The sequence below is a fragment of the Macrobrachium rosenbergii genome, chromosome 30, assembly GCF_040412425.1.
Source record: "Macrobrachium rosenbergii isolate ZJJX-2024 chromosome 30, ASM4041242v1, whole genome shotgun sequence".
Lineage (NCBI taxonomy): Eukaryota > Metazoa > Arthropoda > Malacostraca > Decapoda > Palaemonidae > Macrobrachium > Macrobrachium rosenbergii.
The window spans coordinates 9,714,339-9,776,000 of record NC_089770.1 but is presented as its reverse complement, the minus strand read 5'-3'; the positions used below and the strand labels follow the sequence as shown (position 1 = coordinate 9,776,000).

Here is a 61,662-nt window from a genome sequence, read left to right as displayed (position 1 = left end):
ATATACATTATGTGATAAACGGGTTACTTGGAAATTTACGTAACTAGTCCTTAGCTGAATGGGAAAATATGATCAAGCGGCGTAGACTGAAGTTCAGTCTACGTCACGTCTAGATCTCTGAACATGTGGAACCTGAGATGTCTGGTTTGTTTATCGTGTTTGGATGCATAATAATATTCATGGTTCAAATGGTGGGGGCTGTCCTTTTATCATAGTCTTTATTTCTTTATTTCAGATATTCTTTTGCTTTATTTTTACTGCACGATACTGTTACCGTGATTTTTATTTTTTATTTCTTCCAACTTTGATTATTTGCAGGTTTCGCCGAAGAGAAACTGCGAGAAATTAAAGACATTATAATTATATGACAGGTCCATGACAATTTTCATGGTTCAGGTATTATTATTATTATTATTATTATTATTATTATTATTATTATTATTATTATTATTATTATTATTATCCAAATATGCGCTTTCATACATAAATTCCTGATAAAATTAGACTCACAAACTCGTGTTGTTTGAAACTCGAACCCTTTCACCATCGGAAAATCCCACTAGAAAGCTGCGGCTAATAAGATAACCAATTCTCAGTAAAAGTTTGACGTTTGGATTTTCTTTCCTACCATAACACTTCCACCGCTTCTGTTTTGTTTTTAAAAGTTCCATCTGTGATACTGGGATTTACGTACTTAAACTATCCGATAGCTAAATAGGGTTGCGATTCATAACTTACTGATTATTGTTCTTGTTCAAAGCTAACAAATATGACAACTGGCATGCTTTAAATAATATTTTTATTACAAGTATTCGTTCATATTTACTGCTATTTATCATCAGTTTATTGCTGTGTACTATTATTCAACGCGTATTTTAGACATCACGATGTTTCTCCCAGTAAGGAGCTATCGCTTAATTGTGGATGAAATTCCACTGCAGAAAACTTCCAAAACCCAAAAATGCCCAAAGATAGAAAGAACCCAGGTTTGACTCCTGGGCGAGGAAGCGCAGATGGGTAGGCTATACTCCGTTATTATGTGTTTGATATTTTGGCAAATTTAATGGTTGTAACCCACAAAAAGAGGCACAGGCTAGCAACCTCACCCAAAAGGACTGGCTTAGGACAGTAAGGATAATACTCTCTCTCTCTCTCTCTCTCTCTCTCTCTCTCTCTCTCTCTCTCTCTCTCTTCTATATATATATATATATATATATATATATATATATATATATATATATATATATATATGTATATATGTGTGTGTGTGTGTGTGTGTGTGTGTGTGTGTGTGTGTGTGTGAGAGAGAGAGAGAGAGAGAGAGAGAGAGAGAGAGAGAGAGATTTCTTTCAGGAAAACAGTTCTCCACACCGTCGCCCCTATTGGCATTGAGGTTGGGAAGGGGTTTTGGGGGGGCGGGTTGCGGGTTACCGGTCGCCCGACGGAAAGGTCCCAGCAGACGAATTTTCGTCTCGTATAATCCCGTCGACAGTCACCGGTCACGGCGGCCTTCATTCGCCCCTAAGCTAAGCCAGAGCTCGGTTCGACCGTCGAATCCAAGAGGTCCACCAAAGTCGTCGAAGATGCTGACCAAACTCGAACAATGCATCGTCGACCTGTACAACATCGGAGTGGTGAAATTCGGCGACTTCACCCTCAAGAGTGGCATGCAGTCGCCGATCTACTTCGACTTGAGGATAATTATATCGTACCCTAAGTTAATGGTAAGACGGCACTTGGTACTGTTAGTTATGCCCGGTGGGCAGTTTGTTTGCTTTTATGGTCGTGCTTGCGCTTATCTTAGGTGTGGAAATGGTGCCGGATGTTCATTTGGGGTCTTTTGTGTTTTTTTTCCTCAGTTTTATACAATTTTAGGCAATGTATCGTATGATATATAGGCTCTAGTGAATTCATCCAGGCCTATTACCTATTCAGGTCACATCATTCGCCAAGTGTCCATTGGTAATGACCACTTTTTTAAAGCTGATATTTATGAATAAGCAATTAGCCCATGATTTTAATAGGCCTAGAATGGCCTTGGCATACTCTGCAGTTAGTAATTTTGACCAAGAGTTGTCTTACATAGCACCCTAGCCAACCTCCCCCTTTTTTTTGGTAAAGGGGGCGGACGATTATGGGCCAGACCTCCCTCATAACGAGGTTTTGTTTTTGTGGAGTGGGAAAACAAAAACTAAATGAAATGTGTAAATTATAATTACCAAGACATCTTAACCTAACCTGTGTTGCCATGCCGTAGGCTACCTGACAGGACTTCCCTTAGCCGTTGATGAAATAAAGGTCGGTTGTATTTAAAGGGATACATTCTAATCTAACCATTGGATGTCATGCTTTACCAGGTGGAAGGTTGGGGCGGGGGGGATGGCAGGTAGTTGTATGCCCCAGTGGAATTCCTCCTGAGAATTAATTACCTGACATGAAGTTTGACGTTGTTAGATGTAAGATGTAATATGGTTTTAATGCACTTACAATGTAAATGATTGTCTAAATAATACAAATTATAGCAAAGAAATAATACAAACTACATTTAAAGCTTATCATGAAAATCAGATTTCAGTGCTGAGATGAGTGATCAGCATCTCATTAAGTTTTACTGTGATGCATTTAACATACAGTACTGTACAGTTTAACTTAACCTTCTTTAACCATTTTTACTTAATTTTTATTAATACTGTACTAGGCTGTCATTGGATGGTCACTGCATTTACATTATTTTCAAAACAAGTCTTGAGTATAGAAATTGAGGTTCAGCGAACTTAATTTTAGTGATGTGAACATCACCTAGCAGACAAGACTTATGAGGTGCTGTCCGATTGGTCCAGTAACGTTAACCTGTGTAAAAGAAATCTTGTTAGGTATTGCAGTGTTGTTGTTTGTCATTTGGAAGAAAAAAAAATGTAGCACTTTAGTCAGACTACAATTTGAAAAATACACTTATGTAATACAGTACTGTATTATATATGTGTGGAGTCTCGATTTCTGAAGCCCACAAACACCTTGGTAACAGTATGTTTGAAATGGATACTGTATCACCTAAAAGTTGTTGCAGTTACTGGTATTTATGTGCAGTTTGTAGAACATTACCAGCCAGGCAATAGAAGCTCTCTATCCCCAAGCCAGGCTTATTATGTTAACAAGGCACATTGTTGAGAAATTTTTCATACAAAATTATTAATTTGAATTTATTCATTCAAACTGGTAAGGACAAGAAAAGGCTGACAAAAATTAGGGCTTAGGCCTTAACCGTAAAGGAAGAATTGGACCTTTTTTTTGAAAGATGAGGAGTTATAAGATTTGGTGAAGAACAGAAACAGGGAGATGAGTTCAAAGCTTGACTGAAGAATTTGACAAAGCATTTATATAACTGAACTGCCAAAATAATTAGATATCAATCTCTGTATCACAGAGTAGGCTTAGCCTATGTTTATGTTTAAATAATGTGTGTGTTGGAGCACTTATGAATAAAACTTGACAACTGTGCACTTTTCCAGTTGTCTTAGGTGCCATCAACTAGAAGCCATCCTAAGGTACACTGTCGTACCTAACCCAATTAAGGAAACTGACACAAAGCGGTCTTGCTTTCCAGATTCATCCCCCCCCATCCGCTCCCCGACTCATTGTGTACCTTCACTAAACCTTTGATGCCTACAGAGCTCTCTTTTAGTGTTGCTTACTTGTTATCTGTCCATGTAAGGACTTGTGGTGATTTCAGCAATTTAAAATATTTTACAGCATTTATCTCAGTATGCTGCCAAGACCTTTTCAGGAAGTATACAAGTGAAAATGCAGATCAAGTCTACAATGAAAGCCAGAAGATATTTCTGTAATTGAAAACAGTGAAATGTCTCCTGAATGTCCTGCTTGTTTTCTAGGGCACTGTGGCAACAGGATAAATGTGGATTATATAGAATGATGTCCCATGTTAACATAATCCTGTAAGATGGGATTTTTTTGACATGAAATTAGAGAATTCTTGTCTTGAGAAAAAAGCTATCCAACTTGGCCCTGCTGTGCCATGGTATGATGCCTGTTAAGGAGCCATTCAGAAATTGAGTACTTGTACTTTATTACTATTTAATCGAAATAAAGAAAACAAAAAAATAAAAGTTTTAAAAAGTATAAGTTACCTGAAATTTGTCAACCTATGACAAGCACTCAAATCTCAGCTGATTAGGATACGATCACAGCGAACAGCATTGGAACTTAAATAGTTTAGACTGCCTAGCTGAGCCAGCTCTTGGCATATAAGTGACTATGAGAGAGGAATACCAGTGACTACAAGGCTAGAAAAGTAGTCACTGATATTCCAAATTCGTCAAACAAATCAGTCTAAATGCTAGTGGGATATTGCCTTGAGTGGTGGCTAGCCCTGCAACCTACAAGGAGTCTGTAGGTTCTGTGGAACAGTGTCATCTTTTCCTTCTGTGCGGACAGCTTTCTCAGGCTCACTGACAACTTTTGCTTGTTTGAGGGTACAATCAGGCATTTTTCCTCTTTTTTTTTTTTTTTTTATTCAATTTCCTGTTTTTTCGAAAGTGTAATACAATAGGTAGACCAGATATAGACCTGGGAATATTGTCCCAAACTATGTGTACTCAGAATTCAGAAGTTCCTTGAGGTTTATGTGCAATTTCAAGACTAACTTTGTTGACAAAGCAGAATGCAAGGTTTCTGAAGTGCCATACTGTATAGGCTGCAGTTTGTGTACATGTACAGTACCAGTAAATCAATACTCTAGTCTTAAGAACAGCATTGGTTTAAGTAGTTTGGAGGTAATGAAGGGTGCTAATAAGAATTAACTAAATATTTATAAGAATATGTATATATTTAATTAAATTTTTTCTATAAGGGGAAATGTCATGGCAGAATGTTAGCATAGTAATGTCCCTGTAGGTACCATGCAGTAAAGGTCATATCAACATTTAAATACTGTATTGAAGTTGCTTCTAATATTTTATTCTGTCCATGTGTTATATCTTGAGGAAAGGTTAAATTTTGTTGAAGGCCTTAGTGTTTAGAGCACTAACAAGCTGATATAATTTATTACAGGAGACTGTAGCAGAATTGATGTGGGAAGCACGGCCATGTAAAGAATATGAACTGGTGTGTGGTGTTGCCTACACAGGTCTACCAATTGCAACAGTCATTTCTACTAAGCAAGTAAGCATTTGCTTTACGTATTCATATCAGTAATTCAGTGCATGTGACGCAGTAAAAAGATGCTTTTACCATGAGAGATTTAAAATACATGATCATGGCTTCCTTCAGTATAGTAATCAGTTGCCATAATATAATCTTTATTTTATCAGGACATTCCAATGTTGATTCGCCGGAAGGAGACAAAAGGTTATGGTACCAAGAAATTAGTGGAAGGGAACTTCACAGATGGACAAACTTGTCTCATGATTGAGGATGTTATTGTGTCTGGAAGTTCAGTCTATGAGACCGCTGAGGTATGTGATTTCAATGAGGCTTTTGCTATGAGTGATAAGTTAATGAATATGTTTGGTGGTGCAGCTCATTTCCTTAGGTAGAAATTCACTTTATGTGCTTTATCTCTCTTCCGTTACCCTGATTTTTGCATCAAAGTACTTAACTGTCTGAGATGGATATTCTGGCAGAATATACTGTACTCTGACTTTGTAGTTTTCAGTACCATGTATGAGTAATGCCTAACCCTTAGTGTCTTGATTTCAGAATGCTAGATTATGAATAACTTGCTAATTATTTTTGCTTTGTTTATATTCTGTACTTATAAAGTAGATGGAAAGTGATATGAGGTGTCTCATTTTATTTTTTCTTATGATTTTCCAGACTTTAAGAGAATTAGAACTCGATATAAAAGATGCAGTCGTGTTCCTAGACAGAGAGCAAGGGGGTGCCGGTAATCTGAGGTCCATGGATATTAATGTTGTATCTGTCACTTCAATGACAGAGGTGAGTAATTTTGGTGCATTTGTATGAGGTTGATAGAACTTAAAGGTGCAGCGTTTAATTTTATTTAGTTTGTGTCCTTTTCAGAAACATCTTTTACCAGTCTTGTTTCATTGTGGAGCTGGTGATGAAATATTTATATCGTAATTGATTTCCTCAGATGCTATTTTCGTAACGTTGTTCATCAAAGGTACCCAGTATCTAGTTTTTCAATATTAGTTAGCAGTAGCCATGTCCAGTACAGGATGTAGATATACGATTTTTGAAATCTGTTTAGACATGTATCTATTGTTACTATACTTTATATTTGGTACAAAGTGTATAGGTATGGCTTTTTTTTTTCAAAACCCAAAATGAGTTACCAGTAATTTGTGAGGGTTCAGTCATGAGGACTTTGTGCCAAGTCATTACGTAAAATCTGACGATTTTGTTTTAAATTTGCAGCAAGCCACGTTTGAGTGACAGTGGTTGTTGCATTGAGGCTTGGAAAGCTGAGTAAGTGAATCAAGCACATGATACTCCAGAGTACATTGAATCCTTAAACTAACCAAACTAAAAGCAGAAACTCCTTGATGCACATAATAACTTAATATGATTATAATCATTTTCTCTTGAACAAATCAAGGGTAACCAAGAGTATATTTTGCAGTAAATGGAAAGCTACTACAGTCATTAACATATTATTCCCTGTCCAGTATACTCTTGTATAACGCACATTTTTCTCATAACATATAGATTTGATCTTAGTTTGTTTTTAGACTTCCAGGTGTACTTAGCCAAGTAAAATAAAATTTATTTGCTTTTTTTCATATAAGCGTAGAGTTAACTGAGTACAGAGTTTACAGTATTGATTTCTTGGCCCCAAAAAGTATTCTTACAAATACTGGTGGTCAGGGGTACAGTTTTTTTATTTTCATAATTTGGTTAGTCAGTCAATATGTTTGCATTTGTCACTGAATACAGATTGACACTGTACAGCACACTTTGGTTTGGAGTGTTTTATTAACATGTTTTTTTTTTTTTTTTCAACTTGCACATTTGAAAAATGCTTGAAGTAGTATTGCATTTTAATTTGCATCCATTCCCTTTAGTCTCCTCCCACTTATTTGATGACCAGCTTCAACTTTAGTTTCCTGTCATAGTCTAAGGCTTAGAAGAAATTACAAATTTAACTCTTGGTTTCATTCATTTACATTACCGTAATTTATTTGATCCAAGTTGTTCATACCAGGTTATTGTCCTTTTGTGGAATTTTTTAGTCCATAGGCTTGACCAACACTTATTTACTTTCAACAGATGCTGTCCATTTTACTCAAACATGGCTGTGTGACACAGGAAATTTCTGATTCTGTCCTTGAGTTTGTGAAATCTAACACAGCCACGTCTATAGTCTCAAAGAACAAGACAGCATGCAATATTGGTAAGTTTTGACCTCCTATCCATTTGTTAGCATTTACAGATAAGAGTTACAGTTGAGGACCGGTTTGAAAAAGAGAATGAACTTGTTCATGTCTTCATGTAGAAAAGCAACCCTTTCTTTACTAATGATTACAGACTTACATATAATAAATATCTTAATTTTGTTTTTAATCTCAAAAGTAACGCTGTAGTCGGCTATCTACATCAGGGCTGCTTGATCTGGATTGTGGATTATACAGTATTTTGAGAATGAAAAAGAACATGTTCAGATTTTATAGATTTGTTTTAATTTAATAGGGATCACAAGGTGACATTCATTACTGTAATTGGGTAAAAATAACCTTCGTGAAAAAGGTTTAGTAATTGAAAGCACAAATAATGACAGTGCTGTATAGTATGATAGTTAAAACATGCCCCAAAATATAACAGTTAATGACTAAAAACTTTACACTGATAGGGTAATTGGGGTCATGCTCCCACTTCAGGGATATTTCATCATCTTGGAAGGACTTGTGGTCTCATGAATTGGTGCAAAGGAATCGGAAGAGAGATGAGAGGGGTGTATTGACTATATTTATTCAGGAAGCGCACATGATGTTGATAGAGAAGGAGTAGGTTGCCCTTAACACCAAATGCATAAGTGGCAGTGACTGACTTTTTAAAATAAAAATAGCATAATATGGTTAATATACTGAGCTATGCACCAACAAATGAGCTCTGAAGGACTAAAATGAATTGTATATGGGAATTCAGAATGTTACAGATGAAATACCAGAAAAAGACTTACCGGTATATGGTTATTTTTGTTAGTATGATTGCAAACTCTGGAATGAACATTGACAGTATCAAGGTTGTTCTGAGCAAGAGGGCTTGGGTGAGACTGAAAATTGATTAGTTTTTGTGCTGTAAATAATCTCGTAATTAAAGGTACTGTACTCCTCCAAGACAAGGACATGCATAGGTATACTTGGTCATCTCCTTAAAACCAAATAGACCACACAGCCATTAATTAACAGGAAAAATTGTTGAGAGCTATTTGAGGAGATGTTGGCAGTTATCTCCCTCTTTTTGTTGCTACATTAGACTAAAACCTATCATTAATGGAGTACTCAGGTTTAATATAGTAGACCCTCTTTATGGTGAACTTCAAAAGGCTTTTGCGATTAAATATCTCAGTTTTGCCGTTCTAGAAACCATATCTGAAGAGGAGCATACAGTTAGTGAGGACTGGATTAACATCAAGAATGTATATCAGTCTTACTGAAAAAGTAGCAGTGTACAGATGTAGTTTTGTCTGGAGAACTAGCTCTGACAAGAAATTTGGTCAAAATTTGCTCTTCAGTTTTGGTGTAAATTTCTGTAAAGGAAACCTGACAACTATATAATGTTCCAGGAACTGATGTGATGGATAGAAAGAAATGCTCCCTGGAGTCCCGTATGTCAACAACTAGTCAGCCGTTGACTAAGAGGCTGTTTGAAATCATGGTTGCTAAGAAGTCCAACCTATGCGTGGCAGCAGATGTGACAACGTCAGAGGAGCTCCTGACCCTAGCAGAGAAGGTAGTTTTTTTAAATTAAAATGGCAGGAAAATGTTAAAGTAGATGGGATTAATTTTTATTATCAAATTTTTACAGGGCACATTTTCACTGCAAAACTATAGTGATAGCTTTAAAAATATACATGGCTAATGTAATATTTCTCAAGTAAGCCAAGGTCCTTAAATGATACTACACATATGCATATGTCACTATTTTTTGGCCAGTATAAGTGAATCATAATGCAAAATGTGAGGTTATTGAAAATTTGCAAGAACCAACTTCATGGTATTATAATTTTGTGAAGACTTTAAATGAGTAACTTAAATTATTAGTCAGAAGATCAAGCAATAATCTGATACAAAATATTTGTCTGTTTAGGTTTGATTCAGTTTCATTCCCTCAGAATGAAACTTTTCATAGTTCGGATTTGGTAAACATTTTGAAGGGGATATGAATGCATTTTTTTACTTGTCTGCAGTTTGTAAGGTTAGCAGAGCCTTGCAAATTTCCAATTTGTTATCAAGACCAAGTTTTATCACCCATTTTAATTCTGGAAAGAAATGTCATTTTCTGTTGAAGTCGATTGGCTAACTGGGTACAGTATATGTATTTACCAATAATTTTCATTGTTTTTCATTTTAGCTCGGACCCCACATCTGCCTGTTGAAGACACACATCGACATTCTCACTGATTTCAGTAAAGATACTGTGGAAAACTTGAAGAATCTTGCTGCCAAACATAACTTCTTGATCTTTGAGGACAGGTGGTTGCTTGCATAATTTTTTCCTTTTCATGCTAGTGTAACTTATCTCATAAGAAAACTGTTACCCTTCATAATATATTGTTTAGTTTATCTTAAGGTAGAGGAATAGACAGAAAGCATAGTTGTAGATTAAGAAGTAGCAGGATGAGGACCATTATTGGAAAGGTTGTCGGAGAATATTTAGGCTACTTGGAAATCCAAGCAGGAAGCACCCAAGACAGAAGAGAATGGAGATGACTTTCTGTTGTTTGGAAGCTTCCAAAGCTGCATCCATTACATACTGTATATACCCCAGGATGGGGGTAATGTTGTCAGTGCACCTCATGCGGCACACTGTAGGCATTACTTAAGGTTCTTTGCAGCGTCCCTTCAGCCCATAGCTGCAACTCCTTTCATTCCTATTACTGTACCTCCGTCCATATTCTCTTTCTTCCATGTTACTTTCCACCCTCTCTTAACAGTTGATTCATAGTGCAACTGTGAGGTTTTCCTCCTGTTACACATGTCAAACCTTTTTACTGTCCATTTCTGTTCTAGAGCTGAATGACTCAGTAGGTCCCTGCACTTGGCTGTTGGCCTAAATTCTTTATTCTAGTCAATTTTGCATTCATTATGACCAGATCAAATGTATCATGTCTGTTTCCGTCAGTGATTTGTTACCTTTTCCAAATCTGTCAGTTTTATTAGGTAGGCACTGCAGAATAACCAATCTGACAATATGAGATTAAAACAATATCAACTGCAATATTATCCTGTTCTAAAATTGGTTACACTCCTCTAAACCATGGGTATTTGATTCAGTCCCTGAATACGAAAAAGCAGGGCAACATTTACAGTCTAGATTGTCCAACTTTCAACTATTGATTTATATCAAATACATTATCAGAAACGTATCTTGGAAATAAGTTTTGTCAGACTCCAAATTTTATTTTTCCAATTAAATTTTCAAGCAAATAGCAATGAGATTTATGAATGTTAACTCAGTGGTCTGGCTAAACTGCATATTAATGATAAATCTTGAAAATCTTTATACTTTACAGTATTTAAAGCTATGCCCTATACTGTGGTGTCTTGATTGTGAAAGTATGCAAGTTATGTACAGAACTGTATTCCGGTATAGTTGGGGTATTCAGGAGAACTTACAGTTAATCAGTTTATAGAAACAGTATTATTCAATTAATATTTGGCCTGTGTTACATAAAATTTCACAATACGTAAATCAGTTTTTCTTTTAAAATAATTTTTTTTAATATCACAAATCAAAAAATGTGATTAATTTCTTTTACAGTCTGGATTAGTATTATAATGGGCAAGTAACCTTTTTGTGATATTTAATCTTGTTTTATCAAGAACTATACTATGTTTCATAACTGTCCTCTTCTTGATACCTTATTTTTGCATTCAGAAGTATGAAATTTGGTAAAATTATTCGCTTACTTCATTGCACTTTTATTACAGAAAATTTGGCGACATTGGAAACACTGTAGCTAACCAGTACATTGGGGGAACGTACAACATCGTAGACTGGGCTGATTTAGTGACTGCTCCACGGCCTTCCAGGGGATGGCATCATTAAAGGTCAGTCCTTTTATTATTCTTGTAGGAAAAGTAGATCCTTTTTTTAACATTATTGTGTGACATTTCTTGAATATATTAACAGAAGCATATATGTATAAAAATACAGCAATGCAGATGCCCTGTCCTAGCTAAATATATACAACAATCGGAAGTCATGAATTTGAGACAAATCTTAGTTACTTTGGTTTGTTTATAACCGCTCAACAACTGTTATGCATATGAACATTTTTAACATAAATAGAAGTCATTCAACTTAACACTTGTTACAGATTGCTCACAGCATATCATCACACCATTTCTTTAACTAAACTACCTGCCAGGTTTTTTTTTTTTCATTACGAATGTTAATATTCATGCCTCTTACCTTCCTGGTTACCATTTACATTTTGGATAAAGTCATTATAACATTTTGTTACGGTTTTTCATGGCAGCAGGAGATAGTGCAAAGTTTTAGTGACAGAAATAAAATTATATGCTGAAAAATGAAGTTAAGATATATAAAAAAAACTGTCAGCAGACCAAGGATGATGGAATACAAGGACAATAAAAATGTGGGGTATGACATGTTGAAAGGGATATACTGAGGACTGGAAGGAAGGAGAGCTTTCAAACTGTGGCAGTGGAGAGGGATGACCAAGAGATGTGTGGCAAAAGCAAGAATGTAGATAGGGAATGGAATGAGAATCTTAACACAGTAAAAGAAGGGAAATGTTGGAAGAACAAAGTACAGTGTTTGTGACATTTTTGGCTTCACTTTAAAGGAATATCTTACTTTTAAATTTCTGCCTCATTCAGGTTGGTGCTAGGTCTTCTTGCCTTAACAGTTTATAAACATATTTTAAATTTTAGGTTTGATGTCGTGCACCAGTGGACGACCTCGTGGCTGCGTTTTGGTGTCCCAGATGAGCTCCACAGGTGCCCTAACAACCCAGGAATATGTCAGTGGTATGTCTATCTGTATTAACTTAATTTGAATTGGCTTTTATGCTGTAATCCAGTTAGTGGTTGGTTTTCCTATGGTGAACTACTAAGCAATTACTTGTCTATAATTACAGTACATCACATAATACTGTACTGCATAGGTGTGTATAGGCCACGTAGCTGTCATTTTAATGTAAGCAAGCATTGCAGGCTTTTGAGGAAGGTAAAGATGCCAGGTGTATAAATAGTTTGATGAAAGTAAAAATACCAACAGTATAGATAAACATTGAAATTACTAATTCACTAGCTTGTCTGCTGTAGTCTACCAGTACTGTACATTGAACATTACTTATTATTTATGTTTATATTTTGTATTATCTATGAACAAACTAGAGACAATGCAAGGAGTAAGTTAGCTATATTTATTAGACAGTGACATTGACATCACAATGCACAAAAACACAAACAACTAAAGATGTATGTAGACCTGGGGTTGGGACCAGGTAGTATCTTATGTAAATTACTGTGCATAGACTTTCACTGCTACATACATCTCATGAAGCTTGAAAGTTTTTAAATAATATATGTAAGAGAAAGATACATAAAGTAAGAGTGTACAAGTGGTACATGTTTAAATAAACATTCATTGCACCATGCATTATTGTGTTAACTTTTAATAGCCAAAGGGTAAGTAGCCAGCCACATTATATTACATTCAGAGGTCATATGCAGGAGTTCAGAATTTTTTGAATTACTTTCTAGCATTATTACCTTCTGGAGCTAAGAAAGGATTATGAGAAATTTAACCTTCCAGACTGTATTCATTGGAGACAAATAGCATCTAAGATCCCAGGAAGTATGGTTATATAGTAGCTGATTTGACCATGAACAAATTACTAACTTCTTGCACTGCTCTTAAGAATTTTTATTGTTAACATATTGATTGTTGACTGAAGGTAAAACTAAATTGTTGTAAGTGGGTTTTATCTAATGAAACTTCAAAGCAGTTTTTCTTGTTAGACATCAGTAAAGTTCAGTTAATGCTAATATAACAAATATGAATGTACCTATGGCCTTATTAAGCATTATTCCCCATGGTGTACGAGCAGCTAACGTCACAGTATTCCATTTATGATTATTTTATCTTTTTCGGTCAGTATGCAAGCTATACTCATCCACGGAAATCCATAATTTATTTACAGCAAGTTGTAATTTCAGGTTGTAAAAAAATTGCGGAGCAGAATCAATACTTCGTAGTAGGCTTTGTATCCCAGAGTAGTGTCACTGATGATCCGAGGTTTGTGGTGTTCACACCAGGGGTTCAGTACAATAAAAAAGGAGACGATCTTGGGCAACAGGTAAGTTCATGTGGCAATATGTCTACCAGGCTTTATAAGATTTTATTTATAGTTGGGCTAGAAAGTGTATTGGTAATCGTAACTCAAAGTTTTAGCATCTACAGTAGTTTTTGTAATCATTAATGTTTTTGAGTGAGATTTTTCTGGTCTCAGGTGGTTTGCCAAGATTTCCATACCAGGCCTTTTATTCATTTTGGCACCTTACAGTGCTTACAGGAATCCTTTAAGCAAGGGTTTTCGATAGTGTAACCTAGACCAAGTAACCAGATATTTCTCTTGTGGGTTTAAAACATGAAATGGCTTCTCTCCTCTTTCCTCTAAAATGTTCACTTCCTGTCCAAATTTCTGTCTGGTTCAGGTCTTCAACTTGACGTTCTCCGTGATTTTCTGGGACATCTAGTGGTCTATAATATAGCTACTGTACTTCTCTGCATATCACTTTTCTGAATAACTTCTCGTTTCCTTTTATTCCTTGCCCAGATATCTTAGTCTTTGAAATCTGGTTTTTAAGATTATTGTTGGCTGAACTGTATTTTCTCATTGATTAAAAAAAATATAAATTGAAGAATGCTTTAGGTGTAATGAATTTGTTGAAAATCTTGTCTAGACATTGGCATTCTACTGTGTAGTATAATTTTAAACTTATGTTTCATCAACATACCATAGTAAAGTAGTAGGGCAAACAATATAAAATATTACTAATCGCAACTCTAACCATGGGACAGGCTGGATTTTCAATGACTTCATGACTGACAGGCATGAAGTGGAACAAGGAAAGGTTAATACAGTATATTGTACAGCAAAGTGCAGAGACACGAGGGAGCAGATGAAAATTGTTGGCAATCTCTTACAATATTTAAGTCATTTAGTTAAACTCATCTCAAATGTATAAAATGTATATCAGTGTTTAATTCTTTCCTTTAAGTATAATACTCCCCGAGTGGCCATCATGGAGAAAGGTGCCGACATCATCATCGTTGGGAGAGGAATCACACAAGCTGAAGACCCAGTAGCCGCTGCAGTTAGGTATAAAGAAGATGGCTTTAAAGCGTACTTGGAAAGAGTTTCTGAACAGAACTGAAAAGTGGTTTATGAGAGCAGTATTGTACTCCGTAACAGGAATTTTTAATTCATTAAAGTTTCCTGGGAACAGCTCAGGACTTTACCTTGTGGGCACAAACTATTTTCCAAATATGAATTTGAATTGTAAATGTCCCCTTTCCACGGCACATAGAAAGTTTGTAATTTAGAAGAAGTCAAGAAGTACTTTTGTAGTGAAGGTTTGACCACATAATGATCCGTATGAGATTTTTGTAATTTTGATAACCGAACATTCAGCGAGATTCTCAAGTATGTCACACAAATGGCTCAAAGAACTCTCAACTTTTCATTATTTTATTGTAAATATTGTGAAACAAAAAGCTATATAAATATCCCAGACATGTTTTATTTGGTTGTTAGGTAGGTAAAGTAGTTACTGTATTTTTGTATGACATTATGTTATCAATTGCTGATATTTTATCCAGTTGTCATAGATTGTATATTTTTTAAGGTGCTGCAAGCATCCAGTCCACAGGCGCACTGTTTGCACATTTCCATTATTTTTGTACCAAACATGATTTGAACATGCATTTTTCAACATTCCATTGCTCAAAGCTATTTGGGAGTACAAGAAATGTGATGCTTATGAAAGTTCCTTCTCCTTGCTGGCCTTTTTTTTTTTTTTTTTTTTTTGTCTCATCTCCTCTGGTTCTCTGTTGTTACTATCACAACAGTAACAGCTATAGATTCAAGTTTATATCAGTCTGATATTATTGTTTGATTTGAAAAATTAGGGCCACTTCAGTTGTGGAAAATCTGTTCATTTTAGCACTAGTAATTATTTAATTCTTTAGGAATTGGGATTATAGTAAAGATCGGATTGCAATGCTTTGGCACAAATATGAATTTTACTTTTGGGTAGTAGCCTTTAAAAATTTTCATGTTACAGATTGTTGTTTGATATCAATCAGCTCAGAACATCCATTCAACAAGACTTGAGAAATTTAGTTTTAAGGCAATTTAGTAATTGAGAGAACAGTAAGAACAATCTTTTTGAAGAACCCGACTCGTTCTCTCTCTGCCTTCTGAAATAGGATTAGTAATGGATTTTGTTTCTAAAACTAAACAATGCTAGTTTTGAAAGAAGTTTATATTTCATTTGCATGTCATTACAAAATAGCATTAATCTTTTGAGTAGTTTTAGCTGTGAAGTCAGTAATGTAAGAGAATTGTTACCCGTGTATCTTGATTTTAGTGATAAGGCTCTAATAAACCAGTATTGTGTAAAATTTGGGAAAATTATATAGAATTAGCAGTCTATTTCAGGTTGTAGTCGTAACAGTATTAACCCTTGCTTATTTTAAATTGTCCTTGTGTGTGAATTGTGAAATTTTCTTACACAAATATTATGAGATAGAATTTGAACAAATTCATCATTCCCAAATCATCTGTGGTGTTCAAAATTGATCCTGTGACTGCCTAAGTGATTGCATGGTTATGATTCCTTTTCGTTGGATTACTATCCAATTTTTTGTAAATCTACGAACCAGGTTCTAGTGAAGCTAATGCAAATATTGACGAACGTTTAACATTTTTAGGGTGTAGGTAGGCTTCTGATCATATATTTCTGTTGGACAAATATTTCTGTATTTTAGCTGTTATAGAACTATTTTGTTAAGTCGTATAAAATATATATTTTATTATACAGAAGCAATGTCATTTATATCTTGATTAACTGGTTGAACTGTACTAGATGTTTTGCTACAATAAATTTAATACTACAAAGTTTCTCTTAAATATCCTTGAATATTTCTTGGAAATTCTCTCCATTAATACCTTGGACTTCAGCTATATAATGTCAGTTATATACACCTGGGATTTCATTTATATAATGTAAGTCAGTGAGAATATGCCTTCTTTGTGCTGTTTTCGTAAGTGCTGTATTTTTTTGACTTCCAGGAATGGTATGCTAATCTGGAAAATATATTTTGTACCCAAATCCAATGAAAATTGTCCATGCAATCATGTCAAATTCAGTTAAAAGCACAATTACAATATAAAGTATGAAAAATGACAAAACTTTGTGAAAAAGGATATTCCAAGAATAATACACAGAAAAGGTTTACAATACAAAAATTATATTTAGACATTTATTGTAGAAAAGATTTCTCCATATTTTCTTAACCTAAATATAACTTACTCTTCTCAGTCTGGAATGATCTGCTTTCTGTGATCATTCATACCATAATCATACATCTTCATTAATAACAAACAAAAACAAAGTTCCATAATATATAAAACATCCGGTTCAATCACAAAATGGCATTTATGGTCGAACTGACAGAGGGAGAAGCCAGGAAGGAAGGTTACGGTCCTATGCACGGTTGTATTTGCCCCATATGTGAAGCATGAACACTGTTGCTATGAAGACCAAGGAACCAACTAATACAGGGAGTGGGCCACTGGAAATGAAAAAATAATTTTCAGAATATGATACCAATGCCTGAAAACTGAAAAAATATTTCTTAAAGCATAAGGCCTCACAAATTAACGATTATTCAGAGACTAAAATAAGCACCTAGCCTAATGTATACTGTAATTTTGAAAAAAATTTAAAACAAATTTGTACACAGCATTACATCCACTCATTCAATCAAGAGCCTTTCACTTCTCATTTAAATCACAAAAAACAAATGCCAAGTTAAGAGGTTAAATAATGCTGGTACAAAAATAAAAACCATCATTTGAAGATTTTTAAACTTTACTGTAAAAACATTTAATTTTTTGGGAAAAACAAACATTTAATCATGAAGGTTACATCAAGAGTTCATTATGTATCTTATCATTTGAGAAAAGTCAATCATTAAGATCACCTCTTCACACACTACCCATATACTGTACTTGTTTTATGAATAATATCTTTTATAATACAGTAAGTTATACTCCCATTGCTCAGATCTACAATACTATGGTTCAAAATTCATTCCTACTGGAAAAAATGTTCATATGAAACTGTGTCCAATGTATATGCTGTTTATGTCTTTGGAAATTAACTTCCATAATGAGGCTTATGTCTGGAAATGAACTTCTGATATGTTCCTATGGAACATTAAATCACTGCCTTTACATGGGAAGTAATCTCGCAACTGCCTGGTAAGTTGACTCTCCAACTGGAAAAGTCACACTCCTGGTTGAAAATGTGAGCAGAGGAGCAATGACTACCTCTTACACAGTAATAGATCTGTTATAAGAATGGAAGACAGAATTTTGGACAAAGGTCAAGTGCTGGGACCTATGAGGTTATTCAGCGCTGAAAGGGAAACAGTAGAAAGGTTTGAAAGGCCTAACAGGAGAAAAACTTTGCAGTTGCACTATGAAACACTGTTAGGAGAGGGTGGATAGCAAGATGGAAGAAAGAGAATATGAATGGAGGAGGTACAGTAAAAGGAATGAAAGGGGTTGCAGCTAGGGACCAAAGGGATGCTGCAAAGACCCTTAAGTACAGTAATGCCTACAATGCACCTAACAGCACTAACCCCCCACCAGGGAGATCTGTTATAGGGATGTCAGATCAATAGGGTGCCTAGCCCCTAGGTAGAAGTGTATGGGTTCTCACTCATTTATGAACATTTCTTGCGAACCAAGTGTAGCCCTATGAGGGGTGAACCAACATCAGAAGTCTGCTAAAATCTGGTCACTATAATTCAAGGGTTCAGATGACAGCCCTCCCATGAGAGTATCACCTAATGAGCTAAGTGCCAAAATAGGTTGCTTGAGTATACAGCCCAGGCCAGCACTTATTTGGTCTGGCTACAGCCTCACAGAGGAAACAAGAAAAGGAACCAGGTAACCTCTAGCCTATTACCCTCTTGCCTGGGTAACATCCTTCTGGTAGCATGAGGCAAAGGTGGACTTGCATCTATGAAACCAAAAGGTCCCTCCAAAATAACAATAACGGTCTAACAGACCTGACAGTGAAATTTTGCCCAAACAATATGGCTATCTTCTTTGCTAAATAAGTTGCTAATCAGTATGACTGCACAACAGGCCAAAAAAAAAAAAAAAGTGTTCCTAAGCACTACTGCCTTGTGCCTGATGGTACTAATGAAGAGGGAACCAACACTCCAGCCTGAGAGGTCATGAATGTTCTAAGTAGTACTGCACAGCTCACACAGGCACAATACCATCTGGTCTGGATCATCACCAACAAAGTTCCAGAAGGAAAGAACAGAGATTACTTTTGCCACAATTTAGGAATAAATCAGAGTGATTACCAAGCCTCCAAGCTTCAAGAAAGGAAAGGCTGTGAAACTCCCCAACATCCTTTGCTAAGGTTAAGGCTAGCAAAAAGCCAGATCTTGAGTGTGAGATCTCAGTCTGAGGCCTTCCTCAGGGATTGCCTGGTGCATGAATTAGGCTGCAGCATACAAGAGTCACATCCCAACCTGGGGGCAAAAGCAACAGTGTTGGGCATGGCTGTTTGAAGTTCCTCATGAGCATAGATACACAGACAACTCTAATGATGAGGAAGGGTTTGTGCTCTCCAGCTCAAAGATTTGGCTGATGGCCAAGTGGTAGTTTTTTACCATAGGGACTAAGAGAAGCTTCTCTTGATGATGGTAGACTTAAGTAGTCTGCAATCTTTGTATTTGCTCTGACTGGAAAGACTCCATCTATAACGCCAATCACAGATGTTGGCCCACTTTCCCTGGTAACATGTTAGTAGAGGACCTTTGGAGGTACCCTGATATATCCTGTATTAAAAGCCTCTCTCCCAGGACTTGCTAGATAACCTCCAACAATGCAGATTGAGAGGTCTGACAAGTGAGGGGACCATGCGGGAATCTTTGAGGCCTGGAGTGATTAATGCATGGTAAATCAGATTGAAAGGAGGAAAGGCATAGACACCCTCACTATAGCAGAGGTGCTGGAAGGCATATGAGAGAGCAGGACACCAGGAATTCCTGTTTAGTTGTGTTAACAGGGAAACCACCGGTGTTCCCCAAAGCTCGAAAAGCCTTTCTACTACAAGAGGACGAAGGGGTGAGCTGGTCTGCCAAAACATTCCTCCTGCCCAGAATGCATCTGACTGACAGCTCAATGCATGGTTAACCACCCACCCTAAGTCTGCTTTGGCAACTGACTTAAGTGAAGGGAAACTGTTCCTCTGCTTATTGACAAAAGCCACAGCAGTTGTCACTCATCAATGGCCCAAAACCAAATCTTGGAATAGCCTTCTTGTAGGCCTAGCAGTGCTGTAAACAATCCCCTATGTGGTCAGAAAATATATACCTTAGATTTAGGAAAAAATGAAGCCATTTAATTTTGCATTCAATTTCCAAAAGCTTGAAATTTCTAGAAAGTCTGCCTTGATGGGCAGGGTTTCAAACTTTCATGTCCCAGGATTCAACTTTTTCATATGCACAACAAATAAAGGCTTTTGCTCACAGAGCAGCCCGTAATTGTGCTCCAACTTCTACTAACTCTAAAATACTTTGTATTTTACACTCATCATGTTCTGATAATTGTTTTGCAAATGTGCAACTACTAAATCCAATGGTGTACATAGATTTTGCTTTACCTATGTAACCACTATGCTACATAAACAGAATATTGGTAATTCTAAGCCGGCTGTCTGTGGTGAGCTAGATTATGGCATTTGACGTTTTCCTATGTTATTTTACTTGCTTTACAAGAATGTAAAGCAATATTTTGTCGGCTGGCTGTAACTAAACTGTAATTGACCTTTGAAGACTACACGACTTGAATTACCTAACGTGGGGTAGGTCTAAGCTAGCATTCCGCGGCGAGCCCACCAACCCCCTCCATAGCTAATACGGCAAAATTGTAACCAGTAAACACCCCTACGGTATGTTAGGTTGGTATTTTTTGGGGTGTTTACTGGTTACAATTTTGCCATATTAGCTATGGAGGGGGGTGGGGGGTAGTGTAGTCTTCAAAGGTCAATTACAGTTTAGCTACAGCCGGCCAACAAAATATTCCTTTACATTCTTGTAAAGCAAGTAAAATAACATAGGAAAACGTTAATTGCCATAGTCTAGCTCAACGCAGACAGCTGGCTTAGAATTACCAGAATATTTTCTGAACCTATAAATGTGTGTTTGGTAGCTAAGATGTATGACTACACTGACGCTCTCCTCGCCACCCTTCAAAAGCCAGCCAGAGCTACAAAATCAAATCAGTTCTATAGTAAAGAACTAAAATGGATATGGATGAAGGGTGGCACCAAGCACCAAATAATAAGGTGGATGATATACCCAAGAGTCTGTTCATTATATATGATACTGTAAAGCAAGGCTGAAAACTCACACTTTGATTCCAGGAGAGTCATCTGTGTAAAACCTCCACATTCCACCAGTCGATGCTGCACTGCGACCTGACGACAGTTGCAGTTCTGCGCTGTCTTGCTGTAGAGCCGCTTCCACCACCAGCTCCACTACGTACGGAAACTGTACGGGATGGAGAGCGTCCTCCAGCTCCCACGTTGGTTGAACTAGGAGAAGCAGGCTGAAAAATACAAAGTTAAACAATTGATACAAGGTAATCTCGAAATTTCTTATCTATATGTACACTGTTTGTCCATCCCCTACAATCTTTACCAAGTTAATCTGAAAATTGTCTCGTGTTACAAAATATTTTCTATACTTGTGGCAGCAGAGAAAATTCACCTAATAATGCAATTAAAATTTGTTAAATGGTAAAAAGTTAGTGATGCTTCAACTCATGACCAAGTTGTTGAGGTGACACTGACAAGAGAATCTGAACTTCTCCCATAATTCCAAAACCTTCATATGATGAACCCAGTGTCACTTAGTGTACTATGCAGATAGCACGACGACTGCCTTGGGTAATTCTAAGGAAGAGCCTCACAGGAAGCCACGTTTAGTACCAGCCCCCAGGGATTAATGTGATAAACAAAATATGGCAAATTTCTCAAAATACCTTGGTAAATATCTCAAATTATCTAAACTACTGTAATACACCCTTTTCTACATTGTCCAGAAATAAAATTTCATTAATGAACAATGTCTCCGTCCCTACAATTTAAGGAAGAATTATATGCACTTGGGACACTGCAAACAATCGTGTGAGAACAAAATTCAGCACGGAATTTAGTAATACATCCAAAATAAACCAGGGGCTGGGAGTTCACTGCTGAGCCAAGAGAAGTCGTTCCTGATACGTAGTCCATACCTACCCAAAATATACTCACAAAACCTGATCAGAGCAGCTCTCTTGTGATGGTGTTAACAAACCAAGATCTTACAAGAATTTCAAGAGTACCCATAGTAGATGCCTACTTTGTAAATTTTCTCAGTAATTATTACAATTTCTCAAATTACCTCACCTGTACTGCATTACACTGTTTGGTCAAAAAACTTATCAACAATATCTGAGTGCTGTGCTCTTCCTATGAATTACCCATTTTATACCACACCTTTATAAAAATAACTTTTTTTTTCCCCCAGCGAGGTTCTCCACATGATTGTAACATGGTTAAGATTAGGAGGGCATGGTAGCACAAAAGCATCTGGTTAGCACAAACAACAGTGGGCGGACGTGCATACAACACAAAATAAGCGAATTCCCTTTTCGGGCAACATAGCCTATTAAACTATCACAGTGCAGGATGAAAATAAAACCTGTAAATGTACGGGGGATGGCTGAACGAAGATATCAATAAAAATTTTTGGCTAAACAATATAAAAATTGGTGTAAACACTAAAAATGCTAAACTGCAGCATCAGTTTTAGTGAGATCATGAGAAATTTACCAAAATAATGAGAACTTACCGTCTTTATCTATCTTTACTTTCCATCCCCGTTGAGCTTGTGCTAAGCTTAGCACCAGCCCTTACAGCTGAATGTAGACACAAAAGACAGCAAACTTCTATCTCTGCAAATTTCGCGAATTATCTCGCCTGTACTGCATTATATACACCCTTTTCTATACTGTCTAGCCAAAAAATTATATTGATGACATTTTCCCGTAGCCATCTCCTTTACATCTACTAAAAACCAGATCTTTTCTTCAAGGTTAACCCTCTTCACTGCAATCTTCGTCTTGCTTAATATTTGAACGTCTGGCTAAACCATTTAAAAATTGCTTTTAAGCGACATTTTTACCAGGTTCTTATATACAGTATGTCTGAAGCTACAGGTTAACCAGCCTAGGCTACATGTTACATCTAAGGTTATTACTTCGACGGGCACGATAATAGCCAGAGTGACTGGTGATATAACAAATAACTCAAGAATTATCATAACTCAATAATTATATTAAATTATGCATACGGGGGTTATATACGGTAGACCATACTCGACTACCCGGTAGGTCTTCCACCTGTCAAAACTAAACAATCGTACATTTCAGTATACCTAGTTTTTGATAACTACAATTAAACAATACCAACTTATTAACTGATAATAAATACAGAGCGATGCTTAAACCTACAAAAATTAGCACCTAAACGAAGAACGATATCAACACTGACCATATCTGTGTGATGTCGATGTCTTAGTGGACGTTACAACCTTTACTCGTCTGCTTCCACCAACTTTGTGACACAAACACGTCATCTGCTGTGTGGAGTTGAGCCCTTGGTTCTTTTTCTTTTAGGCCTCACATTATGATTTATTATATAATTTTTATATGGCTTGTTCGGAAGATTTTCAGTGTATAATATTATAATATAAATTATTTTATAGCTATCTTCCTAAGATATTCTCTTTATATATTTTCTGTTTTATTTTTCTTCTGAAATTTTGCTGCAGACGATTTCACTTTTAAAGTTTGTTTTGCATTATGTGAATGGTTTTCCGTGTTTCAAATTACGGCAGCGGATCTCACAACGTTCTTTAGTTTTATTAAAAAAAAGTTTCCTAAGAAATATCTTTTTTATTTTTTTTTTAAATACCCATCCCGAATTACATCTCTGATTTGCCCTTTCCATGCCAAGAGGTTCCTAATTTTCTCAAAGTTATTATCTCAAAATGAGCGAGTTTATGCAATTTTGGTGACAATTATGTTTAATTGCTTTTTATCAAAATTACCGTGCTTTTACACGATTGTGAGCTAGATAAATTACCTGCAGAATATTGTCTTAAGCTGTCAACGATAGTGCAATAAATGCATAAAACTGTTTTGCCCTTATAATATAGCATACTCTGCTTTTCAGCTTTTACAAGAGTATGGAAAGTCAGCCCCAATATCTATCAGTATTTTGAAGTTTAAAGGTCCTGTAAAACAGTCGGGCAGCATGAACAGGACAAAATTTGTTTCCAAGTTGGCATCATGTTATTTGAAAAATGTAATATATATATATATATATATATATATATATATATATATATATATATATATATATATATATATATATATATATATATATAAAACAAAGGGTGGCTCTAGTGAAAAGATAAAATTTAACTGCTGACTGGTGGATGAACGCAATACCAAGAAAGTGCACATAACATTAGCCATAGAAGGTTCTCCAAGCAACCAACCGAAAAAAAAAAAAAAAGTTTTGGCAATCGAGTTGTCTTGTAATCTTCAATTGGCCCTTTTTGTCTCTTAACTTGCAACATATTGCAAAAAATTGATTATGAATACAAAAGGCAACATGTGCCATTTCACTCATTATTCTCAAACAAAAACAGTTATCAAGGGGATAGTGCAGAACATGAAAATAGGAATATTATTATTTTAAACTTATTCATACCAAACGGATAGTTATAAGGCCAATAAATGAATGCACGACTGAATGATTTTTAATAATCCTCAAAATTTCAGTATAACACACGCGTGTAAATGTGGTAAATTTTTTTTTATAGTGTTTCTTAGTTAATTCATTTGTTTTGTAGAATGTATTGTGGAAATCAGTAAATGAGTTTTACATCAGAATGTATCTTAGATATTCAGTATAAATAAAATTAAATATTCTTGATATATGAAGAAGATACATTAAATGTTTCAGTTCATAATACATTCAAAACATTGCATACTCTTTCTTGAGTTAATACTTTCTTCTTGTATATTATGAAAGGTGTAAAATGAACAGCGATTTAGACATTACATAAGTGAAGTATATATTTTTAGGAAATAAAATAAATAAAGCTGTATTTATTTATGTGTAATTGAAGACTTCTAAGGTTTTTGACAGTTGATTGGACACAAATTAAATAAGAAACTAATCAAAATACTATCAAATACGCACCAAAATACTATCACAGAAAGTGGAATTTAAAATGCGCATTGCCCATCGAGTCTTGAATGGCCGAGGTACCACCACACATCGGAAATTTCTTTTCCGTTCGTCGAATTCTAGAAACTCTGCTAATTCTGAATGTCTTGAAGTCTCCATACCGGAGGTGAGATTTTAATGATCACATGTTTATGGTTATATGTCAGTTTATTTAGGTAAATGGCCATAAAGGTTTTGTCCGTGCCTGGCTTAGTTAGGTGTGCCGACTGGTATCTTATGTCGTAAGGCAATGTACCTTAATGTCTTCTTGCATTTGTTTTGAGATTTTCCTGGTAGTTTTCAAAATGACGGGCTTGAAAACGAATAAAGTTCAGTAACACAGGCTTCCTAACCTAACGTAGTAGTTTTAATTTAAACCCTATTCATGTACGGATGCATAAATTGACCGTCCCTAATGGAACCACCTCAGGAGTCAGCCGGTCTTTTTTGTAGTGGAAGTAAGTTAAAGGAACACCAAGTACATTCTACTAACAAGATTGGTAAAAGAATAAAACTCAAGGCGCGATAGTATGCAGAGTAGGGAGACGGATATTGAAATGTTATTTTGTGGGGTCCAGCAGGGGCGAATCCCCCTGGGCAAGGTCTTAGGTTAGGAATTTGAGGTCTAGTTAGGTCAGGATATGGCGTTCTAAAAAGGGTAGGATTTCTCACTTACCCCCTATCCTGCATGCCTCCAGCCTTTAATAGGTTATGTTCAGCGAAATTAGAGTAGTTGATGTCAGCTCTTCAACTGCCTCATTGGGTAGTTTGCAGAACAACGGGACTACCTCTAAATGGAAGCTAAGTATCTCAAAAGTTTAGCGTTACCTGGGGGAGTCAAGGGGACAGAGCCTCTCTGGCCAGGTCATGGCACGACGCCCAAATTGATGATTAGGTAGTTATGTTCTGGTTAGGTCTGGACCAGGCATTTTAGGAAAGGCTAAGTTTGCTTATGTCTGCAGAACCTGTCCTGTCTGTATACACTGGCCCCCAACTTTTTCAATTGTTGTTAATTTCAGTGATTATATGAGAGGTTTTTTCTTGGTTTATTTCATAGGCTAAGTAACTAACATTGTTTTTACCAGAAAAGTATTTATATGATAGTTTCATTGGTGTTTCAGGTGATTGGTCTTTGATGCCTTTGCAAACCACTTGTTTCTGTTTTGCTACACCACTTCCTGCCCCCTCCCTCATAAAAAAAATAAATTCAATCAAAAAGTTTAGTACAAAAGTGTAGGATACATCTTAACCTAACTTCATGGACTGCAGGCACTAATCTAACTGCATATATCCCAGACATTACCTCATGCTCAGTGTCATAAATCATACAGAAGGCATTGTAGACTTGTTAATAAAATTTTACCTCATGCTGTATGTTCTTAAATCATACAGAAGGCATTGTAGAAGAATAAAATTTCTTCCTTTTTGTTCTTAAATACTTGAATGCTACAGAACAACTGGTTGCCTTTTTTGTAAAATTGCTTTAAGTTTATTTGGGGATGGGACACGGAATAGCAGCACACAGGTGTAACTGGTATGTCACTGAAATAGACTGTTCGTTTGAAATGCCAACAAAACTTTTGGTAAAATTTTTTGAAAAATGCAGTTCTGTAGAGTGCACTTACAAAATTTTATGTATTTCTGCACATGTTAAAGAGTTGATGATATTTTACAAATTTCTACACATACTGAGGAGTTGTTTCTCATGTAATAATATTTCTTCCTCACTTAAGAAATGTTCAAGACAATTTTATAGTTGTCCAGTTGTATTTCTTAATCTTGCTTCTTTGTACCTTTGGCATGATCTGTGGCTCGGTAGTTCTGAAGTACAGTATACCTGTCCTTTATATTACCAAATGTTTTGCATTTTAAAAGTTGTATTTACCTTTAGTGGTATCTGTCTTAGAAACTGCAACAATGAATACATGTAGCTTAAATATCAAGTGCAGTTTTCCTATATTTCTTCTAATGTGTCGTTAGGATTTTGTGATGTAATGCTTCATGCTCTTGGTCTCAGATTTCTTTGAAGCACATTTTGAGGTACTTTTCAACTTGAACCAGATCATTTAACTGTGGGTTCTTTTATATTTTTATATATTCTATGATATCCTCTTTTCCTCATATTTTCAGACACTTGCAATCAGTCTAATTTTTTGGCATCCTGTAACTTTGTCAGAAAATCCCAGGAGCATTTGTGTATCATTTGCCTGTGATGCACATTCAATTGGAATTTCATGAATTGCTGTTTCGAATTTTTTGCTGCAGGTTTAGTAGTTTATAGAATTAACATCATATTCTTTTCTAATTTTAATTTCTTGCAATGTTTGCCCCTTTTGAATTGGGAATGGTATAGAGTATCCTTTTCTTAATACTGTATTCCTTTTTTTTTTCATTCATCGCACTGAATTTTAAATATGCTTCTCTTTTTTCTCATTGATTTAGTCCTCATTTTCAGGAATGATTCAGCTATCATGTGTTCCTCCTAAATTGCTTTTACATTGAAAGTAATGCTAAAATCAGAACTGTCTTTGGGTTTCTTAAGTTCTTATTCATATACTGAATACTATCTATACAGTTTCTATCTAATTTTGTTATTGGGAATTGTAATGTTGTATTTAATATATTTTAAATTTGATTTTAATACATCTCTGGCCAATAAATTTACATTAGTATATTGTTTTCTTTTTTGAGGAAATTGTTAAAAAATGTGAAGTTTTTGCTGATTTGATGGAGCTGTTAAAAAATGTGAAGATTTTGCTGATTTGATGGAGCCCTATTGATAGCCTGGCCCCTGTATTGTAGGAGACAGCATAGTACCGTATTTGTTATGGCAATAATGTTGTGGTCTTGATAACCTGGCCCCTGTATTGTAGGAGACAGCTTAGTATTTGTTATGGCAATAATGTCGTGGTCTTGATAACCTGTCCCCTGTATTGTAGGAGTCAGCTTAGTATTTATTATGGTAATAATATAGTGGTCTACATCTTTGACCAGGCTAAAGGCATTAGCTATAAACTGTTTATATCTATGAAGTATAAAAGTGCTGTTAAGTTTCCTGTAACTCATTTTGTGAGATGGGAAGGAAGTTTCTAAGGTGGTGGTGGTGTGTTTCATTCTTGGATGGTTTTTTCCTATCTTATTGGGCTGTTTTTGCTGCAAATTAAAATCAGTTTAACATAAAAGTAGAGATAGCATGATGGTAGTATTGCCAGGTAGTTATTTAATGTTATCCTCAAGTAATAAGTACCTATTAGAGGTGTAAGTTATGTTTTATATGTGATGGAAAGGTATGTGATGATAGCATTTATCCTGTTGCAGGTTGTAAGCCCCAGTTATGGTATGTATACATGGCCTTGTGCCCCAGTGTTGGCACAGTATGTCTGGTACCACCGCCATGCCTTCATTAACCGCAATGTGTTAGAAATTGGTGCTGGGACAGCATTGCCGGGCATTGTTGCTGCAAAATGTGGTGCTCATGTCATTCTGTCGGACTCGGGCCAGTTGCCCAAGTGCCTCCGAAATTGTCAGACATCCTGCCAAGCCAATGGTTTGAGTGACAATGTTGCAGTTGTTGGTTTGACCTGGGGACTCTTTACCCCAGAATTACTCCATCTAGGACCTGTTGACATAATTCTTGGTTCAGACTGCTTCTATGATCCTGCTGTATTCGAAGATATTTTAGTTACTGTGTCGTATTTACTAGAGCATAATCCAGGGGCCCAGTTTGTCTGTTCGTATCAGGAACGTGCTTCGGACTGGTCATTAGAGCATCTCTTGCATAAGTGGAATTTAACATGCACACAATTACCTTTGACTTCTTTTGAAGCTGACACTACCAATATAGCAGAATCAAACTTGCCAGGCTCACACACAATTCATGTGTTTCAGATTACAAGAACTTCCAGAAGCTGAGTGAAGGAGGCTGGATTTTGGGTGCTGGAAGACTGGAATCGAAGTTTTAACGTAATCCCTCAAGATCTGATATTTTCAAGTTTTCTGTCGATATCTTCCCTTCAAGAGCTTCATGGCAGCCCGTAGCATTCACAAATTATTCATTGGCAACCTACCTTGGACAGTGGGTCACAGGAGCTCCGCCAGCATTTCTCGCAGTTTGGATATGTCATCACTGCAAATGTCATATTTGACAGATCCAAAGGCATGAGTAAGGGGTTTGGTTTTGTTCAGTTTGGTAATAGAAATGCATATGAAGCCGCTCTCAACAAATCTCCTCAGTTTTTAGAAGGTAACACATTAAATGTGCAACCATTACATCCTTAATAGAGTAAAGTTTTTCAGTGTTCATATGGAAAATAGTTGTAATGTTTATTTAGTATGCTAATTCCTTGTATGAGAAAGAAATGGATGATTTAGAAGAGTATTCATCTCAAGTTGGGGAGCTGGAGGCAACTTTTACAAGAGCTGCAAGTTACTTGCAGGGGTTGGCTGCGACGCTCCCTAGTGAGAAACTCCTTTTTTTCTATGCTCGCTACAAACAGGCCCTCGAAGGACCGTGTTCAGCACCTAAACCTGGGTTCTTTGATTTTAAAGGCAAGCAGAAATGGGATGCATGGAAGGAATTGGGTGAAATGTCAAAAGAGAATGCCATGAAAGAATACATAGAGGGTATCAGTGACGTAGATGCTGACTGGCAGATAAAGGCTCCGACAGATGGCAAACAGTCTGGCACAGGTTGGGTGAGAGTGAGTTCGTTGGCTGTTTCTGAGGAAGATGATGACAAGAATGATAAAGAAAAGAATCACTTTGATTTTGTGAAGGAAAATAATATTCCTAAAGTGAAAAATATAGATGACAAAACTTTGTCAGAAACGGACGAAAATGGCATGACACTTTTGCACTGGGCAGCAGATAGAGGATACTTGGACATGACAGAAATTCTGCTTGAGAAAGGTATTGATGTTAACAGTCAGGATGCTGATGGGCAAACTCCACTCCACTATGCAGCCTCCTGTGGACATCAGGCTGTAATAAAAACACTTGTGTCGCATGGAGCCAATTTAAACATTGCTGACTCAGATGGGCTGTTGCCAGTGGACTGTGCAGAAGAGGAGATCAAGGAACTTTTAAAGTAAGGTTCGTGGTTGTCTCAAGTTTATTTGGCAAGCAGATATTCAATGTGGAACCTAAAGAAACATTAGATCATGTAAAATTCCATTGTATCTTTGTATATATACCTTATTCTTTTAGAATAAACTGTCAACGTTAATGTGAAATTTTATTTTATCCTGTTGCAGGGAAAAGCTTATAGCAGTGTTTATTGGCACAAATGGTCAGTTACTGGTGGAATCAGAAACAAAATAAATGGTCCAGCTTCTCAATGAATGTAATATTTCCATACCAAGAATGCTCTTGGCACAGTAGACTTCGACTTTGGTCGCAAACATTTTTGTCTGTAAGAAAATAGGTTGCTGCAGCACTATTATGAGTTCCAAAGAATTGTCTTACTTGATAAAGAAGGTACGCCACTACTGGCTAGATCAGAATGAGATGGATGTGCTATTAACTTTCTAGCCATGACTGTATTCCAGCACCTATGTGACCAAGATTTGTGCCATTCATGGTTGAATCTCATCAAGTATTTGGGACACTGCTAACTTTTGTGTAGCCTGGATTGGATCAGTGGAAAAGTACAACGCTTAGATGCAGTACAACTGAAATATCTGTTTGAGCGAAGTCCCATTGTACATTGAGGGACTGTAGGGTGGATGGAAAGAATGAAAATGAGGAAAATAAAAAGTAACAACCATTTGGTTTTGCTGCATGCATTGAGTGAATGAACTAGTTTAGAAAGTTTAAGTCCAAAACTTGAAACAATGCTAGTAAAAGTATTTGCAGTAAAGGGAACAATTGGTTTTGTCAGAACAATTTGCTTGTAAGCTATTCATCAAGTATTTCGAAGTCCAGAACATCACCTGAACATATTTTACCTTGGCTGATTACATGCTCTACAACGATTAGCTGACAAGAAATGGAACCCTTGAAAGAAGGTAATCATTTGCGCTGATGAGAAACCGCCTGCTCATAAGATCTTTAACTGCCATATCCAAACTCAACATCCAGCAACAAGCAACTGAGGACCAAGTTTGGGTTTTATTTTAGTCTCTCCCTCATCACCATGAAGTTCACTGTACAGCTCTTAGTGGATAAGTTTAGAACAGTTAACACTAAGAAATGATCTAAATGTTTACAGGATTTGATCTATCACTTACCACTGATCAAACTAGTTTATGTGTCGAAGGTTGATTTAAAAGAGCCCCAAGTTTGAAATAATTATAAAGTTTCAAGGAATTTTTACTAAAGAGATTTTTATGTACACAGTATGTGCTATTATTTTTGCACAGCATCAGCATTCTTATTGTCGTTAGGGTTAATACAAATACCTTGTCACAACTGGTTGTCTTTGAAGATTGTCAACAAGATATGGTAAGCAGGTGTTAAGATTGTTATCCTTTGCTGTCCTTCAATCAAGATGTCTCCATTGCTGCTGTTGTCATGGAATTCAACTTTGGTTATGAAGTGCAATTATTATAGCTTGCTTGTGGTTATGAAGTGTAATTATGATAATATAACTTGCTTGTGGTTGCTGTTGGTTTCATGAATACTAGAACAATGAATTACTGTTTGTTATGTTTGTGGCAACAAGAAAACATTTATAGATGTGTTTATTGGTGATCTAGTTCACATTTTCATTTGACTATAATTTATGCAGCAGCTATAGGAAAAATACCATGTAAAGAGGGAGATTATTTCTTCCATGTAAAGAGGGAGAGAGTATACCTTATATTGGTTTGGTGGGTCCGAACTTGGTATTGAAATATAGGAGAAGACTTTCGGCACAGTTTCAGAAGATGCCCTCTCTCTCTCTCTGTTACTATTGCTTTATGCTTAGTTTCTTGCTTCCCAGATAATAATCTCTTGGGCGATCCTCAGGAGGTGAGTGCAGAAGTGCAGTGAATTCCTTACCTCTGCAATTATTGTTGGTGGTTCTTTTTTTGTTCCAAGTTGCCCTTAGGGAAGAAAAGCACCTCAGCCCTTAATTTTTCTGCCAATAACCTCCTTTTCCCTTTCTTGTTCTAGGACTTTGGGAGTACTGGATCCCTTTGAGGGTCTTTCTGCTCTCTCATCTTCAAACATTCTCCCTGTGGGGGACTTTAAATATTTGTAGAGAGAGAGAGAGAGAGATAGGACCCCAAATGCTCTCTCATTACATAACAAGAGGTTTTCTTCAACAGCCTCATCTTCCTTGTTGAGCTCCTCAACCCCTACCTACTTTGCTTAGTGTGCAAAAGGTATGAGCAGGCAAGATGATGACTATGGTGCTGTTAGAGATCTTCGTCTCTACCCATCCCACTGCAGCGAGCCATTCCCTTGCCTCTAGTTCTCTAAACAAAAAAAGCTTGCTTTTGAAGGCATTATGGCCTCCTCTGGGTATCCTGTGAGGCCCAGGCTAGTTTACCTTCCTGAAGCATCTGGTTTCCACCAAATCTCCCCCGCCAAATTGGCAGTGTTCTTGGACTCCATTGCTTTGACTTTATTCTTTAAGATTTTGCATTGGATTTTAAACTTGATTGGCTTGGTGGTCTGCCTAGAATTAACATGGAAATAACCCTCTTGTTTTTCATGGTGTGTTCATGAGCAGGGTAATGAAATAAAGCTAATTTCATGCCATTTATTGTATGAACCAATACAAGGCACCTATTTTCTACGAATCAACAATATTATAATAATCTCACTTGGTTTTAGCGCCACTTTAAAAACTTTTAATTTCTAAACCATATAAATTACTTAGTATTTCAACTATTCTTGAAACCAGAATTCTTCAGGTACAATAAAGCAGTTGAGAAAACTACTTGGTAAGTAATATACAGTGTACAACTTCAACTGCCATATATTATAAAATTATAAAAAAGTATACAATAAATAACTTTCAAATATATACATATTCAACAGAAAAGACTAGGAAGACACTTACAAAAACTGTCCACCGATAGAATTTGTGTGATGACCACGAATGGCTGAATTCATAGCGCAGTAGGAAGTCATTTTCATATCACATTTTCATCCGAATGTTAGTCCTTCACTATCCAGTGGACTGAGCTAATCTATTTGAGCCTGTACACTACCTTGCGCTGTTTCAGAGTACAAAAAATTGTGTTTACAGCTCTTAAAATCTTGAAGTAACGAGCCATTTAAAAAAATTTTGTGCTTTAAAATATGTACAATGTAAAGATAAGCATTTGAAACTAGGAGAATATAGACCATATATTAAATACAGTACAGTATACAAATTCATTCTTCCTTTTCTGATTTAGAATATTTATCACAATATTACAATTTTGTGTGGACAGTAAAATCTGTTTGCTAACTATTTGAATGGAATTTCATTAACTGGCTTGTGTCCATGCTAAAAAAAATTCATCTCATAAGCTAAAAAAAATTCCTCTTCTAAGCCAAAAGTTCATAAACTTGAAGAAATCAAAAGGTCAACAACCTTATTTTTCATTCAAGAAAAAATAACTGATCAAAAGTGGGAAATACAGTTCAGCAGTTTTTCAATGCCAGCCTCTGCAGTTTGGTTAAACTAGTAATAACTCCAATACTGTACTGGAAACCCATCACTATGTTTTTAGAGGAACAAAAAGTCCATTTCTAGGAAATCTTTAGATAACACCATTTGGCCTTATATTTACCACACCATACTGAAATTTAAAATTTTCTTGTTAAATTGATAAGTTTCCTGCAAATGTGAAGTCACATTTTCTATTTCACCTCCAGTATGAATACCATACAACTTCAAACTGTTTGATATTCAACATTAAGCAAGCCTGTTTGTCTTTTGAAGAAAAAAAATTAAGCCAGCAATTACTTTTGTCATATGTAGTACAGTACATAGGATTCAGTAATGTTCCTCTTTCAAAATCAACTTTTCCCTATTTTTAAATAGAAGCTATGTGATGTACTTATTTCAATCCTACATGAACAGTAGGATCTTGCATAAACCACCACATGGTTTAGGGAATCCAACGTGTGTTCAACCGTGAACTCAACAGTGTCTCTCCTGCATTATTAGACTGGCCAAGAGAATTGTAAAATAAAAACTCTGTGTGAAATTCCAAAATTAGTCATACTGCCTTACTGGTCTAATTTAAAGCTTCCATAAGCCCTACAAGTAGTTTATCAAGGAATGCTGAGACAGCTTTGCAACTGCAAAGGACAGGATGGAGAAGGTTAATTTTGATTTTTAAGTAAACTGAGATACACAGGCAACACAATTACAATGGATACAAGGATATCAGTCCCGTAGGGAGGTAGGGCCATAACTGCACCTCACACAGTGCACTGTAGGCATTAATAAAGCGTATTTGCAGTGTCCTTTCAGCCCCTAACTGCAAACACTTTTTAGCCTTTCACTTTACCTCCATTTCCACTTCATTTCTGGTATGATGTGATCTATACACTGTAGAAAGTGAAGGCAGCTGACTGCATGACAGCTACAAACGAATGGCATCCACTCCAGCTTGTCTCACTCACTTGCTCCTAAATCACACATTCCCAGACATTTCTCTTCATAGCTGATGACAGTGTCTGCAGTCCACAGAAATGCAGTGATGCATGTAAGTTAACGCTAGATTCCACTGTATCACTGACACAAATCAGGGGATATAAACTTGAAAAAGCAAATGAAAATGATAGTTTAACAGATCAAGTGCTTACACAAAAAGTAACCACACATGTATATACTCTCCAGTACCAGTCACAAATGCAAACGCTGAAAATTATACGGTACAAGCGTTCAAAAGACTACTCTTTGCCTTTCATGACTTCAATATGGCCTTTGATTTTCTTCAAAAACATTTTCTGATATAATTCCCCATAAAAAGTCTAATGAATTAAGGGTTTTGCATTCCTGAATGGAAAACAACAAACAAAACTGTAAATTCAGAGCTAAGTGAAAATACATTGAGCAAACAAATTTGCTTACAACTTCAGAAAAAATATGCATATACAAAATACTAAAAATTATGGTAAAAAATTCTTACAGAAAACATTGCATACAAATTTACAAAAGTTTTAAATAACCACTGTATTCAAAAACTTCAAACTTTTTTCTGCAAAATTATTAACGCTCGTTACCTTTTAACTACCAGATTATTCTTTTCTTAGCATATAAATTGCCATTAGTTCTGGTTTGACTTTTATCGTTAAAATTTGTACACAACCATTTACTTGTCAATAAAAAAACTTCAGCGTAACATCTCTACCATCGATATAAGGTACTATAAATACACAAAGTGCACACTAAATAAATCTTGACATGGATATGTACATATGCAGAAGATGAATGATAACGAGTAATTACATGACATTTTCAACTTGTACTAAAACATTATGATTATTAAGGCTGCTGCTGCCGTGTAATGTTGCCTGAGACATCATCTGTTGAGATGTGGAGGGGGTCGCCACTTTGGTCTGGGATGGTGATGAGCATCTTCTCACCTGCATCGGAAGAGTTGCTGCTGTCTGATGAATGTGGGGCATTGGAATGGTTCTGAAAAGGAGTCACAATTGCAATAAGTCATTGCCATAACATTTCGTGGTTTTTTTCACAGGGCTTCATTTACAGTAAACGAGGACTGTTTAAAACCTATTGCTGTACAGTATTTACAAATGGGCAAGTCTATTAAGAACCTAACACAAGGAACCAAAGAGGAAAGGGTACAATGAAACAATAAAATGTTTTCTAATGTGATTTTCCAAAAATTCCAGAAAAATTTTTCATAATTCACATTCAGAAAGTGAAAAAAAATTGAAAAGAAGCAATCTTCCATAACTTATCCCAAACCTCCTCTGAAAAACATATGACCCACTTACATTTTGAAAACATCCAAATTACTCACCAGTCCCTTTTGCTTGTTGTGGGTCTTGACATGTTTTGAAAGATGATCAGATCGCATGAAACGCTTTTGACAGTCTGGGCAGTGGAACCTCTTCTCCCCAGTATGAGTCCGCTTGTGACGCTGTAAAAATTAGGCAGAGTTAGTTGTAAATAACTGGTTAAAAAAAGGAACTCAAAAAGTAACACTTGCTTATTGACTGTTAAAACTATCTAGTGGTAGAGAGCAATCCACTGTGCCACCACCATCCAGTAATAACTCATTTACTCCAAAGACAATTTAGTCTAAGAAAATTCAGTTATCACTGAGGTCTTTAAGTGGGAACAACTGATTGCATACTGGCTAGAATAAGAGCATTCAGATCCTGATTAAATTTAAATGGTAAAAGATCACAGTATTAAATAATTTGCAAAGCCTTCATGCCCATACCTTCCTGTGCTGTTTTCCATTCTCTTAACTTCTTAAGAATCACACTAACAAAACTACATCATGAAAACTGCAATGAGCCAAATTGTTTTAATAATCAGAGTAACGTACATACCTGCAGTTCATCCGATCTAGTGAATCTCTTATTGCAAAACAGCCAAGAGCAAGCAAAAGGCCGGTCTCCTGAGTGCCATCTTAGATGTGCCCTCAAATGCGACGTCTTTCCATACATCTTGTTGCAACCGGGAATGTGGCAAATGTGTACTTTCTTCTTGTTTTCTCCACCTCTGTCCCCTTCTTTGCAATTTGGACATGTGCATGCAACTCGGCGTAACCTGCTCTTACCCGAATTGTCAACGGGTGAGTCTTCTGGTTGTGACACCACCTGAGGTTGACTTACTTGACCTCCTGTGGATACTACCCACTTGGAATCTCCTTCACACTGGATACCACTAGCACCTGTGGGGAGTTGAAAGCACTGAGTATGTGAAAAGAAAGAAAATGCTTTGACAGCATGTTTTCAGACTTTTCCACATCTCAGTGCCATAAACATATTTGACCACAAACAACTGTAAATTTACAAAAATACTGTTAACATTGTAAACTTCAATAAAATGTTGGGAATGACTCCTGATGATCAAAATTGTAGACAAGGGTTTTGAATTCTTAAACATTCTAATGCAGTATTAAGTTAGAGTAGATAGCCTTTAGGCTTTCATGTACTAACTGTTGAGACTGGCAACCCTACTCTGACTGACATGGGTAAGTGAATAAAATCTGTAAGCTTCATAACTGCCCAATAACCCCTTTATTTAAAACACCCCAATACAGTGAAGAACAGTTGGTACCTGCATAAACTCTGTAAGTTTCACCACTGTCCAGTACTCTCTCGGCTTGAAAGCCACCAGTCCACTGAGTGCTCACTGGATATCTGAATAAGCTCTAGGTTGATATACAGTTGCATCACAAAATTTTTTTCACCATCTTCCTCTCTTACTTTGACAATAAGCATACTCCCAAGACACAACAATCATCAGTGAACAATATTAATGCACTTTGTAGGCTACTACCTAAGTCACTCACGATGGTGAACAAATAAGATCATGGCTGGTTGGATAATGCAATATAGCATCTAATATGAAGAAGCTGTAGAGCCAAGCTCCCATATCCTCTTTTTGAACCTATCTGACAGCTTTTGTCACTTAAGCGGTGTAAAGATGGGTTGTGTAAATTTTGTTGTCCAATTCAACAATTATGTTTATCATTTCTACAACAATGATTACCTAAGACACCTTAGATATCCTATAAATAAAGCCACTGGTTTGGCTAGAGAAGATTACCAACTGAAGAGATTTATGTCTACTTTTCATCTGGAGCTGATCACAACAGATCTGTAATCTTAAGCCCCACCCACACGACCAGACTTTGCCTGGGAGACAGTCTGTTGGCAGACAAAATCTGTAAATACACAAGTCTGTTGGCCAATCAAAGTCTGGGTGGAGGTGAGCACAGTACGGCAACAGCAGTATGGCTCATAGCCAGAAGGAAAGAAAGTGACTGCCACTCTGTGCCTTTTTGATAGGCATATGTGTGAAGAAACGAAAAGCACTGGGTAAAGGGAGATGGTGTAAAAACTGGTTCATGAAAAGCTATAGGAAGTGGTGTGACTTTTAAGAGACCTGACACTTCCAAAGTTTTGTAAGAATATACCACAAGACCTTCCATTGTCTACTTGAAAGAGTTACCCCGTACACAGTGAAGCATCGACACCAATATGTGGGAAAGCATTACACCAGAAGCCAGACATCATTTATGTTGTTCATTAGGTAGAACTGAAACCCATTACAAAATCAACCCTACAACCTAAACAATTGGTTTCTTGGTTTTCAAGTTTATATAATCATTACCATTATTCTTAGTAGCAGTAGTAATAGTAAAGCAAAATGCTGTAGACTCAAGGACGCCAACAGAGAAAGCATTCCAGTGAGGAAAATGAATAAGAGAAGTACAGTTATACGATAATAACTGTAACCAAAAAATTAACAGAATGGAAAAAGATGTAAAAGAAATGAAAATAAAATAATTGTATGTTAAATAACATAATGCTTGAATATCAAGGACAATATACATCATAATTTCATATAACAAATGACCCTATATATGGATTAAATGTATTACATACAGTATAACAGCTATTTTTAAAATGGAAAATTATAAAAATATATTCCCATGGATATCAAGTTATTTTGATTCCAATGATAAATATATTGTAATCCTCAAGTTTGTGATCTCTGTATATTCCAGTAAATATTTTCATTCATGTATTATATATAATTACTTCAATATAAAAATGATTTTTTATGCTTTTTGTATACAGTATAAAACCTGTTTCTTATAATAAAACTAAAGCGTTCGCTCTTTGCATCAATCTTTGTCACATTCGTATGCCTGGCAGTCGTGTGCGTCACTTACCCCAGACTAAGTCTGGTCTCTTTGCTCAAAGTGCTCAGACACCACCCTACTTACAAAAGTTACGTTCTGGACGGCCGTTTGTATGTTCAATTGTTGTAAGTTGGTTCATGCCTATTCAAGTACAGTATACTATAAAGTCAATACAGTACTGTATGTTTTTTCATCCTAAAACACAATACACTATAAATACAGTACTGTATGTACAGAATAGGCATGCAAAACAAAATTTGGACTTATGGGTGGGAAAGGGGGAGTGCTCTGAACACACTTTTCATTTGTGATTACATTTGTTTATATCTCTGAATGTTTGTATGTTGAATGTTCACAGGTAGGGTGGTGTCTGTACATACACTTCAGCATGTGTATGCCAAACAGAAGTGTAGACTGGCAATGGACAAATTTCTTATTTTTGTCTGCACACAAAGTCTGGTCGTGTAGACGAAGCTTTACTCGTAAGTTTATGTTCCCATACCTCACAAAAATTATACAGAATACACTCACAACTCCAGATGTACTGTAATGCGTAAATTAGATAAAATAACTTACTAATAAGTTGAGCACCTCCAGGTAAGATCTGGGTGGGAATGGCAGTTGTTGGCTGAGCACTGCTTGTAGTCACAGCTCCTAGGTTTGATACAGATATTGGCTGAGCTGTTCCTGACAGAGTTGATGTAAGATTTTGTAGAGACGATGGGGAGATCACTTGAACCTGTACACAGACAAAAGAGGTCAGAAAATTTTATAGTATATTATAATGTTAAAATACTAAAACACATTCTGTACGAGCAAATTCATGGGAGTTCATGGGAATGACAGCTAGATTTCCAAGTCAACTGCACTTACATTACCCTGTGCATGGACATATACCTAATGAAAAAGTTAACAAAACCATCACATTAACCTCTGGAACATGGAAAGTTGACCTGCATGGGAACACTTCGGAAGTTTATGTAAAATACTGAAATGCAATAGCTAGACTCGAGAGCAGGAATTTCAGTGATTCATCCCAACTCGTTTGTAGATCTTAACAGAAGTAGAACAAAAAGGAAACTAAAAATAAAAAATATAGGGTGTCCTTAATTATAATTATTACTAATACAAGCCAATCTTCAACCCTAACAGAAAAGCAGAATGCAACAGACACAACGACCCCAAGAAGGAAAGCAGCAGAGCAATAAAAAAAAGGAAATTAAGTAAAGAATAAACTATGAAAATTCCTTTTGAGGTACAGATCCAGTATGAATGAAAGGTTGCTCAAAAAATTTTAGTAGTAATCAACTAGCACAAATCTTTCACGGCCCATGCCATAACAGAGCTTTGACAAGCAATAATTTCTCCTGCTTTAGAAGTTATGCTTGTAATTCAGGAAGAGGTTGCAACACGTGTTTTTACAACTTGTACGCAGAAAATCACAACACTATGGATTTCAGAAGTTCAAAATTTATGCAGATAGAAGGTAATACAATACTTTGATTGCATTATTGTGAGGCTCAATGTTTTCCTGATATTTAATTACTTACCAAGTATTTAGGCAAATGGATTTTCAATGCCGTACGTTGACACATTAAGAAAAGAACATCAAGAAAACAATCTTTAAAACTCCAAAAAACCATTCAAAAAGCTCTATATCACATTCCATAAAAATTGGCTTCCTTGAAACAGCACTCAACCAAGAGGTAAAAGCCTAGAAATACACCCACACAGGAAGCAGCTACATAATCAGACCAATTAAATGCCATACTAATAAAACAAAGAGAAGCCCAAAGATACAGATTCCAAGAAAAAATGTTGACCAAAATTCAATACTGTATCGACAAAAGCTTCAAAGGTATAGTTTAGTCAGAGAAGCTTTAAAAGGTATAGTTTAGGAAGCCACCAATTTACTCATTCTGAGAGGTAGGATATGTGGATCCCATCACAAATGGAATGTGAAGCAATTTACCTTCAAACTGAAAAAGAAATAAATAAAGAGAACCTGAACTCCCAACTTTCAAAAACTAAATCCTACTCCACTGACAATCCTTTAGTTCAACCCAGCCTATAACTAAATTCATATTTCTTATGACCTACAGTCCTGTTGTACAGCCTGAAAATCCCACATGATGAAGAACCAGAAATCCCACATTTCAGAGAACCTTAAAACCCGTGTCCTCACCTGGCCGATACCAGGGATGTGCTGAAAAACAGGTTGCACCACCTGTATTTGAGGGATCTGCTGTGTCGCCAGTGCTGCTGCGGGAGCTGTTGCTGCTCGCAACTGCGACGTCTGGCTTACTGGCACCACCGTGACGCCTGTCCCGACTGATCCAGGTATCTGAGGGAGGGAAAATGAATCTTGAGAATGTAAAGAAACATATAGTGTACTCTACTGCTCTTAATGAACAAAGAGTTCAATGCTAATCGGAAACCTAGACACCATTTCCTCATATTCCCTTACTGTTAATGCACTGTGAGCATGAAATTTATTTAGTGATGTGGGCTGGAGTATTTTCTTCAGGGGATACTGCAGTTCTACTATGTATATATTCTATTAAAGTAAATATCATGACCTTATTATAGTATTTTGACTACAAAAAGCTAAATGTGTTGCGATAAACAGAAAGCAATAACAGATATCATTACTTCAATTATCATAAAAAGTAATGTTGGTACTCGGAAATGAAAATTTTACAAACTCTTTAGTACCCTACATGAGTGGACTCAATATATTTTATAGTTTATGGAACCATTACTTATACTTGGGAATTTTTTGGATAGTGGCACTAAAGAGTTGTTTTGGCTAAAAATTCTTGTTAAATACATCTGCCCACATTTCCCAAGCATTACTACAAAATTTCTTTCCACTGACTAGGTTTAAACTAGGGTTATCACCAATGTGAAATTATTTCAGCAACATCACTAGCTTGTACAGTATTGGATATTGAAATGTTGCAATATCTATAAAAAGATGGACTTAATTAGAGGAATATATTTATATATTTTTTAACGTGCTTTCGTTATCATAATAAAGCAAAAATGCATACAGGCTATACTTTTATGCCTATTTTATAAATCTATAAGAATGAGCATTTTTTCTGAAACACTTCTATGGACTGTTGCCAAGAGAAAAATAAATCGAATCATAACTGTCAAACATTTTTATACAATCTTATACAAACATTTGCAAAGCAAATCGTCAAAAAGTAGAAAATGACACCAATTTAGATATAAGTGAATTGGCCTTTTTTTTCAATATAAAATATAACCAAAACACCTTCACAGTATTTGATTACTGATGACAATGCTGAATTAATATACATTCAATGGTAACCCTGGTTACTGTAATACCAGTTAGTTTAAAGCTGAAGATGTAATCAAATCTGAATGGTGTCAGGATTTTTAAAAATAAAACCATTGTGTTAAGATTTTTAAAAATAAAACCAAAGTCATTTCCTCCTTTATCTACATCCCATATCAGATGTTAAAAAGCTATTTCCAAATTAGAATGTTTACATTAAAACATTTAACACCAAACAGAACACATTCACCTCAGCCACAAGATGCTTCAATTTTCTTGTGCTAAAAAGTTTGTAATCATGTGAATATAAGATACCTTGGCTAATGTATATTTATTTACTGGTTAACTGGACTGCAGTTACTTTTCCGAACGGTAATTGTAAACATAATGGTACATAATTTGCAAAAATAATATTATGATATATGACTTCAAGGTTAAGCTTTCTTTGCAGATGTTCAGATGGCATGATCTATCATGAACTGATTCTAATACTTTATCAAGAACAATCCTTTTAATCATATTTACTATGTCGAACTGATTCTAATACTTTATCAAGAACACTCCCTTTAATCATATTTAAGAACACTCCCTTTAATCATATTTACTATGTTAAAATCAATTGAATTTTGATGTAAAAAAAAAGGGGGGGGGAAATAGCACATGTACTTTTCAAATATTAAAATAAAAAAATAAATCAACTAAAAACAATATCCTACCTGTGCTGATACAGTGATGCCCTGCGGTAACAGCTGAGAAGTACAAGCATTTGAAACAGTCATATTTGTCCCTTGGGAGGGGTTTGTTGTTGTGATACTGCCTCCAGCAGCGGTTGCCTAACAAGTATGGATGTCATGATTTGTAACTTAAATACCCAATGAAGAGTTTTTTTTTTTTTTTTTTTGAGGGTAGAATAAAGCAAGAGACTTTGACCAAAAGAACTTATCAGCGGTTGCAACAACTCAGGCTAAAATGACTTTTGCTACATTGTCTATGTTTTCAAACAGATTCTTAGCGCTAATTATTTAGCTGTACAAAGCTATGAACAAAAACATGATTATAAAAACTTTAAAAACTTTATAATGACTGGCCCCCCAGGTATTTATAAAATTCTAAACTTATCATGCCTCTACTGACACAAAAAACCTTAGCCATTTGTACCAAAATTACAAAATCCCCATAAAACACTACCAACTGTGAGACTGTCGTAAAAGAAAGATGGAAAATGGACTGAAAATCTTAACTAGCTGTGGGCCATGTGGGTTACCTTGAGTAGCAAGATCAAAAAAGATCTGGGGGTATTCAAACATCCTTAAAAGCAGCTATTTTCATCAATTGTTCTACTAAACATCTGAAAAAAGAACCTGACACAATCAGCTTTTATGTCACGAAGCCTGAGTTATTGCAACCTATTTCATCATGAGTCAAACATAAGCAAAACACATTCAGCACAAAAGAAACATTACTGTATTATGAAATAAAAAGCTAAAAAGGATTTGTTTCCAACTAAAAATTCTAGTCCAGTTAGATAACATATTTCACCATTAGAGGTTAAAATGTTAAGGCAAAACAAGTCACAACAGACTTTTCTGTTACAAATACAATTCATGCTATGCAATGCACAATTGGCTGTTCATAAGGAACTACCAGAAATAGATCAAGAAAAACACTGTGTGATATGTAAGTTAATTTTCTCATAAGGGTTTTTTTGTAAAAAAAAAAAAAAAGTTAGAAGCTTCTATGATCATGCAAGAATCAAACTCAAACAATGGATCTTAGTCAGTGCAAATATTAATTCTACACAGTAAGCCAAGTTTGAAAAGTAAAATGTTACTTCTTCATCATACTGTTAGCGTATAAATCTGTTGATATAGAGAAACTAATATACTCCATCCACAAATTTTCCAGAATTTTGCAACACTAAAAGTAAACCATTTTCAACAAGCCTTAAACTTCCACGACAACAGTTGTCAGCCATCTGCACTGAAGTAGCTAAAAGCGCAACTTGAGGATGTTTCTATTTCAAGTACACATCTAGACAGGGAACAACCCACACTCTCACTGACCCACCTGGCATATAAAATGTAAAAACAACCATCTATGGACACACCATAGCATTAACAATATTTAGTTAAATAACAGCATGTTCTTCTCTCTCTTAGGTCTGGCCTGAAGGGTCTGTTTTTGTTATTCATACACATATACAGGCAGTCCCCGGTTTACGACGGGGGTTCCGTTCTTACGCCGCGTCGTAAACCGGAAAATTGTCGAAAATCGTAAAAATCATAAGAAAACCTTACTTTTAATGCTCTGGGTGCATTGAAAATGATGTAAACTGCATTATTATTGAGTTTTACATAAAAAAAACCTTCAAATTATGATTATTCTGCCGTTTTGGAACCATATTTCTTCCGTCGGATCGGCGTACGACGCGTCGTAACCCCGGAACGTGCGTCGTAAAATAATTTCTGATGAATATATTTGAAAAGCATCGTAACCTCGGAACGTCGTAAGCCGGAACCGTCGTAAACCGGGGACTGCCTGTATACAGTACATTTACATGTGCATGAAGTAATACCTATAACTAATGTACAGAATTAAGTTGACTGACTTATGAAAGAGCTGGGGCACTTTTGGCCACTCAGCAAGACAGTGAAAAGAGGGAGCTGGAATGGCATCGAAAGGTGGAATTAGAAGGAAACCTCACAGTTACATTAAGAAATAACAGGTAAAGTGGTTGGACAGCAAGACTGAAAAGAAGCAAAAATAGAGGTGAAGTAAAAGACTAAAAAGTGGGTGCAGCCAGGGGCCGAAGGGATGCTCCAAACACCTTCAGTAATGCCTGTAGGTATAAAACTGAGGTCTTATTCAAGAAATCGAAGCTTATAAAAGTTTCATATTTGAATAAACTGAAAATGTTGAATATTTTGACAAAGTTTTTAAGGGGTTTACTCAGAAAGGTTTGTTAACCTTTGTTGGTTGAAATTAGAAAAATCACACAAGATGTGTTTTACATAATCCACCTAGGAAACTAGGTCATGTGGGTTATTCATCAAATATCCATGGCCCAAATGAGTATAAGCTGTGCAGAAATGAGCTTGAATTACTAAGGTACTCTTTGAAATCAAGACTGTCACATATTCATGTTTGATCTAACTGGTTTCAGGTTGCTCTGATTTGGTTCAAAACTTCAAGTATGGCAGTTATTTGCTCTCGGTTTTCATAAGGGTGGAGTCAAAGTTTTAATTTAGTAAATATAAAATATACCTAAAAATTCTAAGCATCAATGGCCTTGTCTGCAAGTTAAATTGCAAAGCAAATAAAGCTACAATGAGCAGCTATGACATATTATAGAACCTATCGTATGCAACATTACCTATACTTCAATCCACATAACCACACAACAGAAGACTTGGCAGTTTAAGGCCTGTATGAAATGGGTGCTTAGATTTCTTTGAGAACAATCAAAGAAAAACCTAAAAATTTATAATAAAAGACCAAAATCAGACATGCGACTGCCAGAAATACCAAAGCAGAAGTGTATCTGGTATAAAAATAGTGACTGTGGTAAAAGATATGACTTGACCGTGTTCAAGAAAATCTATCTAAAGACTGGTCTACCTGCTGATTCGCTTGCTGGACTTGCGGCTTTTCATCTTGCGTGGATGTGGTGGTTGACGTCGCCTGCACTGCCGCTACTGATGGGGACGATACTGTGCTCGTTGCCCAAGTTGACGTTGTCACAGGTTGGGAGGACGAGAGCTGGGTCATGGCTCCAGCAGATGCTAAAGACATCAAACCAGTGGTGCCACTCCACAGCATTTGAACTTGTTGAACTTGGCCATTGGGTAGTAAAATTTGTGCTATTTGGGGTTGTGCTTGTACTTGCTGTTCAAGAAAAAGAGAACTGAATGATAAAGGGGTCTGCATGTGAACATCTCACACTACTCTGTATCAGTTTCACTTTACCATAAATTATGATGAAAATTAGCAGTACAGCACAATGCCTCTTTACAACTTGTGAGATTATCTCTTTTACAACTTGTGAGAATAGTTCTGTTTAAAAATCTTGGCTGGAGGAAAGTCTTGACCAAAAACCATACACTAAAAAATATGGCGATTCTAGAGAACTTCATTATAAAATCTAGAACATTAGCATAACCTTCTGAAATGAAATTTAGTAGGTTTAGAGGTAACATGAAGTTGCAAACCTATATTGTATAAAAGACTGCATGGCTAGGTCTAATAACATTTGAAAGAAGAGACATTAATAGATAGTAAAATAACTTTTTCCAGCACTGCTCTAGAAAATCAGATTTTGGAAAAAATTATACCCATATGAAGTTGTAATTCTGTATACACAGACTTTGTAAAAGTCTAGCAACTTAAATCTTTCTGAATTACTCTACAAAATTAAAAGTAGCTGGGAAAAGTAAACCACCATCGTGGAAAAGATTCAGTTTCCTCACCTGAGCAAGTTGCGGTACTACTTGGATCGTCTGCCCATTTGCCTGCACGACATTTGGAATCACTGGTATTTGCACGGGAAATGGAATAGTCTGCATGATTGTTTGTCCCCAGCTGTCGAGATGGGTATCTGCACAGGAATAGTTGCCTGCGGTACACCTGCAACCCCTGATTGCATTACCTGAGTTGCGACCTGGCCTACCTGGGCTGTTGCGGTGGGGGCAGCCTGAGCTGTGCCAGCTCCACCAGTCGCTGTGGCAGGCCGTACACCACCGACAGTTATGGGCTACAAAGGAAAAGAATAAAACTAAAATAACAAACTACTACATGGTATAGAAAAATATACCTGGAGTAAACTTGATAATGATCAATGGCTCTATAAAGTGTGATCTATGGGAATAAAAATATTTTGTAATTCAGTGACATGCCAACATTTCAGAATCAAATCTACTCATATACAGTACTACAGCAATTAAGAGAAGTTTTCAAATAAAGAAATCAATACATATGCCAACAAAACTGTGTACGGTGCTGTAACACACCAGAAATGCACTTTTAAAAATTAACTGAAAGTACAACATACTTATTGCAAATCTTTCTAACAACTCATATTTAGACCTGCTTTGAAAATCTGAGAAAGTTTTAATAACAATGCATGATAAACTATCAAATCAAAACATATTCACATGCAGCCATGGCTGCGCATGTGGATGAATGCACTGCAAGATTTGAGGCAGGTGTATACTTGAAATAATATGGAACGGAATGGAAAATAGTATTTAGGCCAAGCACTGGGACCTATGAGGTCATTCAGCACTGAAAAGGAAATTGATGAAAAGGAAACTGACTGTAAAAAGGTTTGAAAGGTGTAACTAAAGTAAAACCTCGCAGTTGCACTATGAAATAACTGTTAGACTGCGCAACAAGTGTTAGGAGAGGGTGGAAAATAAGATGGAAGAAAGAGAATATGAACGACAGTACAGTAAAATTAATGAAAGAGGTTGTATCTTTGGGTCGAAGGGATGCTGCAACGAATCTCAAGGTCTACCACAATAGACCTTAAAACAACATGAAGAAACTTACTGTGACAACTTGACCAACGCTTTGAACATTCTGCAGAAGGTTTTGCGTTCTGATGAGCTGGCCTGTCGGGGTAAACAGAGTCTGGTTGCCAGCAATCTGGATCTGCTGGGTAGCTGGGGCATGCTGAACTGACGCTGGAATGTAGATTGCCTCCTGTCCATCTATTGTCACAGTCTGCATTTGAGTCTGGGGCATGACAGAGTAGGTTTGCCCATTGGCAGTGATGATCTGGGCACCCTGGGCCTCTCTCGGCTGCAACGTACACTTTAAAGTTATGACATGAAAGAAATAGTATTTTAAAAGAAAGTAGAATTATATTCACTATACTGTATAATGGCAGTATCAAATTACTGAATTAAAACTTGAACTCCATGAGCTGAAAATTAGATATGTCCACTACTGTTGCAACACAATGTTTATTTTTATAAACAATACAATGTTCATTTTTATAAACATGCAGTACGGACTTACAATTCAAGATGTCATTATACACTACAATTATGTCATCTGTCACTGAGGCTATATACCACATGAAGTGTACCAAAAATGGTAATGGGGGGCACAGTATTCTAACCTTTAAAAACCTGTCCTATAGCAAATTTGACCCTATAATAGGATACTGTACCAAACATGATTTAAAAAAAACAATTTCCATGCTGTAATCAGAAACGCACTAATATGAGCATTACCTCAAAAGTTTCTTTGTGTTTTATGTCGTCCTCCATCCTGGTAATTTTCTATAAACAATCTAGACCTCTGCTGCAATCACCCAATGACACCTTCCTCTCGGTCTCTTTCGATATTTTTATGCTTGGTGCTGCACACCTAAAACTGAAATAAAATAAATATAGCTGCATAAAAGAGAGTAAGAGACTATACTGTGCTTAGAAAATAGTAACTTCACCCACAGTAAAACATCATAATTTTTTCTGTAGCTAACTATTCCAGTAATTGTTTACATATGGCCATGACACATTTTAAAAATAATTTGTATTTCTCCATAGTATACAAAACAGATTCTTTCAAGAAGGCTTATGCTTCAGCTTGTGCTGAGGAATCATTACTCTCATCTGTATTTAAGTTGGAAAAAATCATATTTCAACCAGATTTATTAAGACCTGGAAAAGTCCAGAAAATCCAGTGGCACTTATTACACAAAAACAATTTCACTCAATCACTTTGAAAAGCACAAGTCAGTAACTAATATTAATATGCAGTAGAGTAAATGTGTCCCACAACACAGTACATGTACTACTCAATACTGACCAATGTCTTTGTATTTTATCCGATATTCCACCTAAATAATCTGTCATTTGTCTGTGAGAATTAAATCCTCTAATGCTGGCCAAAAGTGCTTTGCATTGTGCAGTTAAACTATGAATGATTCTAACCAGCAATGATATGAACATGAGATCTCTAGTTGTTACAAAGGCCAATCCTGAAGAGTCAAAACATCAGATTCTTAGTCTTAAGTACTATGTAGACTTCAGTACTATGTAGACTTAAGTGACCCCTTGCTTGGCTTAACAGCCTAAATTTTACAAAATCAAATAAAATTTATGTAATGAACTTTTATTTTGCATCACTATCACTGAAATTTTACAGGTACACTAAAGGACAGTACTCTCTCTCTCTCTCTCTCTCTCTCTCTAGTTCCTCGTTGGGTGAGTCAGTAGACTTGTCAGCTAGCACTCTGCTAGGCCCGAGTTCGAGTCTCCAGCCAGCCAATGAAGAATTAGAGGAATGTATTTCTGGTGATAGAAATTCATTTCTCGGTATAATGTGGTTCGGATTCCACAATAAGCTGTAGGTCTCGTGGCTAGGTAACCAATTGGTTCTTAGCCACGTAAAATCAGTCTAATCCTTCAGACCAGCCCTCGGAGAGCTGTTAATCAGCTCAGTGGTCTGGTTAAAATAAGGTATACTTAACCTCTCTCTCTTGGTCAGCTTAATTCAATAACAAGAGGAATCACAAAACCATCTTCTTTTAATGACAAGAGAGATCATAAAGCCAGCTTAATAACAAGAGGAATAACAAAGCCAGTTCATATTAATAAAAAGAGGAATCACAAAGCCAATGTAATAACATGAGGAATCACAAAGCCAGCATACCTAAATAACAACAGGAATCACAAAATCAGTTTAATCTAATAACAAGATGAATCACAAAGGCAGCTTAATCTAATATCAAGATGAATAAAAAAAGCCAGCTTAACTTAATATCAAGAGGAATCACAATTCCAGGTTAATTTATAACACAAGGAATCACAAAGCCAGCTTAAATAAATAACAAAAAGAATCACAAAGCCAGCTTAATTGAAAACAAGAGGAATCACAAAGCCAGCTTAATTTAATAAGAGGAATCACAAAACCAGCTTAATTTCCTAATGATATAATTAAAAAATCCAGCTTAATTTCCTAACCATAGGATTAAAAAACCCAGCTTAATTTCCTAATGATATAATTAAAAAATCCAGCTTAATTTCCTAACCATAGGATTAAAAACCCAGCTTAATTTCCTAACAAGAGGAATCACAACACCAACTTAGTTTAATAACGAGGAATCATAATGCCGGCTTAATTTAGTAACAAGATGGATGACAAAGCCACCTTAATTTAATAACAAGATGAACCACAAAACCAATTAATAACAAGAGAAATCATAAAGTCAGATTACTTTAACAGCAAGAGGAATCACAAAGCCAGCTTAATTTAATAACTAGAGGAATCACAAAGCCAGCTTACTTTACTAAAGAGCAATCACAAAGCCAGCTTAATTTAACAAAAAGAGGAATTACAGCTTAATTTAGTAAAAAAATTACAAAGTAGCATAATTTAGTAGCCAGCTTAATTTCATAACAAAAGAAATCACAAAGCCAGCTTAATTTCACAAGAGAAACCACAAAGCCAGCTTAATTTAGTAAGAAGAGGGAATCACAAAACCAGCTTAATTTAGTAACAAAAGCAATCACAAAGCCATCTACAGTTCACAAGAGAAATCACAAAGCCGGCTTAATTTAGTAAGAAGAGGAATCACAAAGCCAGCTTAACTTAGTAACAAAATCAATCATAAAGCCAGCTTAATTTCACAAGAGAAATCACAAAGCTGGCTTAATTCAGCACGAGGAATCACCAAGCCAGCTTAATTTAGTAACAAAAAGTAATCACAAAGCCAGCTTAATTTAGTAACAAAAGCAATCACAAAGCCAGCTTAATTTCATAACAAGAGGAATCACAAAGCCAGCTTAATTTCACAAGAAAAATCACAAAGCAGGCTTAAAGTAAGAAGAGGAATCACAAAGCCAGCTTAATTTCACAAGAAAAATAAAAAAGCAGGCTTAAAGTAAGAAGAGGAATCACAAAGCCAGCTTAATTTCATAACAAGAGGAATCACAAAGTCAGCTTAACTTCATACCAAGATGTATCACAAAGCCAGTTTCATTTAACATCAAATGGCATCCTTCATGTGCCTAAATAACAGGGCCAGGAGAATCCAACAACCACAAACACAAACAGCCAGCTTATTTCAACAACAACATTACCTCTCACTGCAGATCAACCCAGTGTGTAACAAACAATAACAAACATTCCCAAAGTTTCCATCTCAAAACATGAAATGTTCATTCTCGTAACTCCACCAAAGATTTTCAGTTTAAAAAATTTAGGCCAATTCACCAATTCGTAAGAAGTCTTCTTGAAAAAATAATGAATAGGTCTGTTTCTCTCTCTCTGTCATACATACAAACACGCACACACACAAGCTTGAAGTGTGATTCAAGCTTAGTGTCTTCTCAATCTCATACATACTTTATTCCCCTCTAAAACTGACTTTAAATTTCATTTTTTCGCAAAAAAGAGAAAGATGTGAGCGCGCGCATGTGTACAGATTCGGTAGTCACCAATAAATGCACGAGCAACGCAGACTTTCGGAGGTCCTACAACCACTTAAACTTCTTGATATGAAAAAAACGAAATACGAATAATTCACCAATAGAAAATCTACTCACCAAATACGACGACTTTGTAAACATACTACAGCATCTCTTTATTTACATTTTCACCGAAGCAATTGACGATCATTTCCAACGCAAATATTGCCGTAGGTTTTCGCCAAAATATATTAAATAACCAACTACTCATGTCTTGAGACCTTTAAGACTTCCTTCCGCTTCTTATAATTACGATGACGTCACTGTTTGTGACGTCTCTGATGATGACGTCATCACTCGTTGGGCGAGTTTCAAACTTCCTACAAGTCACGTGACTAATTTCTCATTAGTTATCTTCAAAGGCTTTCTTTTCAGAACGGGGTCTTTACAGGCATAGTGTTTGATTCTTAACTGCCGTTGCTATCTCTGGTGCATCAGAAATAATAAACTTCATGCATAAGTACTTTGTCAAGTCATTACAAGTAATGAAATATTGCAATGTGTATATATATACATATACATGTATATATAGTGTATGTGTCATTTCCCTATAATTTCTAAGTTACACTAAATGCCTTACCACAGTTTCCAAGCCACCGTTTTCGCTACACTTCCATTTATTATCAGATTTATTCATAAACACCTTACTTGCAATACACTGCTACTAAGAAATTATTTTATGCATCACTTGTTCTACTCTCAACATCTTTAATCTTTATTAAAAAAGATAACGTACAAACTACAGACCAAGAGCATTGCACAAATGACTACATGATGCTTTGACAGGGAACAGTAGCGCAAAAAAAAAAAAAAAAAAAAAAAGGTCTGGCCCAAACAAGCGCTTGCTGTCAACACACGCGGAAGGACTACAGAGTCGGCATCACTTAATCTCACGTCTTTCCTTGGCGACGTCAGGAGGAGGAGGAGGAGGAGGAGGGGAGGGGGGAGGAGGAGGAGGAGGAGGGATTGGAACCCTCCTGAGGCTAATATTTTTTGTTTTGTACATATTACAGCCACTGCTTAGTCGTCACACGATAAATTAGTGAAAACAAAACGAGATTTAACGTCCTTCTACGCTCAATGGATTTAGAGAGAGAGAGAGAGAGAGAGAGAGAGAGAGAGAGAGAGAGAGAGAGAGAGAGAGAGAGAGAGATTAAGTAGCATCCCACCCTTTCGAGTTACCGATAAAACATACGGCATTTTAGTATCTATGAAGGTGTGATTTTGGTCAATATTTTGTACGCGAACGACCCTGAACGAGAGAGAGAGAGAGAGAGAGAGAGAGAGAGAGAGAGAGAGAGAGAGAGAGAGAGAGAGAGGAAACACACCAACGTCCAACTTCCACTCGAAGGGAACCTGACTGACAAGTCAAATTTGGAAACCACCTGACACGAGTTTCCGTTGTATCTATCCCATCCTTTGCGCAAGCGCATGTTTACCTTAGACTATCCTTATGCAAGGCGAGGATTACGTGCCCTATAGACCCATATCCTATTCATGTAATCACAACCAATCCTTTCATTCTCATTAGTTTGTTTTCTTCGCGTATTTTGTACTATCATTTTCCGTATCTTTTATCATCATAATTCGTTTACTCCCCAGAATTTATATCGGCCCGGTTGGCTCAGCACGTCTTTTGAGCCGAGTTACGTAGGGGTAAAATATGTATGGGGGGTGTGTAGGGGAATTACTAAGAGTTGCTGATGAGCTTCCTGCTTACAGTATACTCTGTGTAAGTTTACTTCCCAGAGGGTTCATCCAACAGTTCATGAGTTATGTAGAAAACGACGACGATATAGGTCTACTGTGTGGAGGTCACGACAACTCTCTCTCTCTCTCTTCATGGAAGCATAAGAATCGACGGCTATCGTCCTCTGGTGTTTACCCATCCAAGTAGCGACCAAGCCCTATGCATAAGTTTCAAGAAGGAACTAGAACTACAGCGAATGGAAGTAAGGTTAAGAGAGACAAGGACAGCTTATTTACTAAGGTGGTATAAGAGAGACGGAGATTCGACAGAAAAGATATAGATTTTACGGGAAAAAAAATCGAGTTTTAGTCGAGATGGCCCAGTCGTGACGTAAGAATGGGAAACTTGAAACAATACATGGGTGGGATAAGGATATGAGGGAAAGAGTTAAGAGACAGGTATTCCTATTTCTGCTCTGACGTCATTTGGCAGGGGAAAGGCAACGAACGCGTATGAGGGCGCGCAACTATATAGAAAAAAAAAATCTGTTACAACTGTTATCACTGCATTTGTGTATGACTCTGAACCGTAATTACCGAACATCTGTGCAGCCAATCGTTTTGGGCGCGTTATACACGCACACAAACATACGTAATCCGTTTCCCTAACAGAGAATAACTCGTTAGATATCAGTCGCAATCATGCTTTTACTAATAAATCATGGATGTACGTCTGTTGCATGAAACTTCCACAATGAACATTTTATTACATACACACACACATATATATATATATATATATATATATATATATATATATATATATATATATATATATATATATGTGTGTGTGTGTGTGTGTAGTTCTAATAGCCAAAATGTCCCTCTTAACTTGCAAAGTGACCAGTAGATTCTACATATATATGTATGTATGTATATATATATATATATATATATATATATATATATATATATATATATAGAGAGAGAGAGAGAGAGAGAGAGAGAGAGAGAGAGAGAGAGAGAGAGAGAGAGAGAGAGAGAGAGAGAGAGAGAGAGGGGTTAAAAAAGTTAAGTATATCTTAGTTTAACTAGACCACTGAGCTGGTTAACAGCTCTCCTAGGCTGGTCCCGAAGGATTAGACTTATTTTTACGTGGCTAAGAACCTACTGGTTACCTAGCAACGGGACCTACAGCTTATTGTGGAATCCGAACCACATTATAACGAGAAATAGAGAGAGAGAGCAACTCATCTGGGTCAAGTAAATGTAAGTATAAACTACACAGAAAAATGGGATAGCAATACGAAAAATTAAGAGGTATGATAAATCACCTTAACAAGATAAACTGAGAATATCATGAAAAGTATATAGCATCAATACATAAAAGAGGTCACATACGTAAATATCCCACTTAATATTCAATTCAGTGACCTTTAAATAATCAGTTATATCGAGTGTAAACCCTAGTATTTTGCATAATACTAAACCTTAAAGCAAACACTAATGAGAGAGAGAGAGAGAGAGAGAGAGAGAGAGAGAGAGAGAGAGAGAGAGAGAGAGAGAGAGAGAGAGAGAGAGTCACTTTAAAACTTCGAGTGTCGAACACTACAGCTTTAGAAAATGACCCAAACGCATTTTTGTGTACCGTGGTTCAGCCAACCCTTAAAGGTGTACAATTTTCAAAATTAAAGCCTTGAAATGTCCTGCCTCTGACCCATACTGAACCCAAGGGTTTGCCTAGATATGCATTAGAGTATAACGGGTTAATTTCCTTCAAACCCAGCCCGTAATTTCCTTTGTTGCTGCACTGGGGGACATGTCATTCAAGGTCGATTTCATCCGCGGGGGAAAAGGAGTGTCGAGCAGCATCGGCAGACGTAGTAGCCTTCGACGGCGGTGTGCCTAAGCTGATTGCCGAAAAGGTAATGAGAAGTTGCGTGTTGTTGACTATTGTCCTGATAGGATATGGAAGTGGCCCCGCCCCCGTCTCTGCTGGTGGCTACGGGTGCGGGCGAGGCGTGGAGGCGGGCAGTGGGCGTACTTAGGCGGGGAAGGGCACACCCACAGTGCCAGGGGGGCGGCGGGGCACAACCTTCTTCATCAACACCCCGCCCAATTCCTCCTTACGGGCTACCGTCACAGGCGAAGGAGCCCTCTCGAGGAGAAAAATGTACGCTCGTCTGAATAATACGATTGAGGAGGGCGTTCCCTTGGGTGTTCTCCGAAGGGTGTCGATCGTAGGGTGACGGGGGGCGGTGCCCGGGGGAGGCAGGAAGGAAGGAAGGCTGGCCCCGGGGTTATCCTGAAGCACGTGGATGTGACGCCTCCTGCAAGGGCGGAGCCTAGCCTAGTTGTCCTGACTTGCTAGTACACCGTACACTTTCCCAGTCCCTCTTTTCTCTCGCGTTTAAGGACACCTTAGGCACTTCTGGGCTTACCTGGGCTGATGTGTATGGCACAGGGGACTCCGTCTTCGTCAATTGGGCCGTCCAAGCACGCATACTGGCACAAAATACACAATTTCCTCTCACTTCACTGCTTTGGGGTCACGACTATTCAAAAGCTTCAACTCTCAGGCGGCCTGTCGAATTTCGCCAGATATTCGTGCGCTGGAAGTTACGATCTAATTCCTTATTCGGCCACTTGGGGACCGGATTTCACGATTCTCTAGTATTTCCGACGACTTAGAATCGCTTTCTAACACTCGGTAAAGTTTAAATAGCTCCAGCAACGAGTAAAACCCGATGCAATTCGCAAGCGAACTAGTTCGAGGCGCGGAGGAGAGTGAAACTCAGGGGCGGTGGGGAAGTGAAGGCTGCGTTCTGATTGGTTCAGCGGGGCCGCTCTCCCCGCCACAGTCACCAGCCCGAGGCCGCCCACGGATCACTTATTTCTCACAACGCAACGTTAAGTTTCACAGGCTTTAGTTAATTGATGGATGGATTGACGATCCGGCAATTTCTCCCCATTGTTTTCACGGGCATCATCATAGTATTTTTCACGGTGCATATCTGCAGGCGGGGAGCGAAAAACGCAGCAGAGGGACACAGAGAGACGCGCCACCTTTAATTAAAGGGGTAGAGCAGCGATATTTCAAATCATTCGTTACAAAGCCTGCATTTTCCCGCCCTCACCCTCCACGTCTGGCCCTCCCACAACCTAATGATAGCCTGGCGAACCCTAATGTTAAAACCTTTACAGATCGCTAATGTAAAATCAAAGGGGACGGGATGCTGGTAAAGCACTTCATAGATATTCTGTTATTAGATTTAGTTAGTTTCTTCGGTACAAACCTCAGAACAGGTAAAGTCTGGACTATATTCGAATAACCGGGGCGCAGGTGAATTGAGCCAGCCTACTTTCACTGGGACTGAAGGTCCGGCTTCCTTCTGGTCGCGTCCGTTAATTAACATGAACGCAAATATTTCTGCTTGGGAAATGCGTGGTCGCAACGCGAAGCCCATTGACGCAAATAAGTAACGATTAAATTTCCGAGAAAGTAAAGTAAAGAGGGAGCAGAGATCCGAGAGAGGGATGATTTTTATGCGTCTAAAAGAGCTCCGCTTCGGTGACGCCCAGAGGCCGACTTCTCCGTACAATTGCCGCCCTAATCAGTTGCCAAAAATATTACGGGAAAGATTTTTAAAAATATCCGTGGGATATTTCGGCTCCGAAAGCGTCCGCAAACTGTAGTTATTACCAGTGCCGTGTCACGGATAAGTGGACGTCTTGTGGAACCTAACATTATTAACGGCGTCGAATATGCGTGTCCTCCTCAATAACGCGTTGAGTGTCCAACATGACTTTTGCCACACCCACACCAAACTAAAACCACGTGATGTTCTTATGTCATAGCCTCTGCACCCTTGAGGTACATCAACCATTTGGGAAGGAAGAGGGCTCAAGTACGCACGAGAAACGTCCTGTGTACACATGAAAGAAGGAGAGGGAAAAAAAAGCGCTCGGTTACTTTTCTTCTCATCGTTGGGTTCGATAGAGCCAGCTGACGGAGTCCTGTGCTGTCATATGGGGAAAAAAAAAAAGAAAATATGCCTTTATAAATCTCTACCTTTTTTCTTAACTGTCTGTACTGTAGTTGCGTCCGTGGGAACTGATAACTGTTGTAGTATGTTCCCCATCGCCTGTACACGAGTATCCTTTACAATAAAATAAATTAAGTAAAAAAAAAAATTGATCGAATTTAAGAGGAAATCAACAACTGTGGGTGGAACATCTGTCCAGGAAGATTAAAAAAAACCAAGGAACAGTTTCTCTTTTTCGCTCTCCCCCGGAAATGACGTCACAGCCAGACACTTATACATCCCCTGGGCTCTCTCCAACTCTTCACACTTGACTGAGAATGGTGACGGATTTTGTAACGGGTCTGGGCTGTGGGGAATACTGTAGTCTTCTGAAGGGGGAATGCTACGTGTGTGGGTCTAGCTGGCATATGGTATGCTCTTCTGAATTAATAATGTTTATCAAAGATTTACTAAGGTGAATTAGTTTATGTGAATTGAGTCACTACATCTATTCCTCTCTCTCTCTCTCTCTCTCTCTGTGTGCATTTGTTATGAAAATATGTATAACACTGTGTGTTATATTGAAGCACAATATTGAAAATTTTCCCCTTAAGCTTTTCTGATTGAAGTTTGCACACTTATAACTAGTTTTGCTAGGCTAAGTTAAGCTTACTTTTTTAACCTACTCCAGAACCACAGAATCAGTTTCAACCAAACTTTTTACAACGCATCCCAAGGTAAAAAGTATTCAGGTATATTAACATCGGCCCCATGAGCCACCCCAAGTTAAAAATGATCAAGAACCAGCGAAAATTCTAAGCCTACTTTTCTAGAACCATCGTAGCAAAGTAGCTTTCGTGTTGGTCGTCAGCCCTTACTAATTATATCTATACAAGCATCCTCATATATAAATAAAATACGTGGCTGTATCACGTTCATTTGTAATTATACAGAATGAAGTCGAAGGCTGATTTATGTACTTGGAAAAGTCGTGCTCCTAGAATTAACCGCCAAACAGTTGCACCGTTTAGTAGAATCCGTTTCCTGATCATCGTTACTCTGGCAGCGTAAGTGGATACGGTGATGGAAAAGCTTAATTTGGGATCAAGATTGAGCAGGAATTTTTTACCAGCTTTCTTTTATTACTGTTGCATTCGCGGTTGCGCTCTCTCTCTCTCTCTCTCTCTCTCTCTCTCTGGTTGCAACTATAATTATTTTGTGGTGTGAAAAATGAGATGAAACTGTTTGTATCTTTAGTTATTTTGACTAAGACTAAAAGCATATGAGAGAGAGAGAGAAGAATTAAATCAAGATGGGACCTGTAAATGTCTGTGCGTGTGTGTGTCTGTGTGAGAGAGAGAGAGAGAGAGCTGACTCCACGCCGTGATGCAGGAAATGTGACGGCAAGAAAGGAGAAAGTGAAATTGACGTGCAAGTCTAGATGCGGGCAATACGGACCGACGGTTGGCTAAACATCTGCCGTCTATGTTTGTTTATGACTGTTGACATTTTTGTTACTCTCAAGTTTTTTTTATTTAATCAGGATGAGGTATTACTAATAAATTTGTTTGTTTTTCCTTGACTTTGAGACGTGTCGAATTTATAGAACTTATTTGAGGCTGTGGCTATAAGTATGCTTGAATAAGTTACTTGTGAACAGATGATAAGTGCGAGTTGGAAATTGAATACGTGGCAACTCGATAATGGTACAGTCGATTGATTATATAGACTGACTTTTGTATGCTCTGCTATTTTTTCATTTCATACACTTCACAGGTACGCGCAATAAACACGCACACATACACACACACACACACATATATATATATATATATATATATATATATATATTATATATATATATATATATATATATATATATATATATATATATATATATGTGTGTGTGAGTGTGTGTGTGTGTAGGCCTAAACGACTTTTAGGTATATACAGTATTAAGGTTCTCAAAGAGACAGAGAGAGAGAGAGGGGCAAAGTCTATAGGTATTTAAACAACAACGGTAAACACGCGGATCAGTTTAAAGGATTATACCCACCGTGCCCTATGGCTTATCGCCCCAAGAGAGCACTTAAACCTCATAGACCTTTCTTTATAGGTAGGTCAGCTACCTGAGGAACCAATTTGAAGGTAAACAATAGCCGGTGGCCTTGTGAATTCGTACACGTGGCTTCTTGTTTTTGTTGAATTATTAATACAATGCCTGTACTCTAATTTCTCACGTATTGTCTGCTATGGCTTCGCAATAAGTGCTGGCATAAGGCCTGATGGATACTATCAACAATAACAAATAATATTATGAGATGGCTGTTGGTACTACCCCATTCAAAATGCATTCCTTCTCTTATTTCTGTTTAAATTCAGTTACTGTTTCCAACGACTATTGAAAGCGAGAGAGAGAGAGAGAAGGTGTTTCACAATGTTTTCACCATCTTCAAAATCTTGGTACGATTATCATGTCTCAATGGGCCCCTTAGTGAAAATTGCCACATGTCTTTGTCAATATCGTGTTACCCTCCAGTAACAATGGTTCAGAGTAAAGCTAGTGTATTTTTCGAACTTATTTCAGCAAAGAATAACTTACAAAAATGAGAGTGAATAACCATATCATCATTCATAACAGAAAAGAACGAAGAAAGTTCACAACTTTTGCAACAACTTTCACTGACAATGTTGAAAATTATTAAGATAAAACAATATATAGGATCAAAGGAATGCTATTTTCAGACGATTAAGATATCAAAATGTTTTCTCTTTGGGGTGAAAACTATGTTCTCTTTGTCCATAAACAGTTAATTTAATAATATATATCATATTTGTCTATCTATCTATTATAATATATATATATATATATATATATATATATATATATATATATATGTATATATGTATATGTGTGTGTGTGTCTATCTAGTTACATATATATTTATTATATATATGTATATGTATAAACATATATATATACACACACACACACATATATATAGCTGGAATTGTATTTGGATAGATTCTCATAATCCTAAATAACATAAAAAATTATATAATACATGCTCCACATTGTCACTCAAGCCTCTTTGTGAGCCATTGCCGCTCTCACCGGAAACTTCCACCGTCCTCTGTACTTCCCGTCATCAGAAAATCAAAATATCTTATATTCCTTGATTTAAATGTAATTAGTTTCATAACTTTGTTCTCCTTAATATCCGTTTCTGCAGTCCTTAATGTTTACCTAAATATTGCTCTAGTTAGTGTAGATACAACTGCTACTTTACTTACCTAAAATACTACAGAGTGTTATAAGTACGTATTGACGTGTACGGAGATCCAGTTGTTTCTTTTTTATATTTCTTATAAATCAAATGTAACAATTATTTATTTAATTTCAGGTTCGATAATTTTAGATTAGCTTACCTTATATTCCATTTTCTTTTGTGGCCGCGGTAATTCTTATAGAAAATGGATCCCTTCAGTAGCATATGTGAACTTTAATTGCTTAGACAGAAGACCTATTTAAAATTAAAAATTATCAGTAGAAGGTACATACATGATAATATAAGTATTATGGTGGTAAATAACTAAATAACAGGTAGACATCATTATATATATACATATATATACATTTAAGTATAAGATATATACATGTATATAATATAATATAATATAATATAATATAATATAATATAATATAATATATATATATATATATATATATATATATATATATATATATATATATATATATTACCCTATATGTATGTATATATAAGGGGTATAGACGACCCCTTAACCTTGACCCCAGCAAACGCTGATACCCATTTATACACGATTACACCCTTGTGGGAGGCAAGCTCGAGGGGTAAACCCACTTTTTTTATATAACCCCTAATACGCAAACGCTACTCATTTTATAAAACAATTTGTGTTTAGTCAGGCCAACCCACTATATATATATATATACTATATATTATATATATATATATATATATATATATATATATATATATATATATATATAACCAATCCTGCCTTTATTATATAAAGTAATATATGAATTTTAAGTTAACTGAATTAATTTATCTGCTGATGTGCGGTTTTCCTTATTTGTGAACTATTATTAAATCTACCGCTGTATCAGAAATGCTAAATTTGAACTTAATTACAACGAACTTGCTTGTTTCTGAAAAACGCGAAATCTGGAAGCATTGGTAAACAATTCAGGGATGTATGGAAGAAATATAGCGGTTAGCGGGCATTGTAACGCTCGTTGTTTAGACGCCGTGGGAGTGAAGATACGAGGTTAGGCCTACTTGGAAGGTATTGTTCTGTGGAAACTTGACAGATCGGTTGGGTCAGGTACTTCGCTACTTTCTTTGGGTATTGCAGTTGGTAAAATCTGTTCATTAATATTATGATGTTATGGGGTTTGAAAACTCACACTGTTAATTTTTTGCTCTAGTTTATATTTAGGATTCAGTGGTGTGTAAGGTTATGTACTTCTTTCAACAAGGTGTTTTCGAGGACTATTTTATA

At 36.6% G+C, this 61,662-nt stretch overlaps 5 protein-coding genes across 5 annotated transcripts; 3 read left to right on the top strand and 2 right to left on the bottom strand.

Moving 5' to 3' along the window:
* The first annotated feature begins 1,423 nt into the window (after positions 1-1,423).
* Positions 1,424-16,357, top strand: r-l (rudimentary-like). Its single transcript, XM_067131714.1, is given in 12 exon segments — positions 1,424-1,724; positions 5,068-5,178; positions 5,328-5,471; positions 5,833-5,955; positions 7,249-7,372; positions 8,765-8,931; positions 9,553-9,674; positions 11,133-11,217; positions 11,219-11,252; positions 12,102-12,197; positions 13,392-13,531; positions 14,457-16,357. Coding segments are annotated over 12 exon segments (1,443 nt in total). The 5' UTR covers positions 1,424-1,583; the 3' UTR covers positions 14,613-16,357.
* Positions 16,358-16,689: 332 nt separating this feature from the next.
* On the bottom strand, positions 16,690-23,106 carry Sec61beta (Sec61 translocon subunit beta). The gene is given in 4 exon segments (XM_067131715.1): positions 16,690-17,034; positions 20,903-20,977; positions 20,979-21,100; positions 23,088-23,106. Coding segments are annotated over 4 exon segments (288 nt in total). The 5' UTR covers positions 23,091-23,106; the 3' UTR covers positions 16,690-16,946.
* A 1,583-nt stretch (positions 23,107-24,689) lies between these two features.
* On the top strand, positions 24,690-30,060 carry LOC136855005 (histone-arginine methyltransferase METTL23). Its single transcript, XM_067131713.1, has 2 exons — positions 24,690-24,963; positions 28,155-30,060. The coding sequence occupies exons 1-2, from the start codon at positions 24,841-24,843 to the stop codon at positions 28,746-28,748; spliced, it is 717 nt and encodes a 238-aa protein (XP_066987814.1). The 5' UTR covers positions 24,690-24,840; the 3' UTR covers positions 28,749-30,060.
* LOC136855004 (acyl-CoA-binding domain-containing protein 6-like) lies at positions 28,789-30,060 on the top strand. Its single transcript, XM_067131711.1, has one exon. The coding sequence runs from the start codon at positions 29,195-29,197 to the stop codon at positions 29,924-29,926; it is 732 nt and encodes a 243-aa protein (XP_066987812.1). The 5' UTR covers positions 28,789-29,194; the 3' UTR covers positions 29,927-30,060.
* A 2,449-nt stretch (positions 30,061-32,509) lies between these two features.
* On the bottom strand, positions 32,510-55,670 carry LOC136855003 (transcription factor Sp9-like). Its single transcript, XM_067131710.1, is given in 12 exon segments — positions 32,510-35,403; positions 35,753-35,872; positions 36,291-36,634; positions 39,194-39,356; positions 40,803-40,961; positions 42,641-42,757; positions 45,543-45,809; positions 46,391-46,500; positions 46,503-46,674; positions 47,472-47,735; positions 48,161-48,302; positions 55,531-55,670. Coding segments are annotated over 11 exon segments (1,905 nt in total). The 5' UTR covers positions 48,197-48,302; positions 55,531-55,670; the 3' UTR covers positions 32,510-35,250.
* Between the last annotated feature and the right edge of the window lie 5,992 nt (positions 55,671-61,662).

Coding starts and splice junctions, on each gene's coding strand:
- LOC136855004 (XM_067131711.1), top strand. CDS start 29,195: ATGGATGATTTAGAAGAGTATTCATCTCAAGTTGGGGAGCTGGAGGCA.
- LOC136855005 (XM_067131713.1), top strand. CDS start 24,841: ATGCGCATTGCCCATCGAGTCTTGAATGGCCGAGGTACCACCACACAT. Junction 24,964..28,154: donor TTGAAGTCTCCATACCGGAG/GTGAGATTTTAA, acceptor ATCCTGTTGCAG/GTTGTAAGCCCCAGTTATGG.